This window comes from Perca fluviatilis, chromosome 20 (genome assembly GCF_010015445.1).
Source record: "Perca fluviatilis chromosome 20, GENO_Pfluv_1.0, whole genome shotgun sequence".
NCBI classification, from domain to species: domain Eukaryota; kingdom Metazoa; phylum Chordata; class Actinopteri; order Perciformes; family Percidae; genus Perca; species Perca fluviatilis.
In genome coordinates this window covers 15,067,612-15,128,559 of record NC_053131.1, presented here as the reverse complement: position 1 = coordinate 15,128,559, position 60,948 = coordinate 15,067,612, and the positions used below count along the sequence as shown (strand labels likewise).

Below are 60,948 nucleotides of genomic sequence, written 5' to 3'. Positions count from 1 at the left end.
CTGGTGTTGTTTTTTTATAGATGTGTTTCTCACTATTTTCAGACGTTGTCATATTTATACAGGGGGTCTTATAAGCATTCAGAAATACAAATGTCCTGAGCATTAAAAATTTTTTTGCTGAAAAACTGGTAATATAAGTGTATCAAGAAAATGAAAATGCAAAGGTATTATAGATTACGTTTATTCCTCCCACAAAGCTTGTTTGTGTTCTTTGTTTATTTTTGCTTTGTACATGATTATTTTGTAGTTCAGAAGAAGACTGAAATAAGTGATAATCATGTGTCTGGATATTCAAGACATGGAGGCACCCTGATGTGACATGCCCGCTTTGGGCAGATCTGTCTGCTAATTACAGCCTAGCTCTGAGGAGGGAGGTACTTGCATGGTGGGGGCTTTTTTTTTTTTTTTTTAATGATGCGAGGGGTAGATATGGTATAAATACCCACATCATTGTACTGTGAGGCAGCATATCCTCAGTTGTGCTCCTACCCTAAGGATATACAGCAGTACCAGGAGCTCACTGGTGCTGAGGAGATTGTTTTTACCCCCTCTGGACCTGGTACGTGTGTTTTCTCTTCCTTTCTAAACAGCTCTATCTCTGGATGAGTGCAGTGATCATTTAGGCTTTGTCTAGGCCTTGAGTTGTTCATATGGCAGGCTGGGAAAGGGTGGCAGATTTTGGTTGTCTTGGAGCATCCTGTGTAATATTCAAAGAGTCCTGAAGGATGGCTGTATCAAAAATTTAAATTTGCACACTGTTACTCTAAATTCTCTCTAACTCTAAATCTTATTTGCTGTCTGTTGAGTTTCAGTAAAGATGCATAGCCTGTACACTTATCCGAGAAAGTTTTTTAGCTAGAGAGACTTAGAGAAAAAAGCTTGCTGACACTTGTACCTTAAGAGTGTTTGTCCTGACTGTCTCATTTTTTCCCCTTGCAGATTTGACTTTGACAAGATGGACCTACGAGTAGCATGCATCTTCCTCCTCATGGTGGCCCTGGCAGCAGCCCATGGGAAGGGGTATGTGGTGAAGAAAGTGGTGAAGGCCGCCCCTCAGTACGAGCCCTACTCTGTGAAGAGCCATGGTAAGAAAACACAGCCTCCTGCTCTCTCTGTTTTTACAATAGAACACGCTTGCACTGCTCCAGTCTGTCCTCACAAAAGTTGTCAGATTTTCTTTAAAGAGGATCTCTAACTGAGCAGCATTTCGTGACAATATTGCCTTACCTTTGAATCTTCAGCTAGCTAACTAGCATCTTTGTTGTGGCAAATTGGAGCAGCGTAAGCAGCCAGACGGATGCTGGCCACAGCCAGCTGCTCTTTACTCTGAAAACTAAACTCCACCTTGCTCTGGAACTGCCTTGTGCTCTGATTGGCTGCAACAGAGTGCATGCTTCTCCAATCACATTTAGATCTGTGATTGGCATAACAAATTTACTCAGTGCAGAGCTTTGCAGTTTTCTTTTTCTCACATGTATAGGATTTGAAACACGCACCTAACTTAAGTGTTTTTTCCTAGTTGCTTGTAGTTTAATTTCTTGGTTCTTATATTCAGCCAAGGCAATCACATTAGCAACATTTTTTTTATTATTAAAATGATTTGGGGACTTTCAGATTTTGTGACCATGATGGTTATGATAGACACAATATAAATACTTTTTTAAATTGCCTTTGATAACTATCTGGTAGAAAATGTCCATTGCATGAGCAGAAATTCAGAGGAATCACTTGTGTTTTCTGGAGCATAAAGTTGTGAGAATGTTATTTTCAATACATTTAGTGTATTTGCTTTCAGACACTCATGCTAGTCAATTCACATTTCAGTTCATTTCAAACACAAGTTAACTTTGCCTTTTCTAAAGATTCCCCATTCCCCAAAACATGAAAAAGATCCTCATTTCTAGTATATTCAGAGGTATACTGCACTTTAAAAATGTTAATTATGGTGTGTTCTTGAGTATTTGCTAAAATGCAATATAAAATATGAAATGTTGCTTTTTGTGTGAATCAACATACTATTTTTATTTGAGAAAGTAGCTATTAGTGAATTATTTTTAGTTTGACACTGACAATTACAGTCCAGTCACCCAGCAGTGTGGTTTTTTGGGTGTGCCTGCTTCACACAAGTAGAAACATCTGTTTGGCTTTATCCAAATTGGGCTATACGGTTAGCCAAGGAGCGAGCCTTTTATATTCAAACACATGTGACCACATTAAGGCAGCAAATAAAAAATGCTCCTTCTCATATAGATCTACTGTTTGACAAACAAGTCACAAACTGTCTTTTAAAGCTATTTGATCTGCACAGTATAAAAAATGCTATTGAACATATTATTTAAAACAAATTATAAAAAAGAAAATGAAAGCAGAGACATGTCTATATTTATGTTAAAGTATTTGCAAGTTCAAGAAGGATTTTTTTTTTTTTACATGTGCCAGTGAATCAGCACAATGCACTCAAACTTCAAAACTACAAGATTGGTTCCTGGAGATAAAACTTGCTCCACCTCCAGGAATCAAATATCATTGCATTTGGACCAATCAGTAAATGATTTTATAATGCATCCACCATTTTTATCTTTATGATGAAAGACACAAGAGCAGTGAATGAGAACAACATTCATGTGAGCATTTTCCTTTAAATGTGTTATTCATCTCACATTTGATTGATGAACAACCATGTTTCTCGTCAACAAGATACTACCATTCGTAGTAGTACTACTCAGATCTGACAGCTGTGCAGTTCATCAATGTTCTTGTACTTTTTGTCACTTGAATGGGATGTAATTAGAGGTACTAGAGACACTAGATCCTGTATTTTAAGATTTTTTTGTACTCTATGAATATGATGCACAGACTATAGGTAAAATTTAAATTATAATATCGTACAAAAACTAAATAATACGTTTTGAAATGTACTCTTAAAATATTTATATTAGTCCACATTGTAACTCTGAGTACGGTACTTATAATGATTTTAGTACTTTTTAGTTCTTGTTGTGGTGGTACTGATGATGGACTCTGTTTCACTTGTCACAGTGGTGTCAGTGGCAGGTGAGCCTGGTGCTCCAGGTGAGCCTGGCCCTGAGGGACCTGCTGGCCCTCCTGGCCCCCCAGGTGAGGATGCCGTAGGTCTGCCTGGAGCCCAAGGACCTCCTGGAGCTCCCGGAGCTCCTGGACGCTCCATTGCTGGCAAACCTGGATCCCCAGGTGGACCTGGCAAACCTGGCAGCGATGGAGCACCTGGTGCCAAGGGAGACACCGGAGCCACTGGCCCTCAGGGACCAAGGGGAGTCCCTGGATCCGCTGGAAGCCCTGGACCCGCTGGCCTCTCTGCTACTGGCAAGCCTGGACCTTCAGGTCTTCCTGGAGCAATGGGACCTAGAGGAGAGTCTGGTCTGAAAGGACATCCAGGTGTACCTGGTCTGCCAGGTGCTAAGGGTGATAGAGGGGTGGGAGTTCAAGGACCTCAGGGTGAGACAGGACCTGAAGGACCTGTGGGCGCACCTGGACAACCAGGTGAGGCTGGAGTTGGAAAGCCAGGAAAACCAGGTGCGGACGGTGAGCCAGGAAAGTCAGGCAGCCCAGGTAGGGATGGTGCCCAAGGTCCTATGGGACCACAGGGACCTAAGGGACACACTGGTGCCCCAGGTGTAGGTATGCCAGGTAAACCAGGTGAGAACGGTGCCCCAGGTCTGCCTGGTGCAGTTGGCCCTAAAGGCCATCAGGGACCTGCTGGAGCCACTGGTGCCCCTGGAGTCCCCGGATATGGAAAGCCAGGTGCAAATGGAGAGAAGGGAGAGAGGGGAGCTACAGGTAGCCCAGGTGCTACAGGCACAAAGGGTGAGCAAGGTCCAACAGGATATACCGGTGCTACTGGCCCAACTGGCCCCACTGGTCCTGCTGGAACTCAGGGTGCAACAGGATTCCCTGGTGAGCCTGGTGCTGTTGGCTCTAAAGGTGACACAGGTGCAACTGGAGCTCAAGGACCTAAGGGAAACAAGGGAGATCAGGGAGCACAGGGTTTCTCAGGCAAGCAGGGTTATCCTGGCGCAGCTGGTCCTCCTGGGCCCAGAGGAGCAACTGGGCCCACAGGTGACAAAGGTCATACAGGCGCCCCAGGTACCCCAGGTGCCCCAGGTATTCCAGGCCCTGCTGGACCCAAAGGTCATCCTGGCCGTGCAGGTGAGCCAGGTGCTTCTGGTTCTGATGGCGCTCCAGGTCCCAGAGGACCTGCTGGGTCTCAAGGTCCCGCAGGTGCTCCCGGCCTTAAGGGACACCCAGGTCTCCCTGGTCCTTCCGGCCCTGCTGGTTTGGCTGCTAAGGGTATCACTGGACCTCAGGGTCCCCCTGGTGCGCCCGGTCAGGATGGTGCTGATGGACCGATGGGCCCAGCTGGTCCCCCTGGTCCCCCTGGCCCTCCTGGTGAGGTTGTGTTTGAGAAAGGCATGGGAATGGGTGAGGTTATGGTCAAGTCCCCCATGTCTGCTTTCACTGCATCTCTGATCACCCCCTACCCTGCTGCTGGCAGCCCCATTAAGTTTGACCAGATAGTGTACAATGCTGAGAATCACTACGACCCTGAATCTGGCATTTTCACTTGCCAGGTTCCTGGAGTTTACTATTTCTCCTACAGCATCCATGTTAATGGAGCTCATGCCCTGGTGGCTCTGTACAAGAACGGCCAGCCTGTGATGTTCAGTTATGATGAGTATAGCAAGGGCTTCTTGGACCAGATGTCCGGTAGTGCTGTCCTCTTGCTCGATGAGCAGGACACAGTCTACGTCCAGATCCCCGACGATGAGGCCAATGGTGTCTTTGCCGCTGAGAATGTCCACTGCTCTTTCTCTGGGTTCCTCATTGCTTCAACGTGATCAATGATACAGTAGTTCCCAAAAGCCAACCAACTAAATTTGCAATCTATTTCTCAAACTAAAGTAAACTCCCTGTTAATTTTTTCCTCAACCAAGCAGACAGGTAGTTCACCCTTTTTTTTGAAGAATAGTAGCATCTCGACTTGAAAACTACAAGAAATAGGTGCTAAGAAGAAGGAAAACTAATTTATGAAAACAGGTGATCAGGGATGGGGGAAGCAATCCACCAGTGAGCTTTTGTAATGGAGACAGACAGCATGTGAAATTGAGATGTTATAACTGTGTTGTGTCCTGACTTTTTCTTTTTCCACTCTATTCCTTTAATACTGAGTTCAACTGGTGATTCTTAATTTAGTGTTTGTCTGTTTTTTTTTTGTTTTTTTTGTACCTGCTTGTTTTTGTCTGGGTGACCAATAATCTTATTAATTAAAAGTACACAAACACTTTCTATGCAACATGTTGTAACTGTTATCCTTGTATGTGACTTGAATATTGTGAAATGGTAATGGTCAAATTGACCGTTATGATGAAATAAGTCACTAGAATACTGACATGCAAACACAAACTACCAGCAACATTGTTATATCCCTGAACATGCATTATGTCATGTAAAGCATTATGACCAAAATAAAAGATGTCTAAACAAATGTTTTGTCTCAGAAGAACTTCTTTTTTAAATGAACGCAAATAGATGTGAACATTTTACTAAATATCCTATAGACAAATTACAGTTTGTACTTGAAGTTGCATATAAAATAATACAAAGAGTATTGGATCTTAATTAATCAATTACACACTAAATATTCTGTCAGAAAAGTCACTCCTGACTGTGTATTTCATGTAAGTATTTGGGGTTGTCTGGTTTCCTTGTGTAATAGTGATTGTACAACCTCAACCCTGTGATGCCCAATCAAGTTCTAGGTATTGAAATCACACAGAGGACAATATTTTTGACGTTGGCAATCAGGAGAAACAAAAACAATCACTGTAACTAACACAAATAAAAAACTGTAGATTTGTTCCAAGAAAACTCAATACACCTCTATCCAAAAAGTTAGTTGTGCCATCTCCAATGCATTTCCTGTCTGTTATGAGACATCAGGAGGCCAAATCACACTCATTTACACATCGGGCTGCCTTAATGACTGGCAGCTCTGCCTACATACACCATGGATGTATTATAAGAATATACACATACAAGGCCCTCCTGCTTGTATCAGGTTTTGGTTATCTATTCGCTGATCAAGCTGCCTTTATCCTAACATCACTTCCTGTCAATTTCCCTGTCAATAATTACATAAAATATGTCTAAATGCAATCAAAACTATACATTCATGCTCAATATACCCTGGGCACATGCCTTACAATACTTTCAAAATGTGCAAATGAGAATATACACAATTTGTTTTACATTTACGCTGTTATATCATTAATTCGACTTTGTTCCACGTGTAGTATATGTTACAGCAAAGTAACACATTTTGGGTGGCTATAGATTTGACAGGATATGGATGTACATCAGCAATGGTGCTGGGTTACATCCATGGATGTATTATACTATAATAATAATTATAGGACCCATATGTTATAGAACCCATTGACTATTACTGCTAGTGCATTTGGAGATCTATAGAAATTCTCTATTTGGTCGACATACCCACTCTACTGCATTCTGGTAGTCAAAATGGCGACGAACAACATCCAATTTCATTCTGAAAAATGTATATATAACCGTTTAAGTTTTGATTTATCATTTTTAATTTATAGTACTAATGTTCCAAGAAGACACAGCAGTTCAAGGCAGTGTTACCGAGATTCTGAAAGGCCTTTGATCTTAAGGGAGCACTTGTTGGAAAGAGGAAGCTTTCAACTTCCAGGCAAAAAAAGTAAGCTGCTATAAAGCAAGTTGTTGTGGTTGTTGTTGTTGTTGTGTATGTTGTTTTACATAAGGCCTACAATTGCAAGAGAGGCCTCCTTGAAATGCAGCAGATGCTCGGCTCCCGTATGGAAAAAAGATAAGTCTCTACACTGCATATATATATATATATATACAACATGACATATAGAATAATGCCCCTTTGGGCTGGTAGGGATTGATCAAGAACATTGAATTAATACTTGATAACACTGTGATGTAGTTGTAAGATCCAATTTTTTTTATCAATGTATATGTCAAGAATTATAACCTCCTGTAGGCACCTATAAGTGGATGTCGGTATAGTGAAACCCAGTTGTAACAATATAATATCTTCACAGAAGAGTTATAATTCTGACAAATACTGTACAGTTATTAACACTAAAACTACATTATGTAGTGTGCTATAAACCACATATTAAATGTGTGTATGCTGCTAATATGAGTAGTATGTATGAATTTCTCCCCACATGATGGCCACTGGTTGCCTGCTTAGGAGCCAAAGTTTACAAATGCTACTCTACCGTGCAAGTCTGAATATGGGTGTGCTGAAAATAGTTAGCATGTGGGATAGTGGACAGGGATGGTACTGTGGCAGGGCAGCGGCTGTTTGATCTTCCCTGGGAGAGAGAGCGAGGCGGTGGTTAGGTGAGGGGCCCCGAGGGACAGAAGAGAGAGGAAGCTAGTTGAAGGAAACCGCCGGGGATTGCCATCTGATGGGACCGCCATTCACAGACGGGTTGCGGTTGGTGCACGAGGTGGGACAGACAGGAACACAGATGGAGCACTGCCTCTGGTTGACTCCACAAGCCACACTCCAAAATTATCTGTAGCACTCAAAGATATATTTTAGTTTTTTAGCAGGCTCACCTGTCTGTATTTATTTGTAGCCTATGTATCTAAACTCATGTGTATCCATTTGTCTAGGAAGAAGCTAACAAAGGAAAGAACAACCTGAAGACACTTTGAGGAAGATGGAGAGTGGTGTGTGGCACTTTGGGATACTGCATGTGAGGCACACTGGGGGCCAAAACGGGCAGCAAATCCAGACCAATATGGACACACAGACCAGGAAGCAGAAATAGAAATATTATTTATAAAACACACCCTTCTTGCGGTTGCCAAAGCTGCAGTACATTGGGTTGAACTGGGTGCTAAGGAAATAGAGGGTTTGAAAATGAGCATGGGTGCAGATGTGGGTGACTAAAAACACCCTGGAGAAGCTTTCAGCAATTGTCTACTCTTAAAAAGATTCTGGTGTTTTTATGGGCTTTGGTAGCTTTGGAATCCCAGCATGTCGATGGTTAGCGCGGGCATCAGTTAGGTATGTGCTGCAGTTGTTTGCTGTAGATACTTAAACTCTAGATACTGAATTTTGTTTGTTTTAAACACTATGATTTATGGTGCAAAGCCAGCGGATAAAAACTTACCCCAAATCCCATCACATAATTATGTTGTTGCTGTTCCTCAAAAAAATCAGTCATTTCCTAAAAATACTGCAGGGCAGTGAGCACATCTCAATTTCTCTCTTTGCCAGTTAGGCTGGATTAGAGAAAGAAAGATGCATGTTATGATCACATACCGACTGCGGTGTCATTGCTTCTGCTTCGATTCAATGACTTAACTTGATTGGAATGAGATTTGTTTTTGTCTAAATGTATTTTCTCTACAAAAAGTTGCCTTTCTCCACGTTAAGAGGATGTGTAGAATGTTATCTTCTGCTGTGATTAATATGACAACATGCTGAAGAATTTAACTGTGCTCCAATTGATTGTTTTTCCTCCAAAGGTGAGCTGTTGTGCCATCTTAATTCTAAGTATTATGAGATCCCCAATAGATTTAAAAAAAAAAATGCTATAGTGAGTGAAACTTCACCACTCATTTGTCCTATAGTGCACCACATGAGGGTGCTGTAAAGCAAAGACTCGATGTGTGCATTATTTCCTCCAGTAGCGGATCTAAGTCGCACAACCTGGGTTAACAGATTGGTATTTAATGCTAAACATTATAAATAAATGAGGTCAGTGTGCCACTTCATACCTTTATCCTTCATCAGTGAAGTTTGTAGGCAATGTTACATTCCACATTGAATAAGGTGAAGCCTCATTTATACAAAAAAAAGAAAAAAAAAAAAAAGACCCCATTTATGGATTGCACCCAAAACCCTGAATGTGTGTGCTTTCTTGTGAGGATTTCAAGTAGTCATCACAGCTTGATGCAAAATTTGCTTAAAACATCTCCCAATTTTATTCAATCTTACAAATGGTGAAAAACAAGAAAAACTTCATTTACAATGGGTAATCTGTTAAAAACTTCAGTCATTTAGGTACATCTCAGTCATAAAACCAGTAATATCAAAGTCTATACAACGTGCATTACTACAGAGTTTTGAAATGGTGGAATCTAATGGGAAGTGATGAGCACCTAGCGTTTTGACAGTTAACTAAATCTACTTCATTCAGGAATGGTTGTGTCCACAGGAGCGTCGAGTTTAAGAGTTGTAAACAACTGTGCACTGCAAAGACAACATTTAAGACTTGGTTCAGGACTTTCCCTTTAAATATCACAATGTGTCATATCTTGCAGACACAGCTTTAGCTGCTACATCCAATTGCCCAGCACCAAATACTTTGATAAAATATGTCAAATTCAGCAATGTGTCAACACAGTCATGGTTTCATGTAGAAAAAAAAACATTCACACTCACATTCACACTTTCACACTCACCCAACGTCACACATGCAAGCACCAATGAGCAGTGAGGAAGTGGCACACTCTCCAGTACACCTCCTGCCCATCACTGCCAAGGACCTTGCAGTCATTATGGATGAGATGGTTGCAGAACAGTAAACAAACACAAAAAAAAATAAAATAAAAGAACAAAACAAATCCCTGGTTTTAGACAAGTCCTCGCATTCCTTCAGACGGGCTCCGTCGCCTCCTTCATTCCGGTGTCTGGTTCAGCAGGATTACTCAGCTGTTGCCTCTGGACTGGCTGCCGTCTCTGGTTCAGTAGGTGAAGCTTCAGCGGGTTTCTCCTCTGCTCCTTCTGCCACTGCTGCTGGTTCTTCTGCCTTCACCTCTTCCTCAGCCTTTGGCTCCTCAGCTTCAGCCTCCTTGGCTCCCTCCTCAGCAGCCTCAGCTGGTTTGGCCTCCTCAGCGGCTGCTTCCTCTGATGCCACCTTCTCTCCCTCGGCTGGTTCTGCAGCTGCTCCTTCTTCCTCCTCTACTGCCTCCTCAGACTCTTTCTTGGTCTTCTTAAACGAGAAGCCGCTGAGCTTAAAGGAGGGTTTCTTGAAGGAGAAACGCTTCTTCTTCTGCTTGCCGTCCTCACTGCTGGATGGAGTGCCTTCCTCCGGCTTGGCAGAAGCCTCTCCGTTTGTGGCGGCGGGCTCCTTCTCGCCAGTGGCCTCAACAACCTCTACTTTCTCGCCTTCTTCTTTTGGCGCCTCCTCAGTGGGAGTGCTGCCGTTGGCCTGAACATCAGCTTTGTTGGCCTCCTCTGCAGCTGGAGAGGCATCCCCATTGGTCTTGGCGTGGCCATTCTCCTGAAAATAAATAAAAATACAAAAATTCTTGAACATGCAAATCCCCATGGCATTTAAGTGAAAAGCAGTTAAGACTTTGTTGATCTGTAATCATGCATCTGCAGCTGACACTAGACAACATATGAACATGTGTGTGCAAAGACTACCTCCTGCAAAATCTGGCGTGCTGTGGAATTTAATCAAATGCAATGACTGGTAGTAACCAGTAGGAAAATTGCCCTAAAACTGCAGCAACATCTGTTACTAGGAGAGTGACGACAGATATGTGGCTTTCATGGTAGGCTATAGCATGTTAGACTGCAGTACCGCTGGGATCCGCTAGGTGCCATTCAGTGTGGAGCCAATGGACACAACATAGGAATTTGGGGATTTTTCCCCTTCTTTTGATTACCCGTGTAGTCAAACAATAAGTTTTATTTTTATTTTAATACACTGCCCTCATCACACCCTGCTTTTTTAAAAGCAGGGGTTGATTTTGTGGGTTGCGTTTGAACAAAAACGTGGCTCCTTTCTTGAAATCTGGCAACAAAGGCGTGGTATCTTTTTTTTAAAATGGCCATGCCACAGTGAGAGCGACCACAAAACCCCCCCGCTATACACATTTCAACCAAATGAATTAAAAACAGCCGCAATTTTAAAAAGGAAGCTAAAGCCTCAAAGTAATGTATATAATAAATCAAAAATGCCAAATGTTAAATTAATTGTTAAATATTATTTAACAAACTGAACATGAAGCAGATTAGTTGTGCAGCCTGATATTATATATTCAAAAGATTAAAATACGCCTGTATCAAATTAAAGCATTTAAAAAATAAAATGCATCCTTTATAAACAATGTTGCATAGTAAAAAAAGAAGATACAACTGTAACAATGCACTGAAAATGGATACATGTGGCCACTTTCCCTGAATGCCGGTGAGCGTGGGGATGCGCTACAGGGAACATGGAGCACGCCATTGACGCAACACATTGCTAAAACGAGACAAATTCCGCTTGAGCAATTAAGACTTACAACAACTAAAATGGAATTTACCTGTCCGTTTGTCTTTGCTGCAACAGCTGCACCTTCTGCTGGCTTTTCTACCGCAGCTTCCTCTTTTCCAGCGGTTTTGGAAATTTGTGCTCCCATGCTTTTGATGCAACAAAGAAACCCAACCGATCAAATGAATGAACAAAGACCGCAAGCGTCTTTCCCAAAAATTCAAGTCAAGCGCCGACACCTCCTTTTCCAACCGAAGCCGATGAATCAGGCCGAAACCGAAATGACCGCAAAGGGACGTGTGAGACCTTGCAAAACTGTGGCAAAGATGCAAAAGAAACGCGAATTCTTTCAATTTTTTTCTCGAGCGGAGTTTGTAAACGGAGAAATTGGCCCAGCCGCAAATGAGATGCGGAGTACAACGCCCAAGTCCACCGATGAATGGGCAATGAGGCTATGACGACACAGCCAACCCATCTCCACCAATCACAAGTCCGAAATCCAACGAGTGGAGGGCGGGGGGCAGGGGGATGGGGGGATCATGGAGTGGGGGCCATGGACAACAATAGCAGAGACACAACAACATGGCCAATAACTTGTTTTATATCCATTTTAGAGTGCAGAAACGTGATTTTATTTGACTGAAACAACGACTGAGATTGTATAGAGCTTTATAGTGTATAGCAGATTTAACTAGACGCTGATTCCAAGGAGGGAATGTCCCAGAAATATTTGATAATCCCATACTAAAATAAACAAAAAGGGCCAAGATTTGTTTTAACAGGACAGATCGACGTTCAATTTAGAAATATCAATTGTCTCCACTGGCAAATATTTTCAAATATCTTTCTTCTCTTAATACAGCTCATCTACAAGAGCTTTTTTTTAAAGGCCTACTTATACAATAATGTACAGTATAATATGCAATAATATAGCCTACAACATTATTATGTATATTATTATTAATTTTATAATAATATAAAAATTAATTATTATTAATTATTATTTTGTGTAGATTGTAAAACATTGCTCATATTTTTTTACGTAATTTAGTTATTTCTGGATATACAAAGCTGCAACAAATATGGCCTTATACGGGCTTTTAAATTGATATGCAAGTGCCAAAACAACAGCATGTTTTGGACAGCTGAGCTGAGAAAGCACTGCCCAGCTGGTCTCGTGTTCTATCGCCCTCCTGACATATGCCTCACTCAGTAAACAGACTCCTGTAACTATAAGCTCACAACGGTATCCACAACTTCCCTCATCCTTCTTCTTGCATAATAGGGTCTTGTCTGCTTGCTGCAGCTGGAGCATCCCAGTGACCCAGATATAATGAGAGTTTATGGCCCTCTCTGCTCCAGCAGCATGCAGTGCTCTGACTCCACCACCAGCCACAAGTCTCCTTTCTCTGCCATTCCTGCATGACCCACATCTCCATGGTTACCAGTCCAAAATGGCTCCAAGGAAAAGGCTGCACGTCGATGGCTTTAGCAATCATGACTCCTGGTTATGGAGAAGTAGGGTGAGAGTGAGTTCAAAACAGAGCAGACACCAGTTTGAGGATTAGGGTGACTTCTTTCACCCACCCTCCCTTCATCAGGCTAACTGGGCCACGCTCATTGTTGTGATATTCTGATTACATGCAAAGCTGTAATTATTATGGTGAGTTTTCATGAATATGTAAACCAGGGGACAAAGCCAGAAGAGCATGAAGTGGTCTTAACAGCACCATGCAGCCCAGACATTCAGACATAATAACTTCACCTGTCAGGAAGATACTGTGTCACGTCTGTGTGTGTGTGTGTGTGTGTGTGTGTGTGTGTGTGTGTGTGTGTGTGTGTGTGTGTGTGTGTGTGTGTGTGTGTGTGTGTGTGTGTGTGTGTGGGTGTGTGTGTGTGTGTTTGTTTGTTTGTGTTTGTGTCTCAGCAAGATGAAAAAGGCACAAATCAACATAAAATCTTAAACAAAGGTTTCCATTAAACTGTATATCATGTCGAATTTAACCCTTTAAATAATCCCATCCAGGAAAAAAAAACATTGGAGCAATGGAAAAGTTCTTTTGGGTACTAACAACAAAAATCAATTATTGATTTTTTATTTCACCACACCTTTTTAATTGTGAGCATCTACCAAACAGTTGAGATGTCCACTTACATATACAGCCTAACTTTGTTATAAAATGGTTAACATCTCCATTTACAAGAGATATTTTTTATTACACATCTCTTTTTATGGGCAACAGCCATGTCTAAAACCCATAAATAAAAGATTTTACATTTGACAAAAACATTAATAATTTTTTTCTTATCATTTACAATGAGATTTTTAGTAAAGACTTTGGAACTGTATTAGAAGCACCACCCAAGATACAGAACAATTCAATTTCCCTCATATATTTCACGTTACACAAAAAAAAGACCAAACTGTTTAAAAAGCTGAATGGTCTTGAGCTGGAACAGTCAAATGCTAGATACTATGTGTTTTATGCTCTGTTTTGCTGGTTTTATTTTTTTTATGCTAGCTCTGTAAAGCACTTTGGTCTGTCTAGCGGCTGTTTAAATGTGCTATATAAATAAATGAACTTGAACTTGAACTTAAGTCGATTGACAGAAAATGAATAACCAACAAGTTTGTCGTCAAGTAAAAGTGAAAACGTATACTTGTTTCGTTTTTTTTTCATGTTTTATATCAATGAATATTGTGTTTTGTACATGAACTTGTACTCTAGGAAACTGTGACGGACATGTTTTAACTATTTTCTGACATTTTATTTTCAGTCAATACATAAACCTGGAGTACATGTTTGGTTTCTTAAAGCCTTAACAGTGTTCCAAAAGTTGCAAACCTGGAGGACTGTTAAATTAATGGAGTTCAGAGGTCAGCATTGTGATTTTTTTTAAATCGCTGTTCATCCTTGTAAAGTATTCAAAAGTGATATTCTAATCTGGGTGAGGATTGTTTGGCATAATTGTTGCAATACATGTTGCATTTTGCACCCAACATGTTCTCTCAGTGGCTGAATGTTGCTGATGTTTTCATTAATACACAAAGAGACACTGTTTTGTTGCTTGGGAAGATTCCAGTGAGAAAAGTGTATCACCTGAATATTACCTGAAATAACAAGCTACCAAGTGATGTTTTTGCCTGTTGATTGTTAGGGTGGGACTTTTACTACTAGCCTACTCTGCTGTGCTATTATGCATTTGTCATGGAGGGCCAGTTGTGTGTTTTAGATTTTAGTTGGAGTAAAAACAAATCCACACAGACTTGTTGAATACAACAGGATAAACCAAAAAATGAGACCCATAGATTCATGAATTTATTTTGGTTAAAAAAAATAATTAAGTATTATATATATATATATATATATATATATATATATATATATATATATATATATATATATATATATATATATATATATATATATATATATATATTATAATGGGTATAATGGGTTTCTATAAGATGTATGAGATTCTGTGTACACTCTGTTTTTATTCACATGAAATGAAATACTTAAAATGAGAGTGTAAAGAGAGCTCTCGTCACTCGAACAAAAACAGAATATTTGCCAATCATGCTCTGTTTTTACTTTTCCCATAAACGAGGAGGTGTCCCACTATGCATTGTAATTGGAGGAAAGTGGTGTCAATCACAGCTCAGCATCAGCTGCACGCAATCACAGCTGCGTCAAGACGTCAAGAGATAAACCGGAGGAAAAAAAACGTATTTGCAGGTCAAAATAAAAGCACGAAGGTTAGTCATTTAGAATTCAGGTATTGGGCGTGCTCAATAAAATCTTACCGATACAGTATAAGTAGAATTACTATCTAATGCATTCAGTTTTGCTCAATAAAAAAAACCTCTTTATTCCTGTTTTCACCTTGAAATGACATGAGAAAAACGGTTTTACTGTGACAGGATTAACAGGGAGCTGTGTACATTATTGTTGTGAACTTGACTGGCCGCCATCGTCATCATCTGTACGCACGGCGGCCACAGCAGCAGCTCCTGAACGCCAGGGTATCCCAGCGCTGCTCTCTCTCTCTCTCTCACTGCGAAGAGAAAACACTCACAGAGCGTACAACAACATCGGCGATTTCCCGCACGAAAGTCCCTCTGGAAACTCCGATGGATTAATCTGATTTTCTGCGGTAAGCACGCTTTTTTTTTTTTCTTCTTCTTCCCGTGTTGAATTTCAATCGCTGCACCCGCCTCGTCCCTTATTTTGCGCTGTGGACGGCGAGATGAATTCATCTCGGGGAAGAGAGAGCAGAGGAGATGAATAACACATTGTGGCTCGCTGCAATCAAGCCAGTATTCCCTCCAGTCTTTCTGCAGATGTGGGTGCGTGTAGGCTATTTGACGGGTTACTTTGCCCTTAGAGGGGGTTAAAGCAGAGAGGGTGGTAGTGGTGTCGTGTTGTGGATGATGGTTTGCAGTGCTGTGATTGTGGAGAGGGGGCTCTTGTGTTGTTGCAGCAGCAGCAGCAGCAGCAGCAGCAGCAGCAGGGATGGATGCGCTGCAGAGCAGAGCTGACCACTGAGGCCATTCACACACAAACGCCACAATGGCCTGCAGACAGCCTCGTATTGAGTCACCCCAAAATAATTGTCATATGATTTCAGCTAATTGCATTACCACGCTGTTAAATATCCAATTAGAGCTGTCCTAATCGGGTTATCTGATGTCTCTGGAGGTGAAGCCATTCATCTTGCTGGCAAACACCGGGGATGATATGGGCTACAGTGTGTGTAGCTGACAGCTAGAGCCTCGGTTTTATCCATGTGCAATAAGTTAAGCAGCAGTTGTGTGTTGGTTTGCACCCTGGAGCTCTGAGTATTCAGCCCTTCCCTGGTCCATGAATGACTACATATCTGGCGTGCGTGATGTGTATGCATTTTGAATGAAAGGAGTTGCACATTATGGTTCATGGACCATGTAGATTCCCCCTCAGGCCCTCTCTGCCCATACAGTTTAGCATATTAAACACACTGGCACATAAGCTGATCCTTGTGACTTTAGGATTTTAGTGTGTAATCACAAAGGTGAAATATTTAGTCCGGTAAGGGGTTAATTGATTACTTTGGTGAAAGCTACATGTGTTTATTTACAACATATTAATAGTTGTTTGATTGTCAACAAATGTCACACATGCAGCCACAGTAGGGCTGCATCGAATGATTTTTTTTTTTCATTTAGAGCTGCAACGATTAGTTGATTAATCAATAAGTTGATCAACACAAAATAAGTGGGCAGCTGTTTTGATAATTTGAGAAATCATTTAAGTCATTTTGAAACAAAATTGCTAAACATTTTATTGTTTCTGAATGTCTTTAGGTCATGGACTGTTGATCAGACAAAACAACTCATTTGAAGAGAAGAGAAGACATCACCTTGGGCTCTAGAAAGTTTTGATGTGCATGTTTTATTTTATGATATTTTACAGACGAATCGATAATCACATAATCGTTTGGTTCCAAATATCCATCCTGGTGTCCCAGAGTCCTAGCTGACATAATGAAATGTCTTGTTTTGTGTGAGCGACAATCCAAAACCCAAATATATTCCGTTTATAATGATATAAAAGAAAGACAAGCAACAACTCCTCACATTGGAGAGACTGACACCAGAAAATTGTTTCGCATTTTTTTACTAAAAATAACTTTTTTAAATAGTTGCCAGTTAACTTTTTGTTGATACTAATTATCAACTAATCCTTGCTTCTCTACATACAGCAGTCATACACCTTGGGCTCGTGCCCAAGTATTATCAACTCAAGTGTTATTCAGTTCCACCAGAAAACCGGCAACCTCCATTGGTGTAGACCCACCATATCATTATTTCCACTTGATTCTTGCATCGACCGTTGCCCTCCACTGGCACGAGATCTGGAAAGAACCGTTAAAACTGACAGGCAGAAGCAGCGAGAATCTGCTTCTGTTTGTAGAAGAAGAAGAAAAAAGAGAGAAAAAGTTCCTGGTTTTGTAATTTGCCCTTTTCTCCAATTTGGAAAATATTCATCTACTAGGCACAAATGTCACTGACTGAATGGGCATTTACAATGGGCTCAGTGATTTAACAACGTGACTCAACATACTCAACTGTGAACATTGTGACACCAAAACACAGTTACGGTTTAAACCCACACGTACATAGTGTATGAAGCTCAGCTGTGGGTTTTTATAACCAGCTCTTTTCATTCAGTACGAGAAGAATGCTTTGAAAGCCTTAACACTGCATTTTATTGTGCTGTTAATCTTGTTGCAGAGTAAAATGTGTCCATTGTCTTGTTGTTGATACACTGAATGAACTCAGTTGTTCAACACAAGCAAATGTTGTAACTATTCAGAGAATGGCAGCCATAAGGGGGAGATTGTCAATGTTGTACCAAATCCAGCAAACACAGGAGTGAGTTTCATAAGTATTCAAATGGCACACAACATAAAATGATCCTCTTTTACATCATTTCTTTGTTGAATGAACAGAAAGTTGTGTTTCGGAGTTGAATAATGCAGTAGCGAGTTTGGCTTCAGTAGGGTATGTGAGGTTTGACCTTTTTGTGCCACGTCAATGATCGGAATGTAAAGGGACCAAACACTTCAAATGAAACAGAATTTCTTGTTAAAGGCTGTGTTGAATTGATTGTATTCAGCCTGGAGAGATTTGAAAGTTCATCAGGGTTAAATTAATGAAGGCTTTCTCTGATGTAATGCCCAGTTGAGCAGCGTTTGTAAGTCAAATGTCAAAGGTTTAAAGAATGACTATCTTTCCGACCAAGTAGTTACAGGAATGTAGTTAATGGAACAGTCCACTTCTAAACAGTTGTACTAACTACTCTCCCCCAAAACCGGTTTTGCCATTTGCATTCACACTGGCCAAGTGGCCATAGGAACCAGCCTTTTGTTATTATAACACAGCCATCTAACCACCACTATATGCGGAAAAGGGAAAAGACCCTGCCCTGAAGTAGGAGCTGAAAGAGTTACAGGAACTGTGGCCAGAGGAACTTAATAATCCCCAATTGGTCCAGTTGGAAAACACGAGAAAAAAAGGGTTCTAGGAACTGCAAAAATCCCTGCGGTCGGAAAGCGGCTTAATATAGAAAAGAGCCGTTATCTTGAACCATTTTTCAAGCAAACTAAACAAACAACAAAAAGATTAATTGATAAATCTTGACACCGGGTGATTTGATTTCTAAAGACTTTATTGATCACCAGAGGGAACACTCATTTTACAGCAGATCAAGAACTATTTCAAATGATAAATTGGTTATCAAATTGTTACTTAGTTCTCTGTTGATAATTGATTTATCAAGTGACCATTTCAGCTCCATAATGAATCAACACCAGTGCTCTTTATTATTTCAGTCCACACGTATCGGTTTTTCAGGCAGCACATATGTCTTTTTCTCAGGCCTGACTGTCTCTGTGTAATCCATCAGTCCCGCTGTGCGACCCTGACATGTCTGTCCTTAATTTAGTGTATTGATCTTGCAGCTTGTTATGTTCTTTGCATGATCAACATTTTTTTCTTTGTCAGTTTTCCTTAATGGAGCCCATTAAACAGATTGTGAAAGAAAAAGAAGAGAACACAATGCTATAACGTAGTCACCTGAGAAGTCTACTTTAAACCTCGACAATTGAATCAACCAACCTTTTAGAAGTGTTATTGCTACCTTTTTCTGTCACTCTTGACAACCACATTACTATGTAAAACATAGTTAGCTTAGGGTCAAAAGTGGTGGAACAGAATTCCATTATAGGCCTACTGTATATAGTTTTATAATGTGTGGCCCTGAGTTTTGGATTCTGGCCAAACTCACAAGTTTCCTTACCTTGCTCGGCAGCTTGATTCTCATAATATCACACGAGAAAACGTTAACAAACAAGTAATTACAGGAACGTAGTTAATGGAACAGTCCACTTCTAAACAGTTCTACTAACTACTCTCCCCCAAAACCGGTTTGCCATTTGCATTCACACTGGCCAAGTGGCCATAGAAACTGACCTTTTGTTATTATAACACAGCCATCTAACCACCATTATATGCGGAAAAGGGAAAAGACCCTGCCCTGAAGTAGGAGCTGAAAGAGTTGCAGGAACTGCGGCCAGAGGAACTTAATTGGTCCAGTCGGAACACAAGAAAAAAGGGGTTCTAGGAACGTTATGTTCTAGGAACTGCAAAAATCCCTCCCGTTGGAAAGCGGCTAATGTCTCATGTTTTTTTTTGCCATGCAGCAAAGAGAATCATTTGTATCTCATATTGTTTCATTCAAAATAAGTAAATGTAAGAAATACAACAGCAGCACTACCAAAACCAACATATAGGAAAGTCTCTTAATAGTCTGTTGGTCCACCACAAGCCTCGAGAACAGCTTCAGTCCCTGAAACTCTACTGAAAGGGTGAACACCTTTATTCCGTAACATATTCCCTCATTTGGTGTTTTAATGATCGTGGTGGGTCAGTAGTAGAAGTAGTAAAGTCACAGTTTAATCGACATCCAACAGGGCACATGTTTGATTGATCAGTTCCTGTTGGTATACAATGGTACAATAAAAAACCAGCATACTGTAATGAATACATTAATGTAAAAGCAATGTATACAATTAGTATGGAGCATATTATAGTGACACAACAGATTAGTTTGAAATGACACTTTCTTTTGAAACCGGCTCTCTGGGGTCCTGGCGCGGTCCAGCATGTTTTTGCGGTGGCTAACCTAACAGCAGGACCAACAGTACTGGAACAGCAGAGTCCTAAAGACAAACACAGAGAATATTACAAGACTATTCATCTAGAAAAGGCCTCAGTTATGTACATTGAAATTATTATTTTTTAAATCTTCTTTTTAGAATATGATATCCAGAAATAAACATTTTCCTCCAGAAAGAGTAAACACATACATGACCCAGGGATTACAGACAAATGTACAAACCTCCACCATTGTGGAAGTTCAAACGCCATTAGTAATATTTTGTTTTGTTCAGGTCATAATGATGAAGAGAAAAGGAACATTATTATTAATATACATTTTCTAGCCTTATTTAAGCCTCTGTGAACATTGTTGGTTGTACTGATGTAGATGTTCTTCTGTTTCACTGCATCACCTGTACTTGTACTGGTGCTCGTAAATAGCTAGGGGCTTTGTTTTTCTTTTCAGCCACAAGTGTAACATTGGCACTTGGACTCTCCAATGCAGGCAGAGATTCTTAAACATCCTGTTGTGGATGACCTTGAGGCTCAATAGTTCACCATTTGTGAAGCTGAAAAACATCTTTCAATTTATGTACAAAGACAATTTCTGTGTTTAAAAAAAAAAAAAAAAAAGTGCTGAAATATATTTAAGACCTTGTCAGTTCATTGTCGTTTTCCAGTTTCTCTTTCATGTCAACAGCAGATTATATGGCACAGTGTTTAAACTGTGCCATATAAACTGATCTTTTAAATGCAGGGCTGTTACTATTCCATTCTCTTCATCCATAATGATGACCATCATTATGTTCCAGTGAATTCAATTTATCAATCATTTATCAGTAACACTAGCTTCTTTTAGGGCAAAATATTAAGGAAATTAGGTTGTGTAATAAATCTAAACATTTCATTTTGCAGAGATTCTAGTTCTAGGAATTGTATGGATTTTTCTCTATAGTCAGTACGACAGTGAAGTGTAAAAAGATGTGGAATAAAATAAAGGTTTAACCATTCTCTCGAATCATGTATTAAGAAAAGCCCTCGGTCAGTGATCCAAAATCAGCACAATGTATAGATTGACAAAGAGTGGTCCAACACTGATTTACAATGACAGTTTAAACTGTGACACCAACATAAACATCTCATGTAATTTTGCCTCTACTCACTTTCTTGTTCTTCAACACAGGGTGCTTTCATCATTAAAGGCTGGATACAACTCCTCATCCCCATGCACGCCATCGTCGTAACATCTGGACGTCATTTCACCAAAAATAAGCCACATAAAGAGATCAAGTAATGATTAACAACATCATCTTTATAAAAATACAATCAAAAAATATATAATTGTTGAAGTTAAAAAAGTACACAACTCTGTTATTCTTAAATGCCTACCAAGATCACAGAGACAAGCCTCACATCACTTTTCTTGGCTTTCCTCCATGTAGCCGGGTGACCGTTGTCGAAGACTACGTGTGTGACTCGTTTATTGAATGTTTTTGATACCTGCAAGAGAAAAGGCATTTAGGTTTTGCAAAGTATACATATATTTATTGTCTGTGAATACAGTCAATGGTCATAGTGCAAATGTGTATATGTGTGCTGCAGTCTCATCTGAACTCTCTTTTGTCTGATGATCACACATCAACATAGACAATGACCTCTGCAGACACAGTGAACAGAGTCATGTATTTACTAATTTAGCTAACTAACTTGGTTATTCTTAGCATTAGGCTGGTTAATACCTAAATACTTCTGAAATATGCTGACTTATTACACATATTTTCTACTATTAGCAGTACAACATCCTGAGTACAGATAACCTGTATTTTAATAGTTGTCGTGCACTTACTTTATACTGCAGTGAGGTTTAAATTATGCAGTTTCCTGACTACAGTCAAGGCAAATAGATCAGCCTAGAAATGGCATGATTTGTTGCAAAAGGCTCCTCTCACATCAGATTGCTGAACTTTTGAGTGTGACACTTGGTTTTTGTAAGCACTCTCCCCACAAGAATATATCCCACCAAACCTGTGCAATTATAAATAACATACATAGTGACCTGTTTGAGCCTCAGAGAGATCAATGACATAGCCTATATGTGGATATGATGCTGTTCAAATATTGTTTAAACTCATCCTCGTTTGTTGGTTTTATGCTGTAATGCTGACACCCACAATACTTTTCAGTCTGAGGCTGGGATAGGATTTACAGCAAGAGGAAGCTCTAGTATTAAATCTATTTTCCTTAGCTACAAAGTTACTAATAGCTTGAGTCTTATAATACATCCATGGCGTGCAGTCAGTGTGTGATGCAATGCATTCTGGGACAAGCGCAGTCATTGGCTGATTTGTAACAGACGTCACTTCCGACCCAGAAGCGATGGCAAAGGGAACACGATGCGGAAGGAAACACAATGCGGAAGCTAAGCGCTACTGTGTGCACCTAAATTTGGTATTGCAGCCCGCCAAAAAAACACAAAGAAGAAGCGAAGCGCTCCTTTTCCTTTCTCTCATTCGACCTGCAGCTCCTCTCATCAGCTACTCGACTCCTGCTTGTGAAAAGCTACACTAAAAATGTCGGAAGATGGTAAATTGTTCATCGGTGGACTGAGCTACGACACCAACGAGGACTCTCTGGCTGAGGCCTTCGGCAAATATGGCAACATCGAAAAAGTGGATGTGATCCTAGACCGAGAGACGGGGAGATCCCGCGGTTTTGGCTTTGTGACATTCGATAATTCAGAAGATGCCAAAGATGCAATGGAGGGCATGAACGGCAAGACTCTAGATGGTCGGACTATTCGCGTCGATGAAGCAGGAAAGGGCGGCGGGCGCTCCAGAGGAGGAGGCTTCGGATCGGGCCGAGGCGGACGAGGCGGTGGTGGATTCGGCGGCCGTGACCGAGGAGGCGGAGGATACGGTGGCGGAGGAGGATATGGAGACAGGAGCGACAGAAGCTACGGCGACAGAAGCTCCAGTAACGAGGGGAGATATGGCGGCGGCGGCCGTGGTGGCGGAGGCGGCTACAGGAGTCGCGGATCGTACTCAAGCGGAGGATATGGCGACCGCTCTGGAGGATACCGCGATCAGCACGACTAGTAAAAGCTCTCTGATTCAAGATCACCCATTGACTGGCTGATTTCAAAGATGTGCTCCCGAAGAAAAATGTCCGTGTTATTGCTGACCAATACGTTTTTTGTAGTTCTGTTGTAAGTCAAAGAATCTTCTCATCGAAAAATGTACTCATGAGTTTGTCATTTCTTAATAAACCATGTTACAAATTGCAGTTAAAGTCTCTACCTTGCTTGATTGGGCATCTTTATTTATTTATCAGTGGTCGTTTTTAACTAAAAGGCAGCTGTGTAATCTGATTACTAGGCTAATAAGACCAGAACAAGGGCTCCCCTCCACGTGGCTTTTCATTGAACAGCCACCATCGCTGTAGACCTTTTGTCCGGCAGGTTTAAGTGTTTCCTAAATTTGATGCCTTATTTACTATAAAGCTATATCATTTTTGGGGATATTTTTGCTAAATTTATTAACCATTAAAAACGTGGTCTAGCTGAGGCTCATTTTGTTCGAATTTCCCAAAAGAGTGAATCCCTTTCAGACTGGTGGATCTACACATCCGAAATGGCCGGCTGTTCATGAATTTGCAAATTGCAGCATTCTGTGTTCTGCTTAGCTGCATTTTTTTTTTTAAAGTGCTGTAAAACCGCAATGGTTTAGGTGCTCGAAATCTCAACCGGGAAAGTTTTGTGCTTTACTATAAATGGCCGAGTAGGCTCTCATAATGGCTTAGCTCTCTTGTTATATAATATAACTGACACGTGCGCCCGTAACGTTACCGCTTCAAAATAAAAGCAGTCGTTTGGGGAAATTAATTTCCAATTGAGCCCAGCAGCTGTGACTGGTGGTGTAGTATAATTAACCCTTTCACGTTGTGTTTGGATAATGTTGGCGGCTTTATTTAATTCTTCACTTCCTGATTGTGAGGCAATCTCGCACCAGACAGTTTTGGCCAGACACCAAAGTCTGATTTCAGACTGCATCTTGAGCTAATCAAGATGAATACTTTTAATATGATGGCTCTGTCTGGCTCGTGTGAAAGGCCATTCCTCCCACATTTCCACGTCTCTGCCTTTTTATTTTTATAATCATTTCTTTAATAGCGTGATGAGTTTACGCAGGCTGAGGTGGTCATGCGATTCGCAGGCCGTGCCACTGAAAGGAACAAGAAAGGAACACCCCCCCACCCCGGCTGCGATGCCATCATCAGATTTTTTGGGGGAGGGGAAGTTGTGCCGCAAACCAGGCGTGCAGCATTCTAGTATGTGTGTCCCTTTAACGCAACTAAAATCAGTAGGCCTATGTTGCAAAGCTTTGTATTGACATTTTGATATGATCCATAGTGTCGATATATGCATGTTATCTAAAACACAGAGTAGTCGTCCTTTGGATCTGGAACTCTTGCTCTTTATTATATAATTGAGAAAATGTGATAGCCATCTGCTGTCGAATGCGCTCATAAACTTGATGAATATAAAAATATATATATTTCAATAGATGGGGGATTTTTATCATCCGGCATCTTCAGTCACAGCACAGTGCACAAAGATATGATTCATGTGTGAATGTTTACTAAGCGAACGCTGCAATATATCAAAGGGAACGTATGTAGGCCTATGTGAACAATACACGATGGCTATGGATAGTTTCTGTGCAGCAGAATGGTTACAGATATGTTAAAGCTAATGTAGATCCCCGGTCTTTTTTACTTTAAGAGCAGGAAGAATTTCTTAACCCCCCAGCCCCACCCCCCAAGATTACAACAGGACGTGAGATCCCCACTCAGATCCCTCAGGAGTGGATGCGGCGCTATTTTTATTTCAATCACTGCAGTCAAAGGAAAGGGTCCACCAGAAAACATAGTTTACCTCTGTTGTCCCAGTCAATTCAGTTAATATTTCAGTTAATAACTAATTGCCTCTCGGGGACATTACAGTTTTTTAAGTCTAAGTCTAACTTTTCATTGAGCAAGAGACTGGTCTGGAAGGGAAATCTGTGGGTTATTTTTGAAAATATTTTGATATATTGATAAATAGTTTGACAGCTCATCATGTTGAGGTTATAATAATAACTTCACTTTCTCATTTCCTGGAGTGCATTTCCCCTTAAATGGAAATTGCCATGCAGTGTGGAGAAAATATAGGACTGGAGAAACTGAAAGTTATGTGCACAATAGGTGCATTCTGCATTTGGTAGGCATGTATTTTATACTTCCATGTACCTGTGAGCAGTTATTTGTTATTGCTGCAGCCACAAGCATCACGTCCACAGATAATAACAAAGCGTCAACTGACTTTCTGACATGTTACATTTTTATGAAAACAATTTTAATTTTCCACTCTTCTTAAATATTAGATGGTTTTAAAAAAGTGAAATAGTGATGCAAGATTTAAGTCTTTAACTACATACTGTACGTTGGCTGTACCCTGTTGCAGTGCACAGTGTGCAGCAAGTGACACATCTGTTTGCACTTTTATATTGTAGCCATTGGGGTTTCTGGCTAGTAAATGTAAAACAGGCCTGAAGGAATTCGGTCATATACTCTGTAGCTTTCCATGTAACCATTAACCTTTGGTATCATCGGGACATGCTTCTGATTCCAGCTAATTCATGGCTGCAAACTAGTTTCCCAAGAAAAGATAATTTTTAGATATTTTCTCTGTTTGCTACACTGTCACTTTTTTGGTCTATAAAAAATAGCAAAAAATGCTCATCACAAGTTCCCAGAGCCCATGGTGACTGTCTTATTTACACATTTGTTATATGAACTAAGGTAACTTTAATAACCTCTTGTGACAAGATCATGGCTGTACAACTACTAGCCTGATCAACAACTATCTGCAAGAACCTCTAGGCACTACTATCTTCTTTTCTATGACTACTATATGGGCAGTAGGTGCCCATACAGAAGCCTGATGTAAACACCTTGTGTACCTGTAAATACCTGATAGAAATGTCTTGTTTTGTCCGACCAATAGTCCAAAACCGAAAAATATTTAGTTCACTATCATAGAAAACTAAGAAAACCAGCCAATGTTCACATTTAAGAAGCTGGATCCAGAAAACAAAGAAAGTGTTGATTAAAACAATTGTGTTCTTATTAATTAAATTAATTCATTCATTCATTTCTATCAATTGACTGACTGTCTCTAAATAAAGTGATGAGACTTCAAAAATATCTTCTGACTGAAATGGTTACCACCAAAACATTCTTAACTCTCGGTGTGATGTTATTTTTATATTAGGCCTACATATGGGGTATTTTCACTTATCATGACCTAATGTTTTGTCTATATCAATAACAAAAACATTGTTCATAAGATGATAATTTTTCTTGGTTTATAAATTACTCCTGACAGAAAGGAACCTGTGAGTGAACCAACTGTAGGCCTACTGTTAATGTGGATTTGAATCTTTTAGCTGAGGTGAATAGTGGTGCGATGGTGTCCCCTCCTCCTCCGTCTCCTGCAGCACTGGCTTTTGCTCTTAGCACCCCCTCTCTCCATCCACAGTGACTGTAAACAAGTGTGTTTCTAATTAGCCGTCTCCGAAGTCAGCTGGACGTTAGTGCTGATGAAAGACAACAGTGCTGTCAGCGGTCTCTTCCCAGCCGTGGCTTAAAGGGGTGCACGGTGAGCCCAAATGTGCATTAGTAAACTGGGTCTTTAAAGACGTTAAGGCTCTTTTTAATTGGCAAAGAAGATTGCCTCACTCATTACAGAATCTGGTATATCTTTGCTTTAGTGAGGTCAGTCCCCCTCATGAGACTCAAGAGTGTACTCTGAGCGTATAGCCGGGGAGTGGTTTGCTGTTAAGGGCCTCTGTGCGTTTTAACTGAATCTATAGATGGGTGTGTGGCTCCTTGTAAAGAAAACAAAAATAAAGTGCATACCAACTTGTAAATGCAGTGGCTGGGTGTAAATTCTTCTTACAAGTGTGGCCGTGCAATAAGGTGGAAAAGTAAACCATGATGAGTAGTGCTGTTAAATTCTTTTATAGTGTAGCATTAATTAAGCTGGATATTCTCAGCATAAAGCATCTGTATTTGTAAACATACAGAACAGTGAAATTGTTCATACACTGCAGCTCTTTCACATTATGTTCCTATAATTAGTAATGGAGTTTAGAGTGCCGTGTTTAATTTCAGCCTAATTGAAATATTTTTCACAAGGCTCTCTGTAACTCTCAGAGGAAGCTCTGAAATAATGGAATATTGAATCGTAATTTCCCCAACGGAGACGGCTATTATTTCACTTGCGTGCTAATTTCCTCTCTGTCTCTTTCTCTCTCCACCCACAGAAAGTAGAGAATGGGCTGTGTCCAATGTAAGGATAAAGAAGCAGCAAAACTCACTGATGACCGGGAGACCAGCCTCTCACACAACTCGGGGTACCGCTATGGGTCCGACCCCACGCCACAGCACTACCCTAGCTTCGGGGTCACTACTATCCCCAACTACAACAACTTCCACAGCGGCGCCACACAGGGGGTGACCGTGTTCGGAGGAGTTCACACGTCCTCGCAGTCTGGGACACTTCGGTCTCGTGGCGGAACAGGTGAGGTTGAAGGAGCTCTTTTAAATAAGTCTGTGTGTAAGGCAGCAGTTTATTAACTATAGGATTTGGCTGGTTCAGTTTTTTTTTTAAAAGACTGTTGCTGTTAAAAATACATATTTTGTGATACTTTTTTTGCATGCCAAACTATACCTATACATATTTAGCATTATGGCCACAATTTAAAATTGTCTGTCAATGTGTTTAGACCACAATGTAGTGTAACACTAAAACTCTCCACTTATAATACAAACTAATTTATCTTTACACATAAGAGGGGTATTGAACTTCTCCTATGAATCTCTGCAAGAAAGCAAATAAGCGTTACTCCCAAAATGTTGAACTGTTCCTTTAAGACAGGGTGACAGTGTTATTCTGAAATATGTTGCTGTGATTAAATGGGGGTCAAATTTCAAACAGAGCAATTAAAAGGGAAATAAAATGTCAGTCTAAGTAGTAAAGCTGTAAACTTCTCTGAAGACCACTCACTATCTGGCCCTCCTCCAATATTCACTAAAAAAGGCTAATGTCTGCTATGTTAACTGACCAGCATTACATACATGGTTTGTCAAGTAGGAAGTTCTCACTCTCAAATAAGGTTCAACAAGTTTGGAATTTCAGATCTAAGATTCTTTTAAAACTTTTTTCCTCCTGTATTCCAAGTAAATATGTGATGTGTGCTGATGCTGTGGGCTTGTGATAAATTAATGTGTCTGCAGAAGATGAATGTCCACTCGCCGAGAGTTAATAGAAAACAGAGTGACCTAAATTATCGCCGTTGCTCTGTGAAGCACATTTCACAACCAGAAAGATCAGACATTGTGCTGATTAGTGGAGAAATGGACTTTACTGTCTCTCACTCAGGATTTTAAAGATACATATGATTTGCAATGCATAAATTAACAGCATGTTTTGCTTTGATGTACACTGCTTAGAGCTTTTTTTTCTTCTCCCTAGCACAGATAAACACTATGCATCTGTGGAATTAGCACCACCAGTTTGTATGAATAAGAAATTACTCAGGGAGGGCAGCACTACACAACATTCACATCTGAGATTATGAAGAGAAGGAAATGAAATCTTCCAAACAACTGTCAACTAGGACAGAGTACAACAGAAACCTCATTCGACCCATCCTAAGGTGTGTTTTGGAGGTCACTGCATTGACTGGGAAACACGCAGGGCTTTATTGCAGCAGTGTAGCTCTGACTGTCCAGGAATGATTCAGATCAAATCAGAAAATGAAATCATTTTACAGTTCCAGGCTTATTAAGAGATACAGGGACTCCAGGGCCATTCCAAATCATATCAGATAAATTTGATTGGCCTTCCTAATCTAGACATTGGCAGCATTAACTGTTCCTAGAGGATGCTCTGTCTGATGAGGCTTAAAGTCAGACTTCTGTTATTTTTTTTTTGTATGCAGAACAAGGAGTTCTATTTCTTTGCATGTCTGTAATAATTGATTTTTTTTGTTTGATGTTTACCATTGGCATTTTATTAGCTTATTAAGTTGTTAAGGTGAATGTCTTAGCAAACAGCTGCTAATTTACACATCCAGCAGATAAAGGCCACATGAGAACATTTAAAATTTGCTCTTCTTTTACCTAAAAGAAGAGCGATATCAGTCTCTTTTGATGCTAAATGCTCCAGTATGTTAACCAGCTAGTCGCTAACTGTGTCTGTCTGCAATTTAGTGTTGAGCAGGTAGCGTACAGAGGGTTTATCAGAGCTCATTCGTTGAAAACAGTTGCCTGCTGCAACCGAAAACAATGCTTGAGAAGAGTGGTGGGAGTAAAGTTAAAACATAAGTTTCAGGCTGTAAACCAAAACAGTGAAAGACGCTAAAATGTTTCATAGAGCTAGAGAACTAGAGTCAGGTCATTGCGAGCAACTCCTTTCACATTACATTGATGCATTGTTGATATACAAATATTGATGAGTTCAGCTTTAAAATCGAACAAATAACATAACAATAACAATATGCATGTCATGTCATGTAATGCACAGGAGAGGGGAAAAAAGCCCCAAAATGCCTTGCTCACCAACTAAATAATGTAAAATAATAATTAACAATGTCACAGATATAAGTCATGAAATATATGTTAAGACTTTTTTAGGCATGTTCTGTAGGACGTTAAATGACTTAGTTTGAAAATAAGACTGGAAGATTTCTCTTTTTTTCTCTTTTGTATATAATGTACATGTTTAGAAACTAAAATAAATAAAAAAATTTAAAAAAATTCAGCAGATGGGATGCAAGAAGGAAGAGGAAGAGATTCTTATTGCTACTACATAACAAGCAGGCCATGTGTGAGACAGATGAACAAACCCAACAATAAAACCACAGTGGAAATCCCAACATAATACTTCCATCCATACAGTTCACCTTTACTAACTCTAACCACCACTCGTCCCTTTTTGTTTCCCTGCAGGGGTGACTCTGTTTGTGGCTCTTTACGATTACGAAGCCAGGACCGAGGATGACCTCAGCTTCAGAAAGGGGGAGAGGTTCCAGATCCTCAACAGCACGTAAGTGTGGAAACATCTGCATGACAGCATGAAGGGTGGCGGATGTGTTTTCCCCACTTTCTTTTTCTTTTTTTGTCTGTCAGGAATGTCTGAATGCTGCATTTTGACTGAAATGTTGTTTCAAAGGCACATACAGAGGAAACGGGTCTCTCTCTGTTGTAGACCTGACCCGGCTTATGAGGGTTACGTTGCATGGAAAGCCCGACATATTTTTCCTGTTTTAATGATAGCTTTCTGACAGTTGTCATCGTAAAAAAATAACATGTCATTTTTAGAATTGTGGTGTAGAAATAGTGACAGGATTGCTCTGCTTTTACACCATACATACAGTATGTGGTGTGTCATGAATTAAGTGCATGTTTTAGACCATTGGTACTGATTCTATCCTAAGTCAAACTGAAATTGGAATTCTCTGCACTTTTTTTGTAAATATAAACTGCAATGATTCTGCAGCTATTGTGTATATTTTTTAAAGGTGGATAAAACAGGTTGGAGGCATATTTGTGGAATCTGCTTTTAAGCCTCAGGTTTCTAGATGGGCATGTAAGAGCCGGAGTTGTGTTAAAGATATTCATGCTGATATTTTTTTCCTCTTACATACATCTGAACCAAACTATATCCCATTCTTAACCTGAACAACCGTTTTCTCCCCCTTTTTTAACAGTAAAAAACAATTAACAATACATTTTTGACTAACATAAGGGATGACTAAATGTGATTTCAGCTGGAGATGATTCACTGAAGCTTCAGGAGCCCACACACTAGAAAATCAGTTTGTTTTGTAGCTTGTTTTTATGTGCTCTCTACCCAGCTCTCAGATACAAGACGGTCAGTAAATCTGATCCACTACTGAGTGTTTTTGTGTGCCTGTCTGCACAATGTGTAAATGGTTGATCTGTTTATTCCAACCTGCCTCCATCCTACCATCTCTCTCCTACCTTCTCTCCTCAGCGAGGGCGACTGGTGGGAGGCTCGTTCTCTCACTACAGGTGGAGCTGGTTACATTCCCAGCAATTACGTTGCTCCGGTGGACTCAATCCAAGCTGAGGAGTGAGTAAAACTTGTTTTATTTGAGCACACACAGCAGCTGCATCAGCAGAGAGCATATCATAAATATTTGAGAGCTCATCTCACCACCTTTTGTTAACTGAGGCATAGCGGCACGTACAGATACACAAAATATTTAAAACCTGTTTAAACCAAATATTACACCCCATAGTTTGATTCCTTCTTTTTTTTCTGCAGCTGGTATTTTGGTAAATTAGGCCGAAAGGACGCAGAGAGACAACTGCTCTCCAACGGCAACGCCAGAGGCACTTTCCTCATCCGTGAGAGTGAAACAACCAAAGGTACTCTCATCGAGCTGCAACTAACATGCTGACATGTTTAATGCTTTTAAAGTTTAGGAAACAGACAGAAGTGTTTGTGAATAAATAAAGATTTAGGACAGCTTTACTTAACTGTGCAATATGGCAGTAGAAGCAGTTTATTTATAGACAAACACAGGAAAATTAGACCAATATTGCAGCTTAAATTCAGTTTTATATCATGTCATTAGCTATGCAGTTGCCCCATATTCATTGCCCAAAATCTTTTGCACAATGTGCTCCATCCATTTTAACTTACCAGAGACTTTGCTCTGGTAAGTCTACTTTAATCCATCAGTTTCTTTCTTAATCATTGTGTTGTCTCTGTTCCAGGGGCCTACTCTCTCTCCATCCAGGACTGGGATGATGTCAAGGGAGACCACGTCAAACACTATAAGATTCGTAAGCTGGACAGTGGGGGCTACTACATCACCACCAGGGCCCAGTTTGAGACACTCCAGCAGCTAGTGCAGCACTACTCGGGTGAGATTCTGATACAGTTATGGGGGAAGTACAAAAGCTCCCTGTCATGATGTATCTGTGTCTGCTTTCCATCCCTTAAAATTACAATGTCATATGGTTTTCTACTACATTAACATCATTTAAAATTCAAACTGCATGGTTGATCCAGCCAGGGCTGCAGGGCTGTGCTGCCGACTGATCGTACCGTGCCACAAAGGCATGCCTCGTCTGACTGACCTGTCCGTCAAAACCAAAGACGTGTGGGAGATCCCGCGGGAGTCGCTGCAGCTAATCAAACGTCTCGGCAACGGCCAGTTTGGAGAGGTCTGGATGGGTGTGTATCTTTTTGGCATCCTTTTTAGGCAGAAATTAAGATTTGGACAGCTGTAAGCAGTTTTGGAAAACATACTACTTGTGTTGGATCATTCAAAACTAACACCCAGCTAATGTTACCCACAGGGAGGAGTGATTGCTTTCAGTGATATAATTTAGGAATTATGGTCTCTGTTGAACCTCAGTGTCCATTTGGACTGGAATATGATTTTTGAACTTTCCAGGATTTCTGCTTGGATTCATGATCTGTATAGGTCTTTTAGACCAGTTAAAATTTGGTGTATATGATTATTTATGACATTAGTTTTATCTCATTGGGTTTCTATGACATGACTTATCTAAACTCAATCTAGTCACGTGCTGTTTTAGTTCAGATGGGTTCAGTAAAGCTTAATTTGTCCCACATTGCATAGTGAAATGCTCCATGTGTTTCCGAACATGTTAGTACCACAAACATGGATTAAGTAAATCCTAGTCTTGCTTAAAGCTAAATTTAAGTCAAGAAAACTAGTCAAGCATGATGTTAGATGTACATATATTATAGATACTATTTCCATTACTACTCATGTAGATGTTTTTTTGGCATTTGACTGTAAAATGTTGTTAAGATTACTTTTTTAAAAGTTGGATAAACTGGGATCTTAGCCAGTCTTCATTTTATTTATTATTTTATTTTTTATAGATTTTAATTGTATTTTTTTTTTAATCCTCCTGCTGTTGCACAACACTTTGCCTTACAAAGTTTTATACTTGCTCTATACTTTATTTAAACTAACACAGGCGACTACAATCTCAAGGTAAATCTTAGTTGTAATTTCAGTAGGTTTCAGTCACACATTACTTTCATGTACTTTTATGTCCTTCCATACCATTTTGTCAGAATATACGTCACATTTTTTAAATGGTAAATATCTCCCATTGAAAATAGAATCCTGCTGAAGTGCCAGTCCGAGCATTAGCCTTGAACAGTCCCCTTATTTTGTATTGTCAGGCACATGGAATGGCACCACCAAGGTGGCAGTCAAGACTCTGAAGCCCGGCACCATGTCCCCCGAGTCCTTCCTGGAGGAGGCTCAGATCATGAAGAAGCTCCGACACGACAAGCTGGTGCAGCTCTACGCCGTGGTGTCCGAAGAACCCATCTATATCGTCACGGAGTACATGTGCAAAGGTAGATGCTATTTTAAACTGACACTTAAAAAGACACTATGAATATTACATGCATACATTTGTGCACACACCTACACAGTGTGTACATAATTTATGCATCTGCATGGACCGTACAGTATGTGTCCTACTTCATAGCATGTTCACATTACTATACTGTAACAAATACTCGTGGTTGTACGGGAGTAATTTTGTTTAAAAAAAATACACAGAGCTCCTCAGTTACCACAGCAATAACAGTCTGAACCAAGTGTAACGTGTGGCAGGAATCCCGGAGTTGATGTCACATTAGATGCAATGTTTTACTTCAGTTTTGATCCAAATCTGAGTTAAGATCTGGCAGCTGAAGACAAATACGAGACCACAGATCCTAACTCCTTTTTGTCTGTTTTTTAGGTAGTTTGCTTGACTTCCTTAAAGATGGAGAAGGACGAGGCCTCAAGCTGCCAAATCTAGTGGACATGGCAGCTCAGGTACGCTGCTGGCTGAAAATGATTTGAAATCTTGATGCTGGACACTGTGAGATTTATTAACTTAAATCTTCTCCAGCTGTTACCAATGTATTCATTTACGCTCTGTGTTGCACATTTATGGCCATTTCCATGGTGATGTTATGCCAGTGTTTACAGTTTCATTAGGCAGCCTCTCATTTTAGCAGGCCTAAATGGCAGTATTTCAAAAGTTTGAACTTAGCACAGTGTTACCTACCAGTCTGACTGGTCTGTGATAACTTTATATATACATATCTAAAGTTAGTAATTTAGCATTACTGTCGGAGCACTCAGTCGCTGCAGTTATTCTATTCTGAAGCTATAATTCATTACTTCTTGTGAGTCGATAAGTAATCATACCTGACACTTTATTTAGCAAATAGGGCAAATCTATAGGTTTTCAGTTAAAAGATGATCTTCTATTGCAGCCCCATTTTTTTAAGGCTCAGAAAATGGCTATAAATCTACAGTACGTAAAAATCTTGCTTAGCACAGATTCAATCAACCTGAAATTGTTCAGTGATATGATGTTTACTGAAAAAAATAACTCAATTTCCCAGGTGGCAGCAGGCATGGCATATATTGAGAGGATGAACTACATCCACAGAGACCTGCGCTCTGCCAACATCCTAGTCGGCGAAAGTCTGGTGTGTAAGATCGCTGACTTTGGTCTAGCCAGACTCATCGAGGACAATGAATACACAGCAAGACAAGGTAGGACTACTGGGATGCGTTGCACTATGGCGTTAAGCCTTCCTAAGTTCTTCCTAAACAACTACTTGCTAGTTTCAGACTAGTCATTTACTAAATTGGGTTGCACCATTAAAACGTAAGGAATGTTTAAGCTTGTAAAGACTTAAGTACTGTGTAAATCAGTTGCTAGGAAACATCTGAGCACGGCCCAATCAAATGCACTCAACTATGTAAACAGGAAGTCCTTGTAGCATCATAAGTGGTAACATAGCTTCCAACAATAAAGGTTTTAGAAGGCCAAACAATATATTGAAGTTAACTGCCAACTCTTTGTAAATGTAGGTTTGACTTTTTGTTATATATGCATACATGGAGGAATATGGGTCTCAGGGAGAGCAGTATTCATACTGGACCGTTTAGACCAGAGGCAGTGGGAAACAGCTCATGGAATTTGCATCAAAATCCAACTCCTTCTCACAGTCTAAGTCTGAAAACACAGACATAATGCACATGTTTTTAGATTCAGTGTGACTTAAACTTCCTTAAGATATAATTATCTCCATATGTCCATTATGAATAAAAGTCCATAAATTAGCTTAGAAATCATAGGATAAAGACGCTCCATATAACTCCAGAACTTTGGAGTTTTCTTCAGTATTAAAGTAATCCAGTGATAGTTGTCTGTACAACCATGGGTACATTGCAAACAAGAACTGCTAATAGCTATTTCGGCTTAAACAAATGTAGGCTGATTCCAGTGCACATAACTGATGTTATTTGGACATTTAGTCTGACTCTGTTAAACTAATCAAGTGTTCAGTCAAATGTGTTGACCATATTACGTATAACATCTTTAATTTATATATTAGCAAGCTAACAGCAAACATTAGTCCTGCCAGTAGCTTAATTTAGGACCTGGTGTTAAATTAAAGTTCAAAATTTAGTAACAACTAATCTCTACTTAAGAGCTATTAGTGTAGCGTTTCAAACTTGTATTTTAATTCTGTGATGTGTAAATGTTCCCTTAGTAAGCACTTCTGTCTATAACTAGGCTAAGTTTGAACTTCCAAACAGCTGCAGCCACCATTTTAAGGAGAACACATTTAATCTTTTCGTAGCTGTCTGGAAATGTATGTTGTACACGGAATTATTTGTAATAGAGATCAGTTTGTGACTTGTTTATCTGTTCTGTAGCATTCTATTCGCCCCCAACCACAGCATCTTCTGAAAACCTAAACGTCAGAGGAAAAAGTTGGCGCACTGGCAGATTACGTATTACATTTAGTTGATTCCAAGATGCATTTTACACACAGACACACACACACATATGCACACACACTACTTTCCAGAATAAGTACAGTAAATGAGCAGGAATTTGTCTTGGTGATACGAGTGGAAAACAGAAGCACATGTGGTTGTAGCAAGGCAACAGAATATGACACTTATACAAGGGCACAGTGCAGGATTTAAGACAGAGCACATGTTATACCCATATAACCATCTGTTACTGTGTATCTCATTGGAATGATGAGGAATAAGTGGCACTACCCCTGAACACTCAAACGTTGTTTTCCCCTGATTATTTTGGCAGAGGTGAACTACACCCGGAGGACTTGCTGACTCCATTAGTCACTCTGTCAACATGTTCCGTCCCTCATTTGTTTGCAATTTTAGATATTTACTTGTTTATCTTGGGCCATGTGCAAATTGAGACAGAGAAAGATAATGGAATTGTTCCATTTTTTTCCCTGGTGGGATGTTATCACATCCTCATGTCTGCACTAATGAAATCACAAATGAAGGAAAATATTCTCAGAGGAGACTGACCTACTTACTCCTTAGGTTTTGGTAAAAGTTGTTGCTTTATTTCTCTCTGTATTTCTGCTGGAATTGCAACAGTGAAATAACAAAAATGTTGCCGGAGTTTGAGAAGGTCTTGGAAATTAAAAATCACAAATCTGAATTTTTTTTAGGTGCAAAGTTTCCAATAAAGTGGACTGCTCCTGAGGCTGCTCTCTATGGGAAATTCACCATCAAGTCGGACGTGTGGTCGTTTGGCATCCTGCTGACAGAGCTGGTGACCAAGGGCAGAGTGCCCTATCCAGGTGGGAGTGTGCCGCTCTGTGGATTATGTAATCTCTTTTCAACGCCATATGATTGCTTATATTTGATTAATGCAGAGTGTGTGAGAGCGTTTGAGTCTGCTGAGATACAAGCCATGGTTCTGTATGCTGAAAATAGAGCAGCATGTTGCATAATGTACATTACATTGTGCATTATGCAGAGCAATGTTCACAGAAGACGAATTGAATTTGTTGTTGTTTATCTGCTATACACATTTTTGAAATCATATCTTAGGCATTTTAATGAGTTATAGAATAACAGAAAAGAAAAATAAGCTCCATTTCTTAAACTAATTAAATGATTAAAAACCTAATAACATGGGTGGAAAATAACTATTAGTTCAGTTGTTGTTGTTACTTCTACTGTTTCAAGCACCTAACATCTGGCCCTGCACACCCACGCGCTTTTCAAATTCTCTGGACGATTAAACCTCTCCTTAGGTGGAAGTCGGGTGGAGCGAGGCTGGGAAATGTGTGATTTTACCAAACTCTAATTCTTAAACAAGCTCTGACAAAAGAAACAACACAAAACTCAAATCATGTTTTGTTTTTTTGTCACATACACAGTCATACACAGTACAACGTGCAGTGAAATGTTTTTTTGCCTAGCTCTAGAAAGCAACTGACAATAAAAAAAAGAATACTACAGAATAACATATCTTCCAAAAGATAATCAGGTCTCTAATCAGTAGGTCTTTTAAACTCTGAAATATTAATATTGATATCTTTCTCAAAAACCCAGTGTTAGTCGGCTCTACTTACTTCTAATTAGTGTAATTGTTGAGTCCTGTGTATACTGTAGTATACAGCATTTTTTAGTCTGCATTCTGCATTTACTCTATATTTGAGCTGGCCTTTTTTTAGGTTACACGCATTCAGTTTTGACATTGTTTCTGTGCATGCAGAAACCTCATACAACTTTTTTTTTTTTTTTTTTTTTTAAATGAAAGAGCTCATGAAGTGTGAGGTTGTTATTGGATTGAAGTTTTCAGCCACATTTCTGTGTTCCTCTCTCCAGGCATGAACAACCGCGAGGTGCTGGAGCAGGTGGAGCGGGGCTACCGGATGCCGTGTCCGCAGGACTGCCCCTCTTCCCTGCACGAGCTGATGGTGCAGTGCTGGAAGAAAGACCCGGAGGAGAGGCCCACCTTTGAGTACCTGCAGGCCTTTTTGGAGGACTACTTCACTGCCACTGAGCCTCAGTACCAGCCGGGAGATAATCTCTGAGCGCCACTGCCCTCATCTCATGTCATTTCACCGGCTTTCCTCCAGAGGGAGCCAGACTTCACCTATTCTCTCTCTCATCCTGTGGCTGTAACAATACAAAGCTCATCCACTGACATCTTGACTTCCAATCTAAATACGAACAGGGACGGCTGCTTCTCTGACAGCATACTGACTATCAAATCCAAGGATGTTTTTGGAGGTGGGAGGGGGCGCTGAGATGACGGAGGAGTTAAAAATGACATGGATGAAAGAGATGGGTCGTGTTGTGTAACTTGTATGTACTGTAAATATAAATGGCTTGTTTACTTATCTCTTTTTTGTTTCAATTTATATTACTTTTGATATTTTGGAAATGTGTGTATTTTTTTTTTTTTTTATCCGGGGTCAAAGTTATTTCAGATTTAAGGCTTGTAGAAAAAACGTGTGAGGCTCACAGTTGGTAACAAATAGTGACATAATAATTGTAAGAATGATAATAGTTAGACATTGTGGACAGAAGCATCTCAGAAATTTTTCTGGGAGTCCACTGGCCTTTTTTACAAGGTGAATATAATGATACTGCTCTCCTCTTCTCAAGGAAACTTAGATGTACTATAACACCTGTTCTTGCCTTTTCATGTTTAGTAATATTCTTATAATGTAAGGGAATGTCTTCATGCTTTCTACACACTAACGTAGTGCATCATAGACTCTTCCACCCAAACTTGTATGGCATCTGCACTAATATTAAGTGCATTCATCGCATTTCAGCTTCAGCCAATGATTTCTAGATCGGCTTAAAGTGACTTTTAGTTCAGCTTCTTGTAGTTGAAAAGGAGGCTGACTTCCTCTCCAACTGTAGCCTTTGTTCCGCTGACTGCTTATTATACTGGCAAGATTTTAAAATGTATGTTGCATTATTGTATGGCAGCAGGCTGTGTAGGAATTCTTGTCTTTTCGCTTCAGCAGCCAAACAAACTTCTGCTTACATGACGCGAATGAAGGAAGTGATTTGTGTTTGTCCCCCCATAATGTGTATCTGGGAATAACATGTTGTTTACGAGACCAAACGTGTTAATTTCAATGTATTATTTTTGCTTAACATTTCAGCCAGTCTTATGTGTCCTTAAGATTATGTAATTCTACGATTCTTTCCAGCGAAATCTGCAGCTCTGGTGTCGAACTTCTCTCTGTGTGCATTCCAGGACAATACACCATTTCTGTGTGTATTTAAATTGCTTTTCACGGGTGAAAAAGTGAGCAAAAACTAGTTTTTGTATCACTTTGTTTGCCCTAATTCAGTAGATATACAGAACATGTTTTTGGTCTCTGCATTATTTATTGTCTCTGTCTGTTACTTGTACACATCTGGTTTTAAAATAAATAATCTTGCCACCATTGTCCTGTGGACTCTGCACTTTAAAACCATAAGCATTACAGAACATGCAGCAACAGGGGGAAATTGACAGCAGAAATCCGTCACTGTAATGTGCAGCTGAGGAGTTTGTGTAAGTGATTGAGTCTTTGTGGTTTTCCCTCAGGCTAAACTTGACACCTGGACAACATGAGCTCAGAACATATGCAAATTCCTTCCACCCGGCAATTAGAGAGCGCTCAATAGGATATGGGAGCAATCTTTAATTTAACACATGTTCATAATGGTTCCAGCTTTTTAATTGTTCGGAATTTTATTAGCTGTTTTTGTGGAATTTTGTTTAAATATAGCCTTGTTATTCATTTGACACAGCAAAGTAAATCAAAGTATCATAGCTCCTGTTGCTACCTCTATAACTGAAAACAAATGTCTAAGTAAATCGTTTTGACAAAAACGTTTTGATTAGTAAATTCAAAGAATAAGACTTTTGAATGTTGTCCTCCTCAACCAATCTTTTATGGACACTCTGGCTGAGCAACCCAAACACTTAATTCTCGTCTCTGATTGGATGCAGCTAAAGCATGAAGAATTTGCATATAGCAGGCTGGAACACACACAAGCCTCTGCACCCACAGCAATGAAAAGAATCCAGCAAAGAACAGGTATGTCATTGTTCCTTCTTTTCAGAGTCCTTGTGGCCTGGTATGTAGAAAAGACATTTTATCTGAGAATATGTTTTTACGTGGTATGTACTGTATATGTTAATAACTGCATGTAAAAAAAATATATATATATTTAACTATACTGCCAACTTGTAATGTAATTCTGTGTTTTTTCTTCTCACTGTATGGAGATAACTAACTTTTCTGCTTCTGTCTTGCAGGAATATGCTGAAGTAACCTGTTTAAGATGGAGACATCTCAAAATGTACCAGAGGTAAAAGTTTTGCAAATAACAAATAATAAGTCAGAAAATTTCCTTCAACCGTTAAGGGCTGAAGTTACAGTAAACCAAATCTTTCATGCTAATCCACACCATGATAGAGTCTTACCATCCTGTTGCACGGATGCAGATTATTTCTGCCAAAAAACATTGCGTAAAGTTGGACAAGTGAACCAAGAGTTTAAGAGTCAGCCAGCTCGTGATGGGCAGCATTTTGAGCTGACAGAACACAGAGAGCCAGAAGATAGAGGAGCGTCTCCCACCAGGATGAATCTCCATCACAGACCTCGTCCTGCAGAGACCAGGGAGGGTGACACCAGAGGAGAGTGCTGCTGTTGGGTCTGTGGACCTAACCGGGGTGGAACAAAAGAGCCTGCAAACAGAGACACAACTAGGTGCCTGAGTGTTAGGAAATCAGTCAAAGAATGGAACATAATTTGTATTTGCCTCGAGGTTAATTTGGGATTAAATATTCGATCTATTTTTTATTTTCAGGGGTGAAAACGATTCTCAGCTTCAGAGTGATGAGGAGGATCTTGAGCCTCCCTTGCCGCTAAGATCTGATAATGAGTGGCCACACTACAGATCCCTTCCACCTTCTCACCACTACATGCACAACTACAGTAAGAAAAACTCTATTAAGTATATTGAATTCCTTTTTCAATGAGGGCCAAAAATAGTAAATTCTAAAGAAGAAAAAAAGATGATGCCATTAGCAAATAGTCCAAACATTTACTTAAATAAAGTAGCAATACAACAATATACAAATACAAAGTACTTCATTACATGTAAAAGTCCTGAATTCAAAATCCTACAAGTAAAAGTACAAAAGTATTATCTGCAAAACTGCACTTGTAGAAGCCTATTAAAAGTAAAAGTAGTCATTACGCATAAGAATTCTCCCTCTCAGAACTGCATCGGATTATTATTATTATTGAGGAAAAAAATGTATGTGTATGCAGCACTTTAATTTTGTAGATGGTCAAGGTAAAACAAATTCTAGCTACTTGATATACTGTTGGGTATTTTAATCTATAACTATTTTGGTTTAGATTTACTATTGTGGGTTGGATCCTTGATTTTAACATTTTAATTCTAACAGAACTCCGAGAGTAAGGCTGAATGGATGCATGTCAGGAGAATTGTGTTCATCCAAAGGTTCCCCTCAGGGCTGAGTCCTTTCTCCGCTCCTCTATATTCTGTATACTAATGAGTGCCGCAGCCGTTGCGACAACAGATTCATTTTAAAGTTTGCTCACAACTCTGTTATAGTTAGTCTCCTCCGTGCCGATTGAAACAGCCATATGGTCCTGTTGTTGATGTGTTTGTAAGTGTACCTCATAGTACTGTCATCAAGGGACAGGTGGTAGACTCTGTAGACTACTACAAGTACCTGGGGATTTTTATTGACTACAAGCTGAATTTGAATTATAACACTGAAATGCTGTGTAGCTATCTTAGTTTCATTTTGGAAAGACCCTCATGGTCCTATTTTACAGATGTTATATTGAGTCTGTTTTAACTTTTTCTTTTGTCTGATGATACTTTTGTCACTGTATGCCTTGCTGTTAAAATACAGTTGAAAATTGAATGCTGTAAAATTTGAATCTGTAAAGTAACTGTTTATTTCAGATAAATGCAGCAGAGTAAAAAGTATGACACGTCACTCTGAACTATAGCAGAAAGTGCTCACGTAAGGTACCTAAAATTGTACAGTATGAGTGAATGCGTAGTTACTTTCCACCACTGTCAATAGCAGCAGGTGTATTTTTATTAATATGTAGTCTATATGTACAGTATTTGAGCTCAAGCTGTCAACCTCTTTCTCTCTAGCCTTAGTTAGTCATTTTCTGCCTTTATCATTTGCTTAAACTATATCCACAGACCTTTATCATACAGTGGATGTCAGGTATTATCACTCTGCAGGACAAGGGCAGTACAACCTCAATCCCATCAACACACTCCCTCCTCAGTCATGTCACCACTCCACTCCCTGCCAGTACAGAGGAACCTGGAATGACTCCCAAAACTGGTAAAAATGTTTTGAAATACAGACTACTCCCTTACTAACCAGTAAATAAATCCATAAAGTTCTTTCAAGCTCATTGTTAACGTTTGTGAAAAAATGCAGTGAACCTGGTGGTGCAACTACTTTGCATATTACACGGACCTGTCACATGTCAGCACTATTCAACTGAAGAGCCTTTTGTTTATTTTTCTTTATGAATGACAGCGTGGCTCAGGGAAGTGTCTCAGTTAACATGCCTCAGTTCTCCGTGCCCCGTATGGAGGGCGTGTCGCAGGTCAGCGGGATGAACCTGAGCTCAGCAAGAGCAGAGGGATCGGTCTCACATCCACATGAGAAAAGAAGAACCATCAGTCTGCCTGAAGAGTGCCGTGAGTCACTTTCATTGTCTTATTTGAAAAGGAATGTGCTCACGTTTAAAGGACTGGGAAGAAATAATTGTGTAGGGCAATTAGTCTTAATCTAAAGTTACAACGGGAAGCAGAGTGTGTGATCTATTCCATGCGGTTTTTATAAACCTGCCAGGTCTGTTTAGCGGAAATAAAAATACATTTTAAATAAAGGATACACTAAATTGTTACCTCTGTTGTTTATGCAGGAGGTGAGTTTGTCATAGATCATAATAATGTTGGGTAAGATAACCAGTGAGACAAACACCAGTCAGTGCAATACTTAAAGTGCTCATATTATGCTTTTTGGCTTTCCCCATTTCCTTTATTGTGTTATATATCTTTTTTGTGCATGTAATAGGTTTACAAAGTGAAAAAGTCCAAAGTCCACCCCAAAGGGACTTACCATCTCCAACAGAAAAGACTGTTCACAAACTGCTCCAAACAGCTCTATTGTAGTCCAGCCTTTACTTCAGAGACAAACATGCGTCACTTTGTAACACACGTTATAATGCTCACCTAGCTGCTAGCGTAGTACGCCCTCATACTCTGCAACTGACTAGCTAGCCGAACTTACAGCGCATGTGCGACTCCCAACAAAGATGGAACAGAAGTGAGATGTCTCACTCGGCAGCTAAAACAGAGAGCTCAACACACAGGGTGAAAAGAGGAGCTGCAGCAATGTGCAGTATAACAAAAATATATGGTGTTTTCTGAAAATTAAAACCACATAAACCTATGTATGAGGTACAACCTCTAAATACAATTATGAACCTGAAAATGAGCATAATATGAGCACTTTAAACATCCATTGCATGGCATTACATACATGTCTTTCTATTTAACTAACTACAATATGATACATTCTGAGTTTAATATGAATGTTATTATCTTTTTCTTCTTCTCAGGAAACGTTTTTATAACTTATTCTTCAGACATTTCTTCAGAGATAATTCCCTTTGTAGACTTTCTCACAAAGCAAGGTTTTCGACCAGCTGTAAGCTATACAACCTCTTCGCTCAAAAGTCAGATTTAAAACAAAAACCAAAGAATGTGACGGTTCACTTACAGCACTGAATTCAATTTTTCAGATTGATTTATTTGATAACCCCATCAGACGCATGGATATCAACAAGTGGAAGGATAGTTGCCTGAAAGATGTAAGAACCAGATTTTATCAGATTCATGTACATTTTAGTATTTCTTCTGTTATATTGTCACATAAAATCAGTGTTAGCAGTAGTACCAGATAATCAGTAATGACGTAGAAGACAAAATTAGACTAAATGTGACTTTATACTTAAATATTCTATGTTTCATGTCCATTTTAACTTTAAAAAAAATTCAAACATTTGTGTTAAATTTGTGTTTTCAGGCAATTGAATGTGTCTAAATTTTTTGTTTTTTTATACAGCAATCAGCCCTGATTGTCATCGCCATCAGTCCAAAGTACAAGGCGGACATTGAAGGATGTGTAGTGGATACCCATGATCTACACACTAAATATATTCACACCATGGTGAGAACATTCACATACATTTGTTTAAAATCATTCTGAGAAGAATTGCTAATAATAGGTACTTAAATGTTAAATCTAATTTTGCCAGATGCAGAATGAATTCATCCAGCAAGGCAGCTTGAATTTTAGATTCATACCGCTTCTCTTCTTTAATGCATCCCAGGTCAGAAAGGATTTTTGTTTAATAACTTAATGTTTTGCAGATACTCAAATGCTTCCATAATTTCTTTCTCTTAAGCCGGTCTCTACTACAAAAAATAAACATGTATATGCACTCTCCTTACAGAAACACGTCCCAAATTGGCTTCAGAACACGCGTGTTTACCGCTGGCCGCAGGATGCTGAGGATGTGTTACTGCGGCTACTCAGGAAGGAGAGATACGTTCCTCCTCCTGTTCCTCCGGAGCTCTCCCTCATCATCAGGCCTGTGGCCCCCAGTGCTGCAGCTACACTATAAAGACACACAGTGTTTATGCATTTGTTTAAACATTTGTTTTTGACTGAGTTTATTAGGAGCATTGTGCAGCTTGTGTGTTTTAAAAGTTCAGAACTGATCCATTGGTGAAGTGAATAACAGCTTGTATTGTATCGAATGTTGTTTTTCAGATGTTTCAATAAAGTTTAACACGTTTATTCACATACCACACACCACTTTATTCCAAAATGAAATATCTCGACAACTATTGGATGAATTTCCGTGAAATTTTGACATTCATGTTCCCAAGAAGAAGGAAACCCAATCACTTGTGATCCTCTGACTTTTCCTTTTGTGACATGTGTGGTTTAAACTGATATGTCTCTATTGTATGGATTGTCATAAAATTTGGTTTTGACATTAATGTTCCCCTCAGGATTCATTGCAATAACTTTGGGGATCCCTTAGCTTTCCACTTGGCACCATCATCAGGCAAAAAAAAGTAGCTGTCCAATAGATACTTTGATTTCTGCAAAACTAATAGCATTGCCATTTGCCTTACCTGTACTTTTTGTTTGGTGCTAATTAGCTAATTTTAGCATGCTAATACGCAAAACTAAGATGGACAGCATTGTAAACATTATGTTAACATAATTGATGTTATTATTGTTTTTGAACACTTTTGAAGCAAAATACGATTATTTATTTCCTTTATTAACTTTGTACATATTTACCTTGTAAACCGTTTCCAGAGCTTATTGTACACAAAGTATGCACACTGCACTAATGTAGCTGTTGCTAAGGATCACAAGATGGATGCACATGCTAGACCTTTCTTTTTAGTTCATTGGTAAAGTAGTTCATAATTTTGGAAACATTTATTTAGAAACTGCCACATACAACCAAAGGTCAGAATATAAAAAGTGAGGAGTAATGAAAAAACAAAACCTAAACAAAATAAAATAATGTGTAGTCCCCCACATAAATGGTAGCAGGAGGAAGAGGCCACAAATGTTGCTACCACGGAGTTTGCTGCTGCTTTAAGGTTTTCACCGGTGTTGTCACACACCCTTTCAACCGCCAAAAAAGGCCTGCTAAGAGCGGCTGGTGTGCAGAGCACCAGCTAAGAATAACCCGGACCTTCTGGGGGATAAAGTTACCTTGAAGCCTCTCTGTGCTCTGCTCTGACCTATACCCATGTGAGGCACCAATAACACTGGGTGGTATATTCTGTCGGCTCCCCCTCAGCCTACCCAGCCCTCTGCTTAGCTTGGCTCTTTCCTTCCCCTGCGTTGCTTTCCTTTACCCCACCGTCCCAATGCTGCCACACTGGCAGGTCCAAATTCTGCAACACCTGTAAATCTTTCAATTTATGCTTGATTTTCCATTTTCTTTATTATTATTTTTTTCTTGAAGAGATTTCACCTGTGGATTACACGAGTAGGGAAACAAGACTGTGATCACCGAGTGGAAATGGAATCATTTAATAACTTGGACACTTTTTACAGATAAGTGGACGCTGATTGGATTCCTACTGAAGCTGTGATATTTCTATTCACTTCTGCATGAGGAGGCTTTGCCCCCAACTCAAAGGATTATAGCTAAAGTTGTCTCCATATCACCATGGCTGAAGGTAGGACTAATTAACACCTGCATCAGCACTGAAAATAACAACATTTACTATTTGCCAAAGCACATAAAGCCTAAGTGATATATGCTATGTAAAAAATGAATGGCAGTGTTTTGATAGGGTACTTTCTCATAGGAAACTGTGTTGAAAGTTGGTTGCTATAAATACTGGATATCATGTAGCCAAAGTATTAGCGTTGCTCTCCTGTGACAGACATGACTGCTGCTGGGGCTGACCTCTGATTTTCAACTTTCTTTTTGCCATTTAAAATAAAAAGCCTGCTTCTTATGTAATCTGCTCAAACAAGTTTCCCAAGCAAATCTTTTGTTTGATTAAGCTTCTGGAATTGAGCAATAACAGGCAGATTTCCTTGTACATTTCCGTGTAAATTTGTGGTGAAATACTGACACCACCTGTCCACCCTAATTCTGAAGGGACTGTTTTGAGTTTTGGCATAACTTAGCATTTGTATAATGAGGAAGGGAATCATGAGTCAGGCATGCTCAGAGTTCATAAACACCTTGGCACCAGGTCCAAGTGGGAAAGTACGTCAGTGTTGATGATGGCGAGGATGTCATTAAATCCCATCACAATAATTTTCCACTGGACTAAACAGGTTGGAATCATGTATTTAGAAAACCTGATGAAATGAGAATGACAGATGATTCCTGTCTTGTCTGATATTTATTTTGACAAGATCAGTTTAATCAAATTTACATAATCCCCTCAACATCAGGAAATTATCTTACATGTTGATGCAACACACAGGCAGAGGTTGTCAGATCAGACATACTGTCTCCACTGTGTTAAGGTTAAATATTTTGACCACAAAGGAAATATCCTTCACCTGTCATGGTTTAGCTGCATGTGTGTGTAGATGGTGAGACTGGAAAGGTGGCTATTGAAGGACATTGTTATCCCAAACATACATTACAAACAAACATTTCCTAGTCAGAGATTTAACTAAACCCTATTAATGTTTGTGGGCTAAAGTTAAACTTTTAGGATATTTGCTTATTTAGTCATGCATATTTAATTTAATTTTAGAGAAAGAAAAAGGCAAAGAGAATTGTTTGTCAGAGTGTCTTTTAAGGAGCCTAACTAATAATAATCTTTAGACTTTAGATATTTAAGGCCAATAATGGTATCAAGTTTTTTCTAAATATTTTTTATATTATAGTTCTTTTATTTTTATGTACACATAACATAAACAAACATTTGTCAAAAGAAGCCCTTTAATATAATTGTGACCAAGATATGTACTGAGTGGGACATTTTACAGTAAAATAATAACCATGTCAGCACTCACAGGCAAAGGTCATTTTGAAACATACTGTATCTTTGGCATTTCTGTATGGACGATATATCAGGCCTGCTGATATATTGATCTGGGTATAGCATTTTCCAAAAGGTATACATCCATACATGCCATGAAGGAGCAAAAAATACCTGCATACAACACTTTCCCAATGCTATTATGAATGTAGCCTCAATGCAACTCTTAGTTTGTTGGTTAATAATTGGGTCTGACTGTAAAAGGACAAACCAAGCAGCGAAAGGTGAACCACAACAGGGCCGTCTTGATGATGTGGGAGTTCTCAGAGTGACTTTAGTATCTTTTTGTGTTTTTTTTCCACATAAAGGAGCCAAATCCGCCTCTTCCTCCGCAGCCAGTGGATCCAATAGAGCAGCTGCACCACAGACAGGCTCCCTTAAGTCCACCAAAGGTCTGGGGCTCCTCGGGAAGCTGAAAATGTCTGCGGAGCTGCTGATTGCCCTGGCTGCTCTCCTTTCCTGGGTGGTTGTGGGAGTGGTGATGTTTGACTTTGTGGAGTACAAGGCAGTCCCTGGTTAGTCACAAATACCCAAAATGTATCTTATTAGAATTTCAATCATCAAACATGCATAATTATCAATAAATCCATTATTATTCCCAGACATTCAGCAAATAGTTTCGGACCCCGTGCAAGCTGTAAACGACGCTGTTGATGAAGTATCCAGTCTGTTCAATAAGTTTCAAGGTACATAGGAGAGACAGCATGCATGCCACACCTTTTTAGTAGTGCTGAAGCAAGTATATGACTCTTATCTCTGGGTCCCTAGAATGTGCTCCTGATTTAAGTGACCCCATGTCCGCTGCCACTTACGCAGCTGAGGAAATATCGGACGCAAAAGATGGATTTGTTCGCTATTTTTCAGATGACGAAGGTATAAAAACATACTCATGCTCAACCAGAAAAATAAAATTCAACATTTTTATAATACACGTGATGTAACCATGACTTTAATTATCTACCTCCAAACCCACAGGGAACTTCTACCTCAGCTATGTTGACCCTGTGGTCATCGGGAGACAAGCTTTCCATTCAACCAATGATTTCATGTGTGGATGTGCGGGCACCTTCAGGGACACACTGTGTGCTATTGTGGACACTGTATCTGACATATTATTGGATATAAATAAAGGTATGTATTCCATTATTAATGCTTTTTTTCTGACTAAGGAATTTGTCTGCCTTCCCTTTTTTATTCACAAGCAAATAACATGTAATGATCCTAATCCTAATTAACTGAGTAAAAAAAGGCTAGTTCAAGTTAAACTGTAATCATTTTTGGCATGTATGTTTGGTCATCAATAAATTAATTTTTCATCACTTGTTTTTCTCAGGAAAAATTGACCTTAGCTACATTGACCCTGTGGTTATAGGCAGAGGTGTCTTCAGTGTTACTAATGACTTTGTGTGTGGAGTGGGGGGCTACATCCAGGATGTGCTCTGTGCCATTTTGGACACAATTCTAGATGTAGTGAAAGGTATTTACTCTCTTCGGTTAACATCTCTCTAATCTGTAACCTTAAAATATTAAAATGACAATGTAACACAGTATAATGTTGTTGTTTTTTACATTTACGTATTTGTTCTTCTCAGGAACCATGGATATAAGCTTCATGGACCCTGTGGTAGTTGGCAGAAATGTCTTCAGTGCTGCTGATGACACTGTGAGTGGAATAGTGGGCTACATCCAGGACGTGCTCTGTGCCATCGTAGACAGTATACTGGATATAACAAAAGGTACCTGCATCATATTTTAACCTTTGTATTGTTTGTGGTGCAATATTTACATTAAATATTTTTATTATCTTATTTGTTGTGTGACTCATTACTAAATCAACATTATTACTCAATAACTTAGATTGTGTTGGTCATGGGTGTATAATAGTACTTGTGTTTTTTATTGAAAATTATTGATTACATAATATCTTTTCCCATTGATCTTTAACTGTCTTTTCAAATGTTTGTATAACAGAAAAATGTTTTTGATTGAAGTAACTCACTGGAGTTTTGGCTTGAATGTGTGTTTGTTCTTCTCAGGAACCACTGACATTAGCTTCACTGACCCTGTGGTTGTTGGCAGAAATTTTTTCACTGTTACTAACGACTTTCTGGGTGGAATAACAGGATACATCCAGGATGTGCTCTGTGCCATCTTTGATGTAATACTGGACACTCTAGAAGGTAGAGTATTTAACCTTACCTAATCTATTGATGTGTCCCACTATAAGTTTGCTCTACTGGACCCTGCTAACTTTCACTTTGACTTGTCTGTTGATCAGACATCCAGCATGCTATGGGATTCAGCCCCATGTCAGCTCTGAAGAGAACAGCAGAAATCATCACAGAACAGATAAACATGCTCTGGAGCTACGTCTCCACAATGCTGATTGGTGAACAAGGTCTGTTTGAACATATGGCGACATATCATTTACAAATCATCCACATTACAATACTATTGCTGGTGTATCACTATGTTTGCATTTGCTGTAGTTACTCATACTAAGATATGAATAAGTATGGTAAGGGAAGAAATAGTAAACAATCAGAAGTTGTTTGTTTTAGTATTGAATGAACAGCAGCTTTAACTGACTTTGCGCTGTGCTGATATTTCAGGGATCATGCCTGAAGTGTCTGTTGACCCCATGAAAGTCGTTGAAGATGCCGTGTTGGAGTTCACAGACAAGAAAGATTTGTTTGTGGCTTACATGTCGAGCATGCTTGTTGGTGATCAAGGTATGCTCGTTTGCATTAGTTATATAGAATAATAACTTTAACTAAAACTTAGCTAAAAAATAAAGATACACACCTAGATACTTCAACATACACTGACACCTTGATGCAGATATTCTTCTCTTGTTTTAGGTGAACCTGTTGCCACACCTGTTGTAAATGTCGTTTCTGAAAAAGGTTTAACTTTTTTTTACAGTTTTAATACACCTAAAAGCATCTTACTAGCATATGATGGCAAATTACACCCCATTTGTACAACATGTCTGTTTCTTTTCTTTGTTTAGATGAAACTGTGGCTCCCCCATCCCCATCTGATATAAATTTGGTACGAAGGAAAGGTAAGCAATTGCAATTTTGTATCCCTTTTTGGTACTGTAACACTAAAATAATTTCTTAAAAATTAAGTTAATTGTCTTTTATTACCAAATTTTCTTTGAAATGTAGGTGAATTCCTGCCACCTTTCGAAAAAGGTAAGAAAACAACACCTGTATCGCAGACATGCGGTAATGTTTATTTTGGACAGGGGAAATGTGTGCAGCAAATAGTTGCCTTTCATGCATGTTCGCATTGATTTTTTTGTTTTTCTTATCACTTTGCATGAACTGGTCTCAAGTCTGCCTCATGTCGTGTTCAATGTAATACTGCAAGTCTGAAGTACGATGAAACTTTATGTCCAACTTGTTTGAATAAACTCCATTTCCCTTCAACAACTATGCATCAAAACCACTCCATACTTTTATTGTAATAAATGTCTATATAAGGTTATGGTGACTGCATCTCTCCCTCTGTTTCTTTGTTTGTTGGATGTAACATTTCATAAGACTCTGCACTCATGTGTTTTACCATTAAGTTGTTTTTTTCCCCAGTCATCGTGTTTTTGTGTCATATGTTAATTTATTTACTTATTTCTATGTTATATTGAGCATGATGGATTGTCTATGTCCTTTGGAGTTGCATTCCACTGAACATGCCACTGAAAATAGTCCCCAACAAATGCACTATTTAGTTTACTGCTGCTTTAGTAAAGTTTGCCAAAAAGTACCATGCCCAGATTTTTTAAACCTTTTTTAAATTAAACTAGGCTATATATCCATGATGCATTTGAAAAAAAAAAAAATAATAATTACATCTTCAGTAGAAATGTTGCAAAGTACTGAGAGATGAACTACTGCATAATTGGTTTTGGTTATTTCCTAAAATAAGTTGGCAGTTAGCTAATTTGAATGAAAAAAGCAAATGGGGAAAAGGCATTAACTGCATCATGTGGTGTGTGTGTACTATGTAATGTTATGAATGGTCTTTGTTCCCATTTCACCCCATCACATTCTTCTGTACCTGAAACAAAGTTTGGAGGGTCACATTGGTTGATGATACAGTTACAGAGATTATGAAAGCTGCCAAAGATGACGCTGCTGCTGATGCTGCTGCAGAGTTAAGTGAAGCCCCAGACTCAAAGATCGAGGAGGAGGCTGAAGTTCCCACTGAAGCTGCTAGTGAAGCAGATGGAAAAGAGGCAGATGATGGTGATGATTCATACGTTTTTTCTTTATTAGCCACATTCATTAGTCAGATGCAAGATCAATAACAGGCACTAAATCTGTTACTATCACATCACTAGTGAAACATGTCAGCCTTGAAGAGACTGAACATGAACCATCACTGGAAGAAGGAGAAGAGGTTGATATTTTGGAGGAGGATGCTGCACATGACAAGGAGGAAGAAGAGGAGAAAGGAGCAGGTACAGAAGAAGAGGGTGATATTAAAACAGAGATTGAAGAAGAAGAAGCACAGGAGCCACAAACTGGAGAAGAGGTTGTAGAAGCTGAGGGGGAGGAAGAGAAGACCACAGCTGAAGACTTTTTGGTACAAAGGGAGAAGGAAGAGGAAACAAAAACAGAACAAGATGCAGAAAAAGATGAGGAGGGGGAAAAGGAACCCAAAACGGAAGATTTGGTAGAGGATGAGGAGGAGGAGGAGGAGGAGGAGGAGACCAAAGCTGAAGGAGTTTTGGTAGAAGGGGAGGAGGAGGAAGATGAGGAGGAAACAAAAAAAGAAGAAGATGCAGTAGAAGAAGAGAAGACCAAAACCGAAGATATTGTAGAAGACAAGAAGGAGGAGACAAAAACTAAGGACGAGGAGGAGGAGACCAAAGCTAAAGAAGATGTAGTAGAGGATAAGGGGGGTGAGGAGACAAAAACACATCTGGTGGTAGAAGATGAGGAAGAGGAAAAGGAAGAGGAGGAGGTGGAGACCAAAACTGAAGACCATTTGTTGAAAGCTAAGGAAGAGGAGGAGACAAAAACTGACGTTCTGGTAGAAGATGCGCAGGAGGAAAAGAAGGAGGAGACCAAAACTGAGGTAAAAAAAAAAAAGAAAAAAAAAAAAAAAAAAAAAAAATATAAGAATAAAAAAAAAAAAAAAAAAAAAAAAAAAAAAAAAAAAAAAAAAAAAAAAAAAAAAAAAAAAAAAAAAAAAAAAAAAAAAAAAAAAAAAAATATTTTTTTTGGGGGAAAAAAAGGGTTTAAAAAAAAAAAAAAAAAAAAAAAAAGGAAAAAAAAGGAATTGTGGGAAATAAATATTAAAAACAAAGAGCCATCTGTCCAACAACTTGATCTGAAAATTCTGTTAGCTGAAGAAGAAACAACTGTTCACGACCAAGACGAATACTCTGACATCCTCGACGATCATCGTGATGAAAACAATAACAACAGTGAAAGTGGGAAAACTGACCTGAAACGAAAGAGGAAGGTTCATATTCCCTTTGAGAGGCTCAGAAGACTCGGATCCAGAGCTGCTCACAAACATCACCTTCACAAAGATGAAAAAGGTACAACACTCTTACTATTATCATCACATATTGTTCATCTTTTTTTCATTATTAGGTAATAAAAATGTTTCTGAATGGTGAGGGTGTTAATAATAATAAATTATCATCTTTACATTTTTTTTAGCATGTTTTCAAAGGACCACTTTGTTGTGACGTGACTAAAGTTCTTAGGCTGGATTTATTCAATAACAGATGTAAAATGTTTCATATTTTCATTTCAGTGTGTTTGTTAACATTGTGTTCATTTGTTTTGTGTGGTAATCATCAAGGTTTTAAACCAACAGAATGATTTTCATCACAAAAGGTTTTTCATTACAGATTAGAGAAACATTCCAACATTTATGAAACATTGTTTGATGTTTTATCCAGAGTCAGAGAAGATAAATAATATAAATAGCTAAACAAGCTAAATTGCAGCAAAGGAATTGTCACTTCCAGAACCACGGGTACATTGCAAACAGCAATTGCTAATAGATAGCCTAATTCAGCATACTTTTAATGGTGCCAAATTGCCAAATTGTGAACAAATATAGGCAAAAAAATACCAGGGCTCAAGTTGTAGCCCACAGTTGAGCTAGAAAACTCGCCCAGACACGTTTTCACCTCAATTTATGTTGTCAAATGCTGATCAGATGCTGATCAAGTCAACTCATGTCTTTGCAATGACGGTACTACAGTGTAGCTTCTAAATAGTTTTGACTTCAGTCAGAACGCTCTTAGGCAGTCGGGCTTATATGCCTCTGGGATCATAATATACTCCACTTGCTTGTTGGAAATATGGTCACCTTTGTCATTCATATCTCCATCGATGGCCCTGGTCCCATTCTAGAAAATTAGGTTTGTGTCTGAGAGTACCTGACAATCTCTGTACTGAACACATAGTGATTAAACCCAAAATGTTGGTGTATTTCTTGAAGAGATTAATTATAGACATAGTTTTAATTGAAAAGCAAAAGAGATGTACATAACCTGATCAAATTAAGTTTTATTTAGATCAGAAACTCATTCTGGCTTAGGTGTGAATAGCTGCATGGAAAGAGGATCTTAGGACTAATACAGTGACAGGAACACGTAAGTACCCAATTAGCTCCTTTAACTGTGCTCTTTTCTTTTCGATGACTCAGTACAGACAAATTTATTTCCCAAGGTGCTAATTGTGTACATAAGTGTTCCTGCTTTGGACCAGTCATTGCCTTATAGGCAGTCAGCCAATAGACTTTTTTCACGGCAGACATGATGTTGACCTGTCATAGTAGGAAAAGCACGGGCGCATTCAAAACCATTACTGATGGCTGCATTCCACTTAGGCCCTGGTATTATTCCTGCTGACTCACTGAAATAGCTTATTGGGACACTTGATGGAACTGAGCCATCGTTAAGGTTATCAATTTCAGCTGTGCTTTTCCTACTATGACAAGTCCAAATGTCTGCTGTGAAAAAGGTCCATATTCCAAGTGGCAGCTAGATGGTGCTGAGAGGCTGAAAAAAACATTGATAGTTTTCTGGATGAGGACACAAAACGTAAATGTATGATCTTCCCTCCACAGTGCATTATGTACCAATGAAAAATAATTACTGAACAACTTGTTATGACTTCGTTGTATATCAATATTATATTGTTTAGTTGTGGGGTGTTTTTGATCATAATGTTTTAGTGTTGTAGTATTTATATAGTGCTTATGCAAGCATGAGTATTTGTCATGATGACTAGTGTTTTTAGTGCTGTAGTGCTTATAGTGTTTATGCAAGCATGAGTATTTGTTATTATGACTATACTCTGATTGCCAGTCAGAATTGCACTGTACATTGTACTTTATAATTTTTGCACATTTCTGCATGATATACTTTAGTTCTCAAAGAAGTAAAGGAAAGACATGCAATGAAAGAAGTTAAAGATGCCATTATTAAAGGTAATACTGTTGAAATTGTGCACCTTCTTCACTTTGCTTACTCCCAAAATTCATTTTATATTTCTAAATTTTCCTATTTAAATGCATCAATGTTCTATAATTTAGTGAAAACAAGAAGGTACTCTATGCACAAAGGCACCTGATAGTTTTGCCTATGGAGATTTTTTGTTGCTTACAGACCTCAAAGCCGCAGAAACTGAAAAGGAGAAAAGAGACAAGGAGCCCAAAATTGAGGAAACCATAGAGATACAACTAAAAGAAGAAAAGCTAAAGGAGGACAAACCCCTTGAAAAGAAACCACTGAAGCCCAAAGGTAATTACACTTAATAATGAGAGTTAAAATATTATTCAAAAGAAATAAACACAAGGCTGTTACATTCTATGTAACAAAAGAAATGAAGTAAGAATGCTGCTAGATCATTTACTTCTTTAACTATACTGTAAATGCATATTTTAGCACAATTGGGACATACTGTAAAACAGTGTCAACATTGAAAGCAGGTGTATACCACCAGTTCATATAGTATTTCTCAAACAAAGTTGTGTCAGTATTAGTATTCTGGCCACTTGTACACAAAAGACACAGGATTCTTTGTCCTGCTTCAACTGCTCCAACATTAAGTCTGTTACAGACATCGTAGAGTACATTAAACATTGACACTTTGATGATTGCTTTTAGAAAAAGAGCCTAAGGAGAAGGAAGAATCTAAGAAACCATCCACAGAAGAGGCAGAAGTAAGGAAGCCTAAGGAGAAGGAAGAAACAGCAAAACCTAAAAAGAAGAGACAATTGGCAAAACGCTCTGAAGAAAAAACAGAACTGAAGAAACCACTCCAAGAACAGAAAGAAGTCAAGAAACCATCTAAAGAAGAGAAAGAAGACAAGAAACCTCTCAAAGAAGAGAAAGAAGTCAAGAAACCATCTAAAGAAGAGAAAGAAGACAAGAAACCTCTCAAAGAAGAGAAAGAAGTCAAGAAACCATCTAAAGAAGAAAAAGAAGACAAGAAACCTTTCAAAGAAGAGAAAGAAGTGAAGAAACCATCTGAAGAGAAAAAAGACAAGAAACCTCTCAAAAAAGAGAAAGAAGTCAAGAAACTGCCGAAAGAAGAAAAAGAAGACAAGAAACCTCTCAAAGAAGAGAAAGAAGTCAAGAAACCATCTAAAGAAGAGAAAGAAGGCAAGAAACCTCTCAAAGAAGAGAAAGAAGTCAAGAAACCATCTAAAGAAGAGAAAGAAGACAAGAAACCTCTCAAAGAAGAGAAAGAAGTAAAGAAACCATCTAAAGAAGAGAAAGATAAGAAACCATCTAAAGAAGAGAAAGAAGTCAAGAAACCATCTAAAGAAGAGAAAGAAGATAAGAAACCTCTCAAAGAAGAGAAAGAAGTCAAGAAACCTCTCAAAGAAGAGAAAGAAGTCAAGAAACCATCTAAAGAAGAGAAAGAAGACAAGAAACCATCTAAAGAAGAGAAAGAAGACAAGAAACCTCTCAAAGAAGAGAAAGAAGTCAAGAAACCATCTAAAGAGAAAGAAGACAAGAAACCTCTCAAAGAAGAGAAAGAAGTCAAGAAACCTCTCAAAGAAGAGAAAGAAGTCAAAAAACCATCTAAAGAAGAGAAAGAAGTCAAGAAACCATCTAAAGAAGAGAAAGAAGTCAAGAAACATCTCAAAGAAGAGAAAGAAGTCAAGAAACCATCTAAAGAAGAGAAAGAAGACAAGAAACCTCTCAAAGAAGAGAAAGAAGTCAAGAAACCATCTAAAGAAGAAAAAGAAGACAAGAAACCTCTCAAAGAAGAGAAAGAAGTCAAGAAACCATCTGAAGAGAAAAAAGACAAGAAACCTCTCAAAAAAGAGAAAGAAGTCAAGAAACTGCCGAAAGAAGAGAAAGAAGACAAGAAACCTCTCAAAGAAGAGAAAGAAGTCAAGAAACCATCTAAAGAAGAGAAAGAAGACAAGAAACCTCTCAAAGAAGAGAAAGAAGTCAAGAAACCATCTAAAGAAGAGAAAGAAGACAAGAAACCTCTCAAAGAAGAGAAAGAAGTCAAGAAACCATCTAAAGAGAAAGAAGACAAGAAACCTCTCAAAGAAGAGAAAGAAGTCAAGAAACCTCTCAAAGAAGAGAAAGAAGTCAAAAAACCATCTAAAGAAGAGAAAGAAGTCAAGAAACCATCTAAAGAGAAAGAAGTCAAGAAACCTCTCAAAGAAGAGAAAGAAGTCAAGAAACCATCTAAAGAAGAGAAAGAAGACAAGAAACCTCTCAAAGAAGAGAAAGAAGTCAAGAAACCATCTAAAGAAGAAAAAGAAGACAAGAAACCTCTCAAAGAAGAGAAAGAAGTCAAGAAACCATCTGAAGAGAAAAAAGACAAGAAACCTCTCAAAAAAGAGAAAGAAGTCAAGAAACTGCCGAAAGAAGAGAAAGAAGACAAGAAACCTCTCAAAGAAGAGAAAGAAGTCAAGAAACCATCTAAAGAAGAGAAAGAAGACAATAAACCTCTCAAAGAAGAGAAAGAAGTCAAGAAACCATCTAAAGAAGAGAAAGAAGACAAGAAACCTCTCAAAGAAGAGAAAGAAGTAAAGAAACCATCTAAAGAAGAGAAAGATAAGAAACCATCTAAAGAAGAGAAAGAAGTCAAGAAACCATCTAAAGAAGAGAAAGAAGATAAGAAACCTCTCAAAGAAGAGAAAGAAGTCAAGAAACCTCTCAAAGAAGAGAAAGAAGTCAAGAAACCATCTAAAGAAGAGAAAGAAGACAAGAAACCTCTCAAAGAAGAGAAAGAAGTCAAGAAACCTCTCAAAGAAGAGAAAGAAGTCAAGAAACCATCTAAAGAAGAGAAAGAAGACAAGAAACCTCTCAAAGAAGAGAAAGAAGTCAAGAAACCATCTAAAGAGAAAGAAGACAAGAAACCTCTCAAAGAAGAGAAAGAAGTCAAGAAACCTCTCAAAGAAGAGAAAGAAGTCAAAAAACCATCTAAAGAAGAGAAAGAAGTCAAGAAACCATCTAAAGAAGAGAAAGAAGTCAAGAAACCTCTCAAAGAAGAGAAAGAAGTCAAGAAACCTCTCAAAGAAGAGAAAGAAGTCAAGAAACCATCTAAAGAAGAGAAAGAAGACAAGAAACCTCTCAAAGAAGAGAAAGAAGTCAAGAAACCAATTAAAGAAGAGAAAGAAGTCAATAAACCATCGAAAGAAGAGAAAGAAGTCAAGAGACCTCTCAAAGAAGAGAAAGAAGTCAAGAAACCATCTAAAGAAGAGAAAGAAGACAAGAAACCTCTCAAAGAAGAGAAAGAAGTCAAGAAACCATCTAAAGAAGAGAAAGAAGACAAGAAACCTCTCAAAGAAGAGAAAGAAGTCAAGAAACCTCTCAAAGAAGAGAAAGAAGTCAAGAAACCATCTAAAGAAGAGAAAGAAGTCAAGAAACCTCTCAAAGAAGAGAAAGAAGTCAAGAAACCATCTAAAGAAGAGAAAGAAGACAAGAAACCTCTCAAAGAAGAGAAAGAAGTCAAGAAACCTCTCAAAGAAGAGAAAGAAGTCAAGAAACCATCTAAAGAAGAGAAAGAAGACAAGACACCTCTCAAAGAAGAGAAAGAAGTCAAGAAACCATCTAAAGAAGTGAAAGAAGACAAGAAACCTCTCAAAGAAGAGAAAGAAGTCAAGAAACCATCTAAAGAAGAGAAAGAAGACAAGAAACCTCTCAAAGAAGAGAAAGAAGTCAAGAAACCTCTCAAAGAAGAGAAAGAAGTCAAGAAACCTCTCAAAGAAGAGAAAGAAGTCAAGAAACCATCTAAAGAAGAGAAAGAAGACAAGAAACCTCTCAAAGAAGAGAAAGAAGTCAAGAAACCTCTCAAAGAAGAGAAAGAAGTCAAGAAACCATCTAAAGAAGAGAAAGAAGATAAGAAACCATCTAAAGAAAAGAAAGAAGTCAAGAAACCATCTAAAGAAGAGAGAGAAGACAAGAAACCTCTCAAAGAAGAGAAAGAAGTCAAGAAACCATCAAAAGAAGAGAAAGAAGTCAAGAAACCTCTCAAAGAAGAGAAAGAAGACAAGAAACCATCTAAAGAAGAGAAAGAAGTCAAGAAATCCTCTAAAGAAGAGAAAGAAGTCAAGAAACTATCTAAAGAAGAGAAAGAAGACAAGAAACCATCTAAAGAAGAGAAAGAAGTCAAGAAACCTCTCAAAGAAGAGAAAGAGGTCAAGAAACCTCTCAAAGAAGAGAAAGAAGTCAAGAAAGAAGTCAAGAAACCATCTAAAGAAGAGAAAGAAGTCAAGAAACCATCTAAAGAAGAGAAAGAGGTCAAGAAACTTCTCAAAGAAGAGAAAGAAGTCAAGAAACCATCTAAAGAAGAGAAAGAGGTCAAGAAACTTCTCAAAGAAGAGAAAGAAGTCAAGAAACCATCTAAAGAAGAGAAAGAAGATAAGAAACCATCTAAAAAAGAGAGAGAGGTCAAGAAACCTCTCAAAGAAGAGAAAGAAGTCAAGAAACCATCTAAAGAAGAGAAAGAAGACAAGAAACCTCTCGAAGAACACAAGGTAGTCAAGAAATATCTCAAAGAAGAGAAAGAAGAAAAAGAAGAGAAGTCGATCAAAGAGGAGATGAAAGCACCCAAAGAAAGGGTAGATTTGATACCATCTAAGAAAGAGAAAAAACTGAAAAAGCCTCAAGAGGAGAAAGCAGAAAAAGAGATGAGGCCTAACGAACTGAAGGAAAAGACATCTTTTATGGAAAGGAACGAAGTGACAAAACCCTCTAAGGACACGAAGGAAGAAAGGGAGCCACAAAAGGAGGAGAAAGAACTTAAGAAACCTACAAAAGAAAAGGAGGGAAAAGAGATTAAGGAACCATCTGAAGAGAAGAAAGACAGAAAGCCTTCAAAGAAAGGGATAGAAGACAAGAGGCCTTCAATGGAAGAGAAAGAAGAGAAAAGGCCTTCCGTGAAGGAAAAAGAAGTTAGGAAGCCCTCTGAAGAAGAGACAGAAACTAAGAAGGCCCCTGTCCAGGAAAAGGAAGTCAAAAAGCCGATAAAGAAGCTGTCTGTGGAGGAAAAACCTTACAAAAAAGAGAAAGAACCAACAAAAGAAGAGAAAGAACCAACAAAGCCTAAAGAGGCCGAAGAAGTTAAAAAGCCTCACAAAGAAGAGAAAACCGTAATAAAGCAGACAAAAGAAGAACCAGAGAAGATCTCCAAAGAGAAGAAACAACCAGCTAGGTCTTCCAAAGAGGTGGAAGAAAAGGAAAAGCAAGGAAGACCTTCAAAAGAAAGGGCCGTACCAAAGAAGCCCTCAAAAGATCAACAAGAGCCAGAGAAACCTTCTAAAGATGAAAAAGAACCGACACTGTCTAGAAAGGAAGAAAAAGACGTTTTAGAGAAACCCTCCAAAGACAAGACAGTGGTCAAGATGATTCCAAAAAAAGACAAGGAACCAACGATTTCTAAGGAAGAAACAATACCAACAAAGCCTTCTAAGGACAAAGAACCTGTCAAGAAGAGAGATACTAAGACAGGTAGGCATAGGCCAGCAAAGCAGTGTTTTTAGTAATCACACAAAAAATGGATCCATTGAATAATCTGTTAACAATAGTAAGAGCCTACAGCCATGCCACCAGCTCTGTGAGGCTCTACACAGGATGCTTTGAGTGAAAGGCTAAAATGCTCACCAGGACAATGATGTCATGTTGATGTTTATCAGGTAATGTTCCCCATGTTAACCATCTTAGTTTAGTGTGTTAACATGCTAACAGGTGCTAATAAGCACTGAACACAAAGTACAAGTGAGGCTGATGGGAATTGAATTAGTTTTTACAGGTATTTGTAGAGGGGCGTAGATGGCCTGACTGAAGTCTAAAGAG

General features: G+C 38.9%; 6 protein-coding genes across 10 annotated transcripts in view; 5 read left to right on the top strand and 1 right to left on the bottom strand.

The window, feature by feature from the left end:
• The first annotated feature begins 470 nt into the window (after window positions 1–470).
• On the top strand, window positions 471–5,521 carry col10a1a (collagen, type X, alpha 1a). The gene is made up of 3 exons (XM_039785023.1): window positions 471–559; window positions 940–1,085; window positions 3,040–5,521. Exons 2-3 carry the CDS (start codon window positions 956–958, stop codon window positions 4,872–4,874), a joined length of 1,965 nt encoding a protein of 654 aa, XP_039640957.1. The 5' UTR covers window positions 471–559; window positions 940–955; the 3' UTR covers window positions 4,875–5,521.
• A 3,491-nt stretch (window positions 5,522–9,012) lies between these two features.
• LOC120549862 (myristoylated alanine-rich C-kinase substrate-like) lies at window positions 9,013–11,761 on the bottom strand. The gene is made up of 2 exons (XM_039787040.1): window positions 11,371–11,761; window positions 9,013–10,337 (listed from the first exon to the last, which is right to left on the bottom strand). Exons 1-2 carry the CDS (start codon window positions 11,464–11,466, stop codon window positions 9,759–9,761), a joined length of 675 nt encoding a protein of 224 aa, XP_039642974.1. The 5' UTR covers window positions 11,467–11,761; the 3' UTR covers window positions 9,013–9,758.
• Window positions 11,762–15,283: 3,522 nt separating this feature from the next.
• fyna (FYN proto-oncogene, Src family tyrosine kinase a) lies at window positions 15,284–39,411 on the top strand. Its single transcript, XM_039786135.1, has 12 exons — window positions 15,284–15,476; window positions 27,384–27,640; window positions 30,073–30,169; window positions 31,121–31,219; window positions 31,415–31,518; window positions 31,870–32,019; window positions 32,168–32,332; window positions 33,323–33,502; window positions 33,895–33,971; window positions 34,550–34,703; window positions 36,656–36,787; window positions 37,824–39,411. The coding sequence occupies exons 2-12, from the start codon at window positions 27,394–27,396 to the stop codon at window positions 38,030–38,032; spliced, it is 1,614 nt and encodes a 537-aa protein (XP_039642069.1). The 5' UTR covers window positions 15,284–15,476; window positions 27,384–27,393; the 3' UTR covers window positions 38,033–39,411.
• LOC120549310 (glycine-rich RNA-binding protein 1-like) lies at window positions 22,389–23,301 on the top strand. The gene has a single exon (XM_039786136.1). It carries the CDS (start codon window positions 22,590–22,592, stop codon window positions 23,112–23,114), a length of 525 nt encoding a protein of 174 aa, XP_039642070.1. The 5' UTR covers window positions 22,389–22,589; the 3' UTR covers window positions 23,115–23,301.
• Window positions 39,412–40,018: 607 nt separating the features above from the next.
• Window positions 40,019–44,903, top strand: LOC120548818 (E3 ubiquitin ligase TRAF3IP2-like). 5 transcript variants are annotated; one of them, XM_039785313.1, is made up of 10 exons: window positions 40,019–40,048; window positions 40,270–40,322; window positions 40,824–40,951; window positions 42,213–42,360; window positions 42,562–42,725; window positions 43,652–43,740; window positions 43,835–43,903; window positions 44,158–44,262; window positions 44,351–44,425; window positions 44,549–44,903. In XM_039785313.1, the coding sequence occupies exons 2-10, from the start codon at window positions 40,312–40,314 to the stop codon at window positions 44,717–44,719; spliced, it is 960 nt and encodes a 319-aa protein (XP_039641247.1). In that variant the 5' UTR covers window positions 40,019–40,048; window positions 40,270–40,311; the 3' UTR covers window positions 44,720–44,903. The 5 variants fall into 5 exon arrangements, with proteins under 5 accessions (XP_039641247.1, XP_039641245.1, XP_039641246.1 ...); XM_039785311.1 differs by having other exon boundaries at window positions 40,270–40,723; XM_039785312.1 differs by lacking the exon at window positions 40,019–40,048 and adding an exon at window positions 40,053–40,088 and having other exon boundaries at window positions 40,270–40,723.
• Window positions 44,904–45,871: 968 nt separating this feature from the next.
• Window positions 45,872–60,948, top strand: part of si:ch211-266g18.10 (titin) — a 26,896-nt gene continuing 11,819 nt past the window's right edge. Inside the window, exons 1-16 of the mRNA XM_039785426.1 lie at window positions 45,872–46,310; window positions 47,951–48,157; window positions 48,245–48,328; window positions 48,411–48,515; window positions 48,618–48,773; window positions 48,976–49,119; window positions 49,235–49,378; window positions 49,679–49,822; window positions 49,921–50,040; window positions 50,255–50,374; window positions 50,504–50,548; window positions 50,656–50,709; window positions 50,816–50,842; window positions 51,749–51,895; window positions 51,991–52,730; window positions 59,538–60,603. Coding sequence (XP_039641360.1) covers window positions 46,301–46,310; window positions 47,951–48,157; window positions 48,245–48,328; window positions 48,411–48,515; window positions 48,618–48,773; window positions 48,976–49,119; window positions 49,235–49,378; window positions 49,679–49,822; window positions 49,921–50,040; window positions 50,255–50,374; window positions 50,504–50,548; window positions 50,656–50,709; window positions 50,816–50,842; window positions 51,749–51,895; window positions 51,991–52,730; window positions 59,538–60,603 — 3,313 coding nt within the window. The 5' untranslated portion in view covers window positions 45,872–46,300. The remainder of the gene's footprint in view (window positions 46,311–47,950; window positions 48,158–48,244; window positions 48,329–48,410; window positions 48,516–48,617; window positions 48,774–48,975; window positions 49,120–49,234; window positions 49,379–49,678; window positions 49,823–49,920; window positions 50,041–50,254; window positions 50,375–50,503; window positions 50,549–50,655; window positions 50,710–50,815; window positions 50,843–51,748; window positions 51,896–51,990; window positions 52,731–59,537; window positions 60,604–60,948) is intronic.

Bases quoted from the DNA above. Each gene is read 5' to 3' on its own strand.
- col10a1a (XM_039785023.1), top strand. From the start codon at position 956: ATGGACCTACGAGTAGCATGCATCTTCCTCCTCATGGTGGCCCTGGCA. The intron at 1,086-3,039 runs GTAAGAAAACAC...CACTTGTCACAG, and splicing joins CTACTCTGTGAAGAGCCATG to TGGTGTCAGTGGCAGGTGAG.
- LOC120549862 (XM_039787040.1), bottom strand. From the start codon at position 11,466: ATGGGAGCACAAATTTCCAAAACCGCTGGAAAAGAGGAAGCTGCGGTA. The intron at 10,338-11,370 runs GTAAATTCCATT...ATTTATTTTCAG, and splicing joins CAGCAAAGACAAACGGACAG to GAGAATGGCCACGCCAAGAC.
- LOC120549310 (XM_039786136.1), top strand. From the start codon at position 22,590: ATGTCGGAAGATGGTAAATTGTTCATCGGTGGACTGAGCTACGACACC.
- fyna (XM_039786135.1), top strand. From the start codon at position 27,394: ATGGGCTGTGTCCAATGTAAGGATAAAGAAGCAGCAAAACTCACTGAT. The intron at 31,519-31,869 runs GTACTCTCATCG...TCTCTGTTCCAG, and splicing joins TGAGAGTGAAACAACCAAAG to GGGCCTACTCTCTCTCCATC. The intron at 33,503-33,894 runs GTAGATGCTATT...TCTGTTTTTTAG, and splicing joins CACGGAGTACATGTGCAAAG to GTAGTTTGCTTGACTTCCTT.
- LOC120548818 (XM_039785311.1), top strand. From the start codon at position 40,296: ATGGAGACATCTCAAAATGTACCAGAGGTAAAAGTTTTGCAAATAACA. The intron at 42,361-42,561 runs GTAAAAATGTTT...TATGAATGACAG, and splicing joins TGGAATGACTCCCAAAACTG to CGTGGCTCAGGGAAGTGTCT. The intron at 44,426-44,548 runs GTCAGAAAGGAT...CTCTCCTTACAG, and splicing joins TCTTCTTTAATGCATCCCAG to AAACACGTCCCAAATTGGCT.